The 72,089-nt window shown below is 42.0% G+C and overlaps 5 protein-coding genes across 10 annotated transcripts in view; 4 read left to right on the top strand and 1 right to left on the bottom strand.

The window, feature by feature from the left end:
• The window catches only part of LOC124131146 (carbonic anhydrase 2-like), a 7,414-nt gene extending 920 nt beyond the window's left edge, over positions 1-6,494 (top strand). Inside the window, exons 2-7 of the mRNA XM_046494241.2 lie at positions 441-593; positions 1,376-1,542; positions 1,999-2,091; positions 2,438-2,507; positions 3,848-3,999; positions 6,066-6,494. Of these exons, the coding sequence (XP_046350197.2) occupies positions 441-593; positions 1,376-1,542; positions 1,999-2,091; positions 2,438-2,507; positions 3,848-3,999; positions 6,066-6,266 (836 nt within the window). The 3' untranslated portion in view covers positions 6,267-6,494. The remainder of the gene's footprint in view (positions 1-440; positions 594-1,375; positions 1,543-1,998; positions 2,092-2,437; positions 2,508-3,847; positions 4,000-6,065) is intronic.
• A 3,421-nt stretch (positions 6,495-9,915) lies between these two features.
• LOC124131051 (MFS-type transporter clz9-like) lies at positions 9,916-14,068 on the bottom strand. Its single transcript, XM_046494130.2, has 2 exons — positions 12,639-14,068; positions 9,916-12,163 (listed from the first exon to the last, which is right to left on the bottom strand). Exons 1-2 carry the CDS (start codon positions 12,660-12,662, stop codon positions 11,033-11,035), a joined length of 1,155 nt encoding a protein of 384 aa, XP_046350086.2. The 5' UTR covers positions 12,663-14,068; the 3' UTR covers positions 9,916-11,032.
• On the top strand, positions 12,312-25,998 carry LOC124131052 (acidic mammalian chitinase-like). 3 transcript variants are annotated; one of them, XM_048390092.1, is made up of 9 exons: positions 12,312-12,482; positions 14,356-14,445; positions 14,967-15,330; positions 16,842-16,968; positions 18,383-18,507; positions 19,397-19,532; positions 20,797-20,964; positions 23,437-23,559; positions 24,883-25,998. In XM_048390092.1, the coding sequence occupies exons 2-9, from the start codon at positions 14,385-14,387 to the stop codon at positions 25,033-25,035; spliced, it is 1,257 nt and encodes a 418-aa protein (XP_048246049.1). In that variant the 5' UTR covers positions 12,312-12,482; positions 14,356-14,384; the 3' UTR covers positions 25,036-25,998. The 3 variants fall into 3 exon arrangements, with proteins under 3 accessions (XP_048246049.1, XP_048246047.1, XP_046350087.2); XM_048390090.1 differs by having other exon boundaries at positions 14,316-14,445; XM_046494131.2 differs by having other exon boundaries at positions 12,313-12,482; positions 14,352-14,445.
• Positions 25,999-37,522: 11,524 nt separating this feature from the next.
• Positions 37,523-50,918, top strand: LOC124131049 (acidic mammalian chitinase-like). Its single transcript, XM_046494129.2, has 10 exons — positions 37,523-37,636; positions 39,771-39,805; positions 41,934-42,042; positions 43,336-43,702; positions 44,128-44,251; positions 44,785-44,909; positions 45,916-46,051; positions 46,556-46,723; positions 48,100-48,222; positions 49,163-50,918. Exons 3-10 carry the CDS (start codon positions 41,985-41,987, stop codon positions 49,364-49,366), a joined length of 1,305 nt encoding a protein of 434 aa, XP_046350085.2. The 5' UTR covers positions 37,523-37,636; positions 39,771-39,805; positions 41,934-41,984; the 3' UTR covers positions 49,367-50,918.
• Positions 50,919-55,608: 4,690 nt separating this feature from the next.
• Positions 55,609-70,204, top strand: LOC124131048 (glycosyltransferase-like domain-containing protein 1). 4 transcript variants are annotated; one of them, XM_046494126.2, is made up of 8 exons: positions 55,609-55,928; positions 56,527-56,694; positions 57,922-58,830; positions 64,074-64,183; positions 65,122-65,266; positions 67,888-67,958; positions 68,556-68,631; positions 70,116-70,204. In XM_046494126.2, the coding sequence occupies exons 1-8, from the start codon at positions 55,717-55,719 to the stop codon at positions 70,189-70,191; spliced, it is 1,767 nt and encodes a 588-aa protein (XP_046350082.2). In that variant the 5' UTR covers positions 55,609-55,716; the 3' UTR covers positions 70,192-70,204. The 4 variants fall into 4 exon arrangements, with proteins under 4 accessions (XP_046350082.2, XP_046350081.2, XP_046350084.2 ...); XM_046494125.2 differs by having other exon boundaries at positions 68,540-68,631; XM_046494128.2 differs by lacking the exon at positions 65,122-65,266.
• Positions 70,205-72,089: the final 1,885 nt, after the last annotated feature.

Genomic DNA, 72,089 nt, shown 5'->3' with positions numbered 1-72,089 from the left:
GTGAATCCTGAGCGAACTTTAACCAATCAAAACGAAAGATGCATAGATTCCTATGAATCAAATGTCAACTTTCAAAAAGGTTTTGACTTCGTTTCTTTACCACCTCGGTTTGTAAAGTCCGATTTTTAACACACACAAAAAACAAGAAAGAACACAAATATTACTTCGATGGTGCTCCCTTTTGGGCCTAAATACCATGGCGCTCAGAAACGACAGCGTGTATAACGTATCTACCACAATTTAAAAGCGCGGCTTTATGTTTTTGCACACGAACTCCCCGATAGCATTCGTTTTCGAGGTACAGAAATCCGATATGCATGTTCAACTGCTTCACTCACTTGTACCCAGATAATTAGAAAGTTAAATTGTGCGCAATCCGTGTTTTTATTTTAGAATGGCAATCAGAAACTCGGTTACATGAAACTGATCATTATTTACAGGACCCATCAACTGGTTTCGGATCTGGTCTTCGTGTGCGGGAGATCGACAGTCCCCAATAAACATCGACACCGCAAGTACGTCCATCAATGAAACCATGCACATACATTACGACCACTTAAGCAGGACGATTCCTGGGAAACTCACCAACAATGGTAAGGCGATACTTTCTTCATCCTCGTGGCTCAGGGGTATATTTGTAACACGTTTCATAACCACTTTGCATTATTCTTTTTGTGCTTACATTTTGTAATACTGGTTCAGCTTAACGGTGTGATGATGTGAAATAGGGTTTAACGTCGGGTTCAAGCGTATTGCACTGGTATAGCGACGCGCGTGTATTATGTTTGTGTGTACGGGGCCGTCCGGACTAAAGCCGGTTATAAAGTGCAAGCCCCGTGAGATAACATGCGGCAGTTTCAACATGGACACAGTATACTGACTCAGTACTGAATCAGTCCTTGTTTTATCCCCTTAATGCCAAGCGTTGGTCAGGGTAACAAAAAGTACCATCTTTTAACGTCTTTTGGTATGACATAGCCGGGAGCGAACCACCAAGGCGGTTTAACATGAATTCGGCCTGGTTCGGGTTGAAGAATAAGGCTAAAGTAGAAGTAACAGATATCTTCTTAAATTACCTTTTTAAATTGCATTAGTCGGTACAGTTGACCAGAACCCTATTGCTGGTCACAACAGACGAGTGACGGATCATTGGTCGGGTGGTCAGGTTCGGTAACTTTTGTGTGACTGTACCCCGACGGTGTGTATCAGTGCTCATGCTATCAATCACTGATTGTCTTGTCCAGATTCGAATATTTACAGGCCGCCGTCGTATAGCTGGAAAATTGCTGATACGGCGTTAACAAATAAGCACAGACATCTTTATTTCGCGAAAATGGTGAGTGGAAGAGTAATTGTTAGAAACATTCTCATTCAGGTCACGTGCCAGTGTTTTCGTTTGCGGATCAGCAGAGGCCGGTACTGACGGGGGTCCCTCATCATGAACATGACAGGTACCTGCTGGAACAAATACATCTTCACTTCCAGAAGGACAGCCGGACAGGATCGGAGCATACGGTGGACAAACAGTTCTACTCTGGAGAGGTAAGTGTCAGACTGCGCATCCATGTGCGCATATCACGTTACTTCCGCCCAAGTCAATAAAAACTAACTTCAACGCTAGAGAATAATCAATCACGAAATGTTCTGTCTTTATTTCATCGAAAGTAAACTTCAACTTACGATATTAGATCGAAAACAAGAAGAGGTCCCATGAAATAAACTTTTTGTATTTGGGGCTGATTAAAGAAGAAATCATTGCATAAATATTTAAGATATTTTATCAGTCCTACAGTGCACATTGGCAGGTGTTTCTTCAGGGACGATGCGTAGCCATGGCAACAGTATTGACCCATAGAAAAATTGACATTAACGAGGACCGGATGAGGGTATTCCGTCACCGCAGCTACGTTTTCACTTGAGTTTATCAGTTGTGGATATATCCCCATAATATATTGTGCAATTACACAGGAATGTTTATTCAATATTATATAATTTCAGTTCCACCTTGTCCACTACAACAGTAAATACGGCAACTTTAGCGCTGCAGTGAAGCAGCCGGATGGCCTCGCTGTCATCGCTGTTTTCCTCAAGGTACGGTGCTACCAAAGCATGCGCAAATTTTAATCTGATGCAGTAACCTTTTTTTGTTACACATTAAGGATTAACCTATTGCTAAAGTAATTCTGACTCGCTAAATTATGCATACTAAATCTGATACTTCTGCTACCCTGGGCGAAAGCACATTTAAGTAACAGGTACTTCTTTTTAAAAACAATAAAAGAAAAAAAAGTCTGATATGATTTAGAACAGTGGTAAGTCTCTCTCTAGCAGATTGTCGAAATATTCATGTCAGTTGTCACGACGCGTTTACGTTCGGAATACAGATATGACATACAGGCACTGTGTGATAAGTATTTAAGCAAATCTATATTTGCAGGACCTGGGTCGACCTGCCCCAATGCATGTCGAGGAGCTGTTGGTGGAGACGGAAGAGACGCACTCTGCCCGTAAGTGCAAAACGTGATCAGATTGGCGGCCATCTTGGTTTTCATCATCAGGATACGAAGGGCCACTGTTTGATGTTCTAGGATGTATGATTCCAGTTTAGATTTTCGCCATGCTTGCAATACAATTATCCTGGGCCTATTTACCCGTGAAGATCCGGGGTAGAATAGGTCTGCAGCAACCCATGCTTGCCGTAAAAGGCGACTATGCTTGTCGTAACAGGCGACTAACGGGATCGGGTGGTCAGGCTCGCTGACTTGGTTGATGCAGGTCATCAATCCCAATCGCGTGGATCGATGCTCATGATATCAATCACTGGATTGTCTGGTCCAGACTCAACCAACCAACCAAATCCTGGGCCCATTTGATACTATAGCTTCGTTTGGAGTCTGATCCGACTTACAAGGAGCTAAAAGTTGACGTCAAATCAAATCTCCCATTGATGAGAGAGATGGATATGTGAGGCCATTTCTCCCAATCAAACTATGGTTGCGATGGGCCAGGGTATTTACCATAATAGAATTGACATGTAATAGCCTGGATAAACGTAGATGACGGCCTGAGATAATCTGTAAGGCCAAGAAAAACCTCGTTCCAAATTCAAAAAAAGGTATTTCCATATGTCACTGCTTGTGGCTACGGGAAAATCTGCTTAGGTGGTGTGTAGGCTTTACAGCGCTACAAATCGGTTTTTAAAAAAAAAAATCTATATAAATCTACCAATCTCTTCCTTAAACACTTAAATAAATGTACGTATACTTTATTTCATCGAATTGAACTTCGAATTCAAAATCGAAAACAAAAACGGAGGTTAGTTTCGATGGAGCCGCCATTATTTGTTTTGTTTTTTTGTTTACGTTCTTGATATATTGTTACATTGCACAAGGGCGTGCTTTTCTTACAGGACGACCCTTAGCCGCGAGCACTGACACATAAGAATACCTATATTAAACGAACATATGACTGAATATGGTAAACGTAGCTACGGAGTAGGGTGACCGCCATTCATTACGATCAAGGGGCGGTCGGGTAGCCTAGTGGTTAAAGCGTTCGCTCGTCACGCCGAAGACCCGGGTTCGATTCCCGACATGTGTACAATGTGTGAAGCCCATATCTGGTGTCCCCCGTCGTGGTATTGCTGGAATATTGCTAAAAGCGGCGTAAAACCATACTCACTCACTCATTACGGCCATACGCTGTATCTTCCATCGTCAGCTTGCGACGGTCATGGGCTACTGGGGATCCAGGTTTTAAATGACGGAAGAACACGGGCGTCGGAGTTCGCATAACGTTATGGTTCCATATTTTGTTAAATGATGTGCGTTTATTCCGTATGTTCCAGATGCCTCGCTTGCTTTGACCATCAACCCGAGCGAATTCCTGCCAGAACGATGCGAATTCTACACCTATCCAGGTTCCCTGACCACGCCAGGTTGCGAAGAGTCCGTCACGTGGATCGTCATGGCAACACCGATGTCCATTCCCGATGTCGACGTGAGTTGATATTAAGACCATTTCTTTTCACTTTCACATACAATGACTTCAAGGTTAAATTATTAAATAAAACAATCATAAGCATCCTTGATTGGAAGAGTGGTTTAAAATCTGATTTTTAATACGATACAAAATACATCTCTGTGGACACCTCCATAGAAGTATCGGAGTGCCCTGTGTAGATCCGGGCTAGAATTGATCTTCAGCAACCCATGGCATCAGAGTCGACTAATGAAGAGTCGGTCAAGCTCGTTGTTGACTTTGTTGATGCATGCCATCGTATCCTAAATGCGTAGATCGATGTTCATGATATCAATCACTGGATTGTCTGGTTCAGACTTGATTATTTACAGACCGACATATTGTTGATTGCGGCATTAAACAAACAAACAAACAAACATATGTAGTACAAGATCTGATCATAATGAGTGAGTATGGTTTTACGCCGCTTTTAGCAATATTCCAGCAATATCACGGCGGGGGACACCGGAAATGGGCTTCATAACGAGAGAGGGATGTTATGGGATTTATCTGTGCCTGTTCAGAGGCTGATATTCGGACCCACGCCTGCAGCAAATGTCAGTAAAAATTCCCAAATTGGAATTAAAGACCTTCCAAAATTATGATGCCTTAGTAATAATTGATGTTATGGCCTTGAAGAAACCAACAAACATAAAACGGAGGAAGAGTCCATTTTGCTTCGTTCTACATTATTACATTGAATGCAATGCCACGAATACAACCGTTACTCTAAAACACCGCTGAATATCAGAAATTAAGAAAAACCTAATGTTGTTCAAAATATATTTTTTCTCCAATTTGTCTTACAGTGCTATAGATAAGCTGGTAGATATTTGGGTATTTTGACCCGGGGTTAATTTTGATTGGGTATCCAAATGAATTGAAGGGTATTGTAACATTTTTACCCACCTGTTTCTTGACATTTGGGTATTAAACTTATAACCTGTGTTGTAACAATCCCTGTAAATCATTTAAAACCATGTGAATAGTAGTGTACCCATTTGTGTCTGCCTGCGGCTCCCTCTCTGTCAAGACCCGGGGTAGAATAGGTCTTCAGCAACCCATGCTTGCCGTAAATGGTGACTATGCTTGTCGTAAGAGGCGACTAACGGGATCGGGTGGTCAGGCTCGCTGACTTGGTTGATGCATGTCATCGTATTCCAATTTGCGTGGGTCGATGCTCTTGATATCAATCACTGGATTTTCTGATCAGACTCGATTATTTACAGACCGCCGTTATATAGCTGGAATGTTGCTGAGTGCGTCGTTAAACAACCAACCAACCAACCCTCTCCGTCAGTGTATTGCATATAGCGACGTTTCGCTGAAATTTCTGACGCCGTTATCCACCTACAACTCCAGCTTGATAGGGTGAAAAAATCAACATCGAAACGTGGTTATATATATGCAATAAATCAGAAGTTGTTATCCATTAAGTTGTTCGTTTTCTTATTCACTTACCAACTTCTAGAATGCCAATCCATCAGTCAGTCCCAGATAACTCTACAATCAATACCTGTAATCAGTACATGCAATCAATATCTATCATTATAGCTCAAATGGATAGAATTATCATTAAAACGCCCGCATGTTATCAGAAATGAGCGGGCCACTGTAACTTGATAATGCCCTCATATTACTTGACGACGGGCCATTATCACGCCCGTTGTTAGGTGACGTCATAGGATAGGGATAGGTGACGTAACGTTCAATAGTAACGTCATCTGGTTTGTTCTATGACGTTTCCATATTTGTAAAAGTTGGTCAGTGACATTCGTGTTGATTGCAGTAAATGTTTCAAAATCGACATTGTTGTTTCTTTTTATTTGATAACAAATTCCATCCATTTTAGCTATAATAACGGTAACGCTATTTTTCAGGGCATTATCATTTGCAGAAGCCCTCGGTCTTTTCAACTGCCCTCCTTCGTCGGGCAGTTAATGGAAGACCTCGGGCTTCTGCAAATGATAATGCCCTGAAAAATAGCGTTACCCTTATATCAATACTGTTACATGTATATAATTATACATCATGCTGGTCTACAGATGGACAGGTTACGGGAGATGAAGGATATTCACGGGAACCCCATCGCCCAGGACGGCAACTGTAGGCCCCGACAACCTCACGGAGCCAGGATTGTGGAGGCCAACTTTGCCGCCAAAACTGGTCATAAAAAGCTGGCGTACACCACTACGTCGTTGTCAGAGAAGAACAGTGATAGTTTGGCAGAGAAGGAAGGACACTAGTGATCGCTTGGTTGGTCACGGAAGGACAAGTTATAGTTTGGGTTATTCTCGAGTGGATATTTGTAAGTCACGGAAAGACAATAGTGTCGTTAAATTCATGGAAGGGCCAGTGGTCACGATCCTCAATGAGAGCATTCTTAATATTTTAAATTATATTTATATTACTTTGTACAAAAACAGTGGATAGTGCAATCTTGTTTTCAATAAACTATTTTATGTTGCCACGAAGAAGTGTTGTTGCTTTCAAGTTTATAGTGAGTGCCGGTGGAAGGTTTTCACTTATCTGTGAATGAGTTGTCGCTTGGGACAGTATTTCAGTTATATCAGGGCGTCGACCGCCTCCGTGGTCTAGTGGTAGAGCGTCTGCCCGGAGGGCGGAAGGTCCGGGGTTGGATCCCCGGGCGTGTCGTGCCAAAAAGACGCCAAAAGATGGTACTTGTTGTTACCCTGTCTGGCGCTCGGAATTACGGGGCTAAAACAAGGACTGGTCGGCTCGGAGTCAGTATTGAAGTGTATCTGGAATTCGAACCCACAATCTGGCACGCCAAAGCGGCGTTAAATCAACACTCACTAGTAAACTACCGGGTAAGAAAGTATACACCATGTTTGATGATGGAAGAAACTATAACAAACAAAGTGAGGTGAGGTGAAATGGGGTTTAACGTCGCGTCTAAGATTATTGCACGTATATAGCGACGTGCATGTACGCGTGTGTGTTTGTGTGGCTGCTTGTACTAGTCCGGACTGATGCCGATTTATAGTGCTAGCTCACTGAGATACCATGCCGCAGTTTAACATGAATACCCTACTCAGACACAGTATACTGACTCCGAGCCGACCAGTCCTTGTTTTAGCCCCTTAATGCCGAGCGCCAGACAGGGTAACAACAAGTACCATCTTTTAACGTATTTTAGTATGACGCGGCCGGGGATCCAACCCCGGACCTTCAGCTCTCCGTGTGGACGCTCTACCACTAGACCACGGAGGCGGTCTCAAAAACAAACAAGAAATGGTTAGTCGATGGTGATGTATTTGATACTGGTATCATAGGCGACATTACATGTGTAATATCAATTATTATCTCACACCATGTGACGTCACATGACGTCCTTAGGAACATGGGGGATCACTATCTAACAGTACACAGTAATGAGCACAGTAAAGTGTGAATTTGAAAGTGTATACTTTCTTTTGACCATCAGTTCAGTTGCCAGAAAACAGAAAATTCAAGTGAGGCTATTCGTGTCTGTCAAACGCCAGTAGGGGAGAAATATAGATTACTAAACGAGTCACCGTTAGATACCGTTTTTATTACAATGCGTGTATTTCAAAACGAGGGAAAGCGAGTTAATTAGATACCGTTTTTATTGAAATGAGTGTATTTCAAAACGTATCTAACGGGGACAGCTAGGGATGAGTATTCGAGTCACATGTGACATGTTGAAAAACAACCCGTTTTTTGAGAGAATCCGTGCATTCGGTCAAGTTGTCTGACCGCCTCCGGGGTCTAATGGTAGAGCGTCCGCCCGGAGAGCGGAAGGTCCGGGGTTCGATCCCCAGCCGCGTCATACCAAAAGACGTTAAAAGATGGTACTTGTTGTTACCATGTCTGGCGCTCGGCATTAAGGGGCTAAAACAAGGACTGGTCGGCTCGGAGTCAGTATACTGTGTCTGAGTGGGGTATTCATGTTAAACTGCGGCATGGTATCTCAGTGTGCTTGCACTATAAATCGGCATCAGTCCGGACTAGTACAAGCAGCCACACACACATACACGTGCATGCACGTCGCTATATAAGTGCAATAATCTTGGACGCGACGTTAAACCCCATTTCACCTCACCGATCAAGTTGTCATTCTTTCTTCAATAGTCGCGGAAGCGTACGTACAATTTCATGTGTGCGTTGACTGTCATGAAAGAACGATGACCATGTTATTAACAGCTGATGAACATATTGTTTATGCCAGCGTCACACTAATTGGATGAATTTATGAAGCTGGAAAAATGGACATCGAGGATTTAACACAATGAAAAGTGGAAACGCCCAAAAGACACGCCTGAACGCAACCAGTGGTTTAGGTCATGCACGTGCACTGAATGGTACATTCGAGGCACCTGAACTGTACTCTTGAAATGCGACGTCTTTTGAACTTTTACCTTTTATTATCTGCGTGACCCCTTAATAATGACGCTGAGTATAGTTCAAATTTACCCACGAGTCGAACATTATCATCGCCAAAGACTGGCCGCTTCCAGCGACTAGATCTGGCATCGACGCAAGGCATTAACAAAGCACCAGACGCTCTCTGTGGCATCAGTACAAGGTTAGGTCAACTGAGGAGAGATATCTTGAAACGTAAAATATTGCCTATTTTGGGGAGGGGGTTCGATTCCCCACATGGGTACAATGTGTGAAGCCAATTTCTGGTGTCCCCCGTCGTGATATTGCTGGAATATTGCTACAAGCGGCGTAAAACCATACTCAGTCACTTTATTGCAGCGAAATGACTCGTGTAAACACCATGTATAAGTGAGTGAGTATGGTTTTACGCCGCCTTTAGCAATATTCCAGCAATCACACGGCGGGGGGACACCAGAAATGGGCTTCACAGATTGTACCTATTTCGGGAATCGAACCCGGGTCTTCGGCGTGACGAGCGAACGCTTTAACCACTAGGCTACCCGACCACCCCCACAATGTATAAAACACACTCACGTCATACCACATGGAATGAATAAATTTATTTTCCATTCATTATAAATAATCAACACAGTCCGAAATACCATCGCCATAGACTGTCGCCCTGCCGGTGAGGTGGCAGCAGAGTGCTCCCACATTATCTCCAGCCAGTGTGCATGTGATGGCAATAGCCACTACAAACTCTACTTCACCGCATACCTACCTGTGCTCTGAGTTTAGAGTAGCATGCTACTGTTGGGAAATTGGCATTTAATTGTTTCCCGTGTTTGAGCGCGGCTCGTCTACTCGTTTATAAATAGACTGAAGCCTAGTCAAGCTGAGCATGGGACTTTGGACGAACTCCTCACAGCGATAGCATGCACCGAAACAGTCAGTCGCTGCGAGAAATTTAACAATATGTACAGTGACAGAAGTGTGTAAGTGAAAAAATACATGTGATAGAGAATGTTCTTTTTAATAGTCATTTCTCAGGAGTAGACCTATGACAAAGTAAACAGAGGTTTATGGATAACAACCTTCTAAGTATACTGTAATGATCTTACGTTTCGGTATAGATCATTATACCTTGTAAAGCAAGTCATATTTTGTCCATGCATGAGACGTTCCTTTTATGTCATAATATTTTTTTTAAATGTAAAAAGATAAAAAGTCACAAATATCCAATTACTGTACAAGTATGATGCAAGAAGTTATTCTCCAAGCTCATCGTGACGGCGGGCGGTGGAGTAGTGTTGTGGTTAAAGCGTTCGCTCGTCACGCCGAAGACCCGGGTTCGATTCCTCACTATGCGTCATGCCAATTCCTGGTGTCCCTGCCATTATATTATTGGAATATTGTTAAAAACAATGTAAAATCATACTCACTCACTCATCGCGACAGAGGCACAAACATTCAGAATTCCGAGACACACAACACGAACTGGGGTGCAGAACGTGGATGTATCCAGACTAAGTGGTGACAGTGTACCCAGGTTATCTTTGACGATACACTGGCTCGGGCTTCAACAGGTACGCAAACTGTCTACATTTCAACAAAGTTCGTCACCATCATTCCCATCACTATTGAAGTGATGATTACTTCACCATCCAAAATGTCAAGACAAAATATATTGTACACCTTTAATGAACCCACAAGTATATACAAATTTATCTACAAACGTCTCCCAAACAGTGGAGACATGTTTTTAGGTTTTGCTAACAGTTGGTTCTGTTAAATATAAAGTTCAATGTCCCTTACTGGGACTAGTTTCCCCTGTTGCCTATTTGACAACAGTCTGACCTACTCAAGATCAACTTTGAGCCGAGCCCAACAATATCCCTTACCGGGAATAATGGACATGTTGCCCCTTTGACAACCCCGGCTCGACTGATTACTGCATGGATTTGGAAGCCACAGCTGGCTTTCGTATTACAGATTTCACGTGCGTTTTTCCGCGAAGCACTTTCCGTTTTGGAGTCTTGTTTCTACTTCAGACACGGGTGTTCTCCAACCCAAATATCGTACGAATCAATACTATCATCCTGTTGCGCGTTGAGTCGTAACTTTCCAGAAGTCTTGCATTCGTCTCAGTGACTGTAGGCTCTGATGCAGATTTACATGTCTTATATCAGCTTGTTTTCTTTTTTTAGTGCCGATGTGTCCGTCTGATTGGGAAATAATGTTATTCAGAATATTTTTTGGTGATAGCCTTGTCCCAAGTTTGTCCTACAGACCCTCATACAAATATATCAAATACAGCCCATGCAAGTCTATAATGTTTGGCAAGTCTTGTCTCTGGGCTCCTCTTTATTAATTCTTTTTAAGATAATTAAACTTTTTTTTCTGTACGGTATGTTCATTTCAGAGACTAGATGTTAGTCTACCTTGTCCCCGACAACAGCGCCAGGTACCTTTCTTTTCTTACTTGGCACAGGATGCTCGTGCAGTACAGCCGCCTTGTCTTTAACGTGGCCTGCTTCATCACCGACATCGTCGGCTTCAGTAGGTGAAGTGACATCCTTGTCTACAACTGTCACGCTTGAATCACTTTCCTCAGTATCAGGTTGCAGCGAACGTTCATTCGACTCTAAAACTGCAAATTTGTTGGTGTCAGCGACAGGTTGTAAGCTTCACAGCCTAGTCCACAAACCGAATATGTATCAACCAAACTTTGGGCATTTTCCTGCAAATACTCGTCACGGAGTTTGTTGTATATTTTCGCAAAAGGTCCAAAGCAACCAACATCCACCCCCTGTAAAGCATGAGACGCACGTGCAGGCAGTACAAACAAAATAATGTGATGCTGACGTGCCCATTCGATCAGTGGTATAGATACGTGGGCTCTGTGGCCATCGTACAGGACAAGAAGAGGACTATCGGCAGACGCGGCGACAGCATGCTTCAGGAAATGCTCTGTCAGATAGTGTTGAAAAGTCTCGGTGTTTGACCAGCCAGAGTCGCTTACAGTGCCTGCCGCTCCAGGGGTACTTCCTGTAAGGAGTTTTTCGCTCATACTTTTGCCTTGAAATACGAAAAATGGTGGTATACAACAACCAGTTGCACTTCCGCAGGCTATGACAGTTGTTGTGCTACATCTGGACGTGGTCACTGCAGCGGGAGTACTCTGACTCGATGTGACTACTGATGGCGGGGTATGATTCTCCACAAGTCCCTTTTCATCAACATTATATATACGATGAGGGCATGTCCTCAGGTTGAACTTGTCCATGATGTGGCCAAGCTCATTAAAATAATGAGTGACGGTTTCCTCCGAGGTTGCGTTAGCTCTCTGTATCTCTAGAGATCGTGGCTTTTTTACTGACAGATCAGGCCATCGTTTCAAAAATCCGTAGAACCACTGTAGTGATAGGGGCTTTTCATCCCTTGATTTCTTTCCAAGATGAACTGCTAGATCTGTGGCTATAGCGGTTACGTCAGTCCTCGTATAGACGTATCCAAACTTTGCCATGGTGTCAATATGAGATACCAGTTCCTGCTCTTCTTCTCTGGCTAACAGGGTTTCTCTACCAGTGGTAACACATTCAGTTGAGATTTTCCCACTAATTCTATCGTGAAGCGTAGCAAACGGAACAGCAAAGGTAGTGGCAGCCTTCCTAATTGACATCCCCTCCAAAACAGCAGTATATGCCTTGTCTAGGGCTGCGGTCAAGTATTGCCTATATTGGCCTCTTTTAGGTGGTTCACCATTGGTCAGAACCTGTACAAAAAAAAAGATTCATCTTTCATAACAACGATAGATACGAAGTTCTTAACATGCATTAAGTTGGGGGGTTTTAAATATAATAAATAAAATGGCCCTTTCTGCTTTCCATAGTCTAAAGTCTAACTTTTGACGAGGACATCAAGTACCAAGCTCCACACAGCGATAGCCCGTCTCTCCCATCGCAGAGAGTAAAACAAAGGTGTCTCGCGCTGGGAAGGAGCTTGATCACGTACCTCTCAGTCCACGTGCGACAATACTCGGATTTGTAAACAGACGACACCTCGGCTGCTCAGTCCCAGTTACAAGTTACAACGTATGGTTTTATTACCATTTACATTTCATTTGAGCTGATACGTTGTATTTAGTGTTCTAGGGTTTATATATGGGTCCGTTGTTTCAGGGCCTATCCTGCTTCAGGGGCTTGAGGGTTAAAACAAGTTTTTGCTGAAAGAACTGTAGCCTTACTTACGTTTGGTACCTTGTCACGAGGCATTTTTCTGTCCGGGAACAAAAGCAGTGTCGGCAAAAGATCAAATCTGCAGTTATCGTAATTTCTCGTTAGAAATATCAGTCAAAATGGCCGATCGAAGTTACATGTCGATCGAAGTTGTGTGATACGAGGATCCACGACGTCTGGGCATGCGCCTCACAGCTCTGTCCTCATCTGCTCATCACAACTTATATTCGTGATTTTGTGAAACAAGGGACAAACCTTAGCACAACTGTCAGGTAAGCCTTCATGTAGGTTACGGAAATTAAGATGCGAGCGGAAACGAGACAAGTGTCACCAACATATTCAAGCTCCTCACAGCGATAGAGGGAAACGACGGTGTCACGCGGCGTACGAGCTTGTAACAGATATAAAAACAAACAAACAGGGCAGTCCGTTTGCAGTGTGCCAGGGTGCACTATCTTCTGATGTAAAGACAAACGGAAAGAAAATATTGTTTCAAAAATTTTGAAAGTATTTTCATAAGATCATAGGCGGATCCAAAGGGGGTCCAGGGGGTCAGCCCCCCTTTTTTAAAAAACAATGTAGTATGTTGTAGGCTGTAAAATTATCTGAGAGAGGATTTTGATATTTTTGATCCCTCCTTTTTTCAAATGCTTGATCCGCCCTTGAAGATCATTATTTACAATGAAGGTTTTGATTTAGAAAAAAAATAGTTTTCATTGCACTTGGAATATGGTGTAATCAGTTTAATAATGTTATCCATGCAAAACCCAATTTGATGAACTTGAGGTCACGATCCAATAAATTATTCATAAGAGGCCACAGGTCTAGGAAGACTTCTTTTATGCTCCATACATCCAGTCAATGTCTGCTTGCACAATAAACAATTGTCTTCTGTTCCCAGTAGGTTTAAATGGAGGTTTTCTCATGTGTGGGTGATTCTGTAGATAAATTCAAAAATCATTTGGCACTATATGATAAATAGGGCGGTTCACTAGGGCGGTTTCAAAAGTTACTTCCCTGACTGATGTTACATAGAATATTTTAAGAATGACATACATACAACAGTGGAAACTAACATTTTTGGTCCACTAGTCCTTATAATGTAACATATAACAAAACCTTTAAAAATGGCAAATTTCGAATAGTCCCTGCGATACCTTAACTAGTAGGCAGTTTGGCAAGGACCACAGGACTAGTGCCAATTTCTAATGCTAATATGATCAAGTGATTATTACCACGTGTGTTCCAGTGTGATAAATATCATGTATAAGGAATAAAACGTATTGTGCTCACCATTGGGTCACTTAATACAATTCTTGTTCCTAATACATGATACAGTTTATATTGAATCTCTCAGCTAATTAACTCTTAACTATATGTCAACTGTCATTGTCAAAATATTTATACTCGAAGCAACCCAATATATGGTAAGGTGTCATTCTAGCATTTAATTGGTTGACTTTGAAGGTCACTGTCGCTACTTATAACCAGTACCACAATAACTTAACATGTTAAGATATGATATTCACCTAACTAGGCACCGCTGACCACCCTGACAAGGTCAACAGTTGCATATGACAGAAAGAGACATAATAGAAAAAACTCTAATTTTTTTAACATGAGGGTGAAACAGTTATTTATAACTTTGGTCAAATGTTATAAAGAAAGGCATTCTTTTTTTCTTTTTAGAAATCTCAGATATTTGAAGTTAGGCTTTTATCGCAGATAGTCCAGCAAAATTCAGTGACCATCCACAAGATGAAGACTAGCAGTTTGTGCACCTGGACCATCTTGCTGATCTTCCTGGGTCTTCTGGAAGGTAAAGGTCATTGCAGCATGCAGCAAACAACAGATTTATGCATTGTGAGAAGTGAAACATTGGATTGTAATTTGTAGTTTGAAGTGATGAGTTTAGAATCACCAGTGCTGGATCCGGCGGGGCTAGGGGGTCATGTGTCCTGAAGAAATGTTTGTGATGATGGCACGGGATTCATCATGTTCCATTTCACTTTGATTGCAACATCAGTCCTTATGATATCCTTTATTCATACCCAACATGTAAAACCAAATTTTAATTAATTTTCATATATGTTTTTTAAAATGAAATATTACCCCTAAATATTGAATATGAATCCCAATATTGATATGCAATAGTGTTAAAGGGGGACTCAGCTTGGGCAAATTGGCAGTGCTAGCAAGTATGTTTCAAGTTTTCAACACCTCTTCGGTTTATATCAACTAACTCAAAGTTTGTGATGTATAATATCAGTACTGAACTGGATTCCAGACCGTAGAAAGTCAAAGTCCCCATTTAATATTATATCTTTATTTCATTTACAGGTGCTGTCACCAAGCTAAGCATTTCTCGGCAATATGTACTTGAAAGACCTCAGGAAGAGGGGGATAACTCTAATCACCAAGACAGGGCAGATAACTCTACTTTCAAACTTGTCTGCTATTATTCTATTGGTCAATCCTATGTAGGGCTTCTCCCTCCAAATATGAATGTTTCATTCTGTTCCCATGTAATATTTCTCGGAACAATTATCCAAAACTCTCAGGTGACAGCGGCGAATGAGATAGACGTTGAACTGTACTTTAAGAAAGTTGTGGTTTTGAAGAAACTGAAACCATCATTGAAGGTCCTGCTGTCCAATGGAGGAAACTTTTCCCAGGTTTTAAATACACAAGAAAATAGAACCAGGTAGGCAAATTACCTTATTTAGTGAAAGTCTTTCATTTTTCTAAATGTTATCAATTTCTTTCATTATTTATCAACTTGATTATTTTTTATATATTTTATATTGACAAAGAGATGTAAGTCATTATTTATATATATTAATGGTAACATAGAGATGTAAGTCGTTATTCATGTACATTAATATTAACCAGAGATGTTAGTTGGTTTTTTTATACATGAATATTAACATAGAGATGAAAGTCGTTATTTTTTATATGTTAATATTAACACAGACATGTAAGTCATTATTTTTATATGTTAATATTAACGGAGAGATGTAAGTTGGGTTTTTTACCCAAGTCGCTGGTTCTTTTGTAAGTGTTGTCTCCAGAGCTCCAGTTGAGAGTCTAACCCCAGACTGAGACCATCTTGTCATAGCCATGCCACAGTACTTTACGTGCTGCATTGAGGACTTTCTAATTTCATGGGTTCATGGAAATTTTACTCAGTTTGCGTCACTATAACGATAAGCCATTCACCTCCTCGTCCCTTCACCAAACTCTACCGCCGCCTCCGTGGTCTTGTGGTAGAGAGCGTCCGCCTGAAGAGCAGAAGGTCCGGGGTTCGATCCCCAGCCGCGTCATACCAAAAGACGTTAAAAGATGGTACTTGTTGTTACCCTGTCTGGCACTCGGCATGAAGGGGCTAAAACAAGCACTTGTCGGCTCGGAGTCAGTATACTGTGTCTGAGTGGGGTATTCATGTTAAACTGCGGCATGGTATCTCAGTGAGCTAGCACTATAAATCGGCATCAGTCCGGACTAGTACAAGCAGCAACAAACACACACACACACACGTGCATGCAGGTTGCTATATAAGTGCAATAATCTTGGACGCGACGTTTAACCCAATTTCACCTCACCTAACCAAACTCTACCTCACATTATTTATTTTTTCTTCATTTTCCTGTCACACCAAAGGCCTGAGTTCGATTCCCAATCAGTACAATGTATGAAGCCTGTTTCTCGTGTCCCCTGCAGTGATTTTGCTGGAATATTGTCATATGTGGTGTAAAACCCAACTCACTCAGTTGTTTGCCAGGATGGAGAAACCTTCTTGATACAACGATAGAAACTAACAGTTTTAGTCCACTAGTCCCTCTAATGATAACATATAGCAAAACCCTTAAAAATGGCACATTTCTACCAGTCCTTATGATACATTAACGATTGGGCAGTTTGGTAAGGACTACAGGACTAGTGCCAATTTCTAATGCTGTTGATGGCTGGCCTCATCTCTACAACATGGTATTACATGGTATTTCAGGGTTGGAAATACACTCTAAAGATAACATGCCCTTGTAATGTTAAAACAATAGGGAAATTTGGAAATTTTGACGAGCCCGCGGGCATTTGTTTTGGCCCCGGGCTAGCAGGCTAGTGTTAAGGGGGAACCCTGCCTTTGATTTTAGACTTTTGGATTAGCTTGAATGGGATGTGATTTCATGTCAAGGTATCACATATAATTTTATGCAGATTTGCTGAAACTGCAGTGCCATTGTTGAGGAAATATGGTTTTGATGGCCTTGACCTTGACTGGGAGTTTCCAGCATGGAACGGTCTTCCGGCGGAACAGAAACACAACTTGACCTTGGTTTCACAGGTATGTATGTTACACAAAGATTTTGTCTCTGAGAACTCGCTCAACCATTGTAAGACATTGACCTAGTTACCCATCCTTGATAATCCAGGGTATTATTTCTTCATTCTATTATGATAAATACCCTGGATCAATTTGTCACCATAGTATCCTTGGATACGTAACCATCTGTCTTATCAGAAACTTCCTGCATATTTCTATCGCTCTTGAAAGGAATTTGATTTGATTGCTAATTTTAGTGTCACATCAGACTCACAATGAAGCTGTGTTTGCGATGGGGTCCGGAGATGGAGATACAGTACACTGAATTAATTGTTGAGGACATACTTATACATGTAACAAGAGAAACATAACAAGCCCTTTGGTTTGGACTAACCACAACAAACTGAACTTATTTTTGTCCCCTATATTTGAGCTGAAGCATTCACAGTTGACATGTTTTGTTTGTTTGTTGTTTAACGGTGCACTCAACAATATTCTAGCTATATGATGGAGGTCTGTAAATAATATGACAGCCTCTTGTGGGAGGATCATAAAAAATATTATACTTATTTGGGGAGAGTCATGTGAAAATGGACATTTTATGATAAACTATAAGGGCTTTTAAATTTTGTCTTTTCGTGAAAATAAATTTACAAGGACATGAGGTGGGTCATCCATAAATATGACAAGAGTTAAGGGAGAGTCATTATTTTCAGTACATTAGTGCATCAAGAACCTCTGACTAACCTGGAGCGGCCGAGTAGCCTAGTGGTTTAAGCGTTCGCTCGTCACGCTGAAAACCCGGGTTCGATTCCCGACATGGGTACAACGTGTAAAGCCCATTTCTGGTGTCTCCCGCCGTGATATTGCTGTAATATTGCTATAAACGGCGTAAAACCATACTCATTCACTCACTCTGACCAACCCACCCTGTTATAAATGACCTGTCCCTTATGTTTGATTGCTCATTCATTAGGTCATATGTTATAAGATGTAGATACTATCACTAATCATCTACCCGTAAAGATCCGGGGTAGAATAGGTCTTCAGCAACCCTTGCGTGCCATAAAAGGTGACTATGCTTGTCGTAAAAGACGACTAACGGGATCGGGTGGTCAGACTCGCTGACTTGGTTGATGCATGTCATTGATCCCAATTGCGTGGATCGATGCTCATGATATTAATCACTGGATTGTCTGGTCCAGACACGATTATTTACAGACCGCTTTTATATCGCTGGAATATTGCTGAGTGCGGCGTTAAACAACCAACCAACACTAATCATTTGGCAATATCGAACATGGCTCATTTTAGAGTTCATTTCATTAGATTCTGGTACAAAACAAGAAATCCTTCCAGATTTCACAAGTCTTTGACTAGCGGAGTAGAAGCTGTGTATTATCAAATATCAATGCATTGTTTAATTTGCTTACAGACTATCAGAGCATCCTTTGAAGCTGATGCTAGACAACATGGTGGAGACCGCCTCCTGCTGACAATGGCTGTCAGTGCAGCCTATAACATGCTGGCGCCAGTCTATGAGATAGCAGAGTTGGCCAAGTAGGTGGTATTATGTTTGCATTACAAGAATCGGGCGTCCAAGTCATCTGAGGCAGCACAAATAGTGGTGCAGGGTTATGTCCCTTAGTTGTGCCAGAAAACTATGATCTTCAATTCAAACCTTCGATTTCTTATGGTTTGTCAACGCGGTTTGACCTGTATTTGATTTAACATGCTTAATAAGAGTCTCGGGTGCTTGGAAAATTTAAAGTGTTGGAGGGGACAGGAGGGGGGGCACTAAGCCGTTAACAAGAAATAATATTTATTGTACTAGCTAGCAGCCTGTTGTGTTTAACAACAAATCAAAATCGGTTACAGGGAACAGGCACAGGATACAGTTACCACAGCAAACAGTGGGGTTATGTATCAGAGTAAACGATCTGGTTTTAATGAAATTGATAATGACTTTAATGAGATACTCACATGAGTGAGTGAGTGAGTGAGTGAGTTGGGTTTCCAGTCAGTATTCCAGTTATATCGCGGCATGTTAGCTTAATGTGGGAGGAAAGCCTGAAGTGATGCAGGTCTCAGACGTCTACCACTTCGGTGAAACCCACGAGCACGGGTATCGTGCTGACAAACCTAGAAACATAAACACAATCATAAGTTTCTGGCGTGCCCAAGGGACGCAACTCTGCACAGCGAATCCTGGCGCCTTAGACGACTGGGCCACCTGTCCCCCCTCACATAAGTCAATTTTAGCATGTGAAAAGGGCTAGATTGGACATGATAATGTTATGGTTGATGAGAAAGTGACCATTTCAGAATTAACTGGGATTTTCCATATTTTGATTTAAATGATACCTTTTTATTCCCAAAAATCGTGATAGGTGTCTTTCTGCAAAGGCAAAGACTTTGCTAGTCCATCATTATCACACGTCTTTTGCAGGTGTCTGGACTTTGTAAACGTGATGACCTATGACCTTCACAGCTACAACAAACTCATCCCCCTCACAGGCCACAACAGCCCACTGTTCCACGGGGATGAAATCTTGGATGAAACCGTGTTCAAAGATAAGACATTTGTAAGTGATAGGCCAGTCAATGTACAGATTGTTGAACCAGGTCAGGATTGTTCTTCATCAGCCCATGCTTGTCATAAGAGGTGACAACCAGGATCAGATGGTCAGACTAAGTGACTTGTACAATGCAAGTCATTGTATACAAATTTCAGGGATCGATGCTCATAATGTCATGAATCATGAATCTAATTTTATTTGGAGCATAGATATGATATGTATGCCATCATCATAACAGTGACAGTGTTCATGATATAGACCAGGTGTACAATACCATATTCAACGTAATAAGCGCCCCACTCAAATAAGCACCCACGGCGATATTTGCTAATATATTGGCTAGTGAACAATCCCAATTATCACCCCTTCCGATTGATCATTGTACACAAGACTTATTTATTTGTGTATAATACGCTCTTGTGTGTTATATATGCACCCTTAATTATTGGCAATTAAATTCTGGAAAATATATCTGTCGTGTATAATACGCACCGACTTTTTTTTGTATCATTTCAGGTTGTCAGCATAAACCACGAAATTTACAATCTTTCAACTCTGTTTTTTTTCTCACCAAAATCATATTCTAATAAGAGCCTCCTATTTCTAATTTTGAGAGCGCCCTGGGCGCTTATTATGTTTAATATGGTATACATGATTCATAGACCAGATGTAGATAAACATGATATTGACCATATACATGATGTTGACCATATACATGATGTTGACCAGAAACACAAAATAGATAATATACCCAACATATTTCTACTAGTCCTTATGATACCTTAACTATTGGGCAGTTTGGTAATGACTACAGGATTAGTGCCAATTCCTAGCACTGCCAGATAAACATGATATTGGTAGTAGTCATTATATAGATGAGAAAAGGATATAATCGATATACATGATATACTATATCAATAGTAGAATCTTTTACTATAAAGCCACTAAATAATTAACTGGTCAGGTAACGAGACCAACCTATTGCTTCACTTGCGACCCAAATGTTTATTTTACAGCCGTCAATATGATCAAGAAATCCATATTTATCATTTTGAAAAAATTGGATGTTTCCAAATATTATCTTTTCCTTGTTGAATGTGACTATTTTGACCTACAAATATGAGGAAGACTGCGTCTAACAGTTGTAACAAGCCATCTATTAAATAAACAAAACAACCCTACCTGAAACACATGTTTTTTGGTTTGGTCTGAACACAATAGAACTACAAAGTAAGTGATGTAAACAGCAGAGTTGTTGTGTGTGTTTCAGTCCTGGGCGGCCTCGGCGTGGGTGAGCGGGGGGATGAGGAAGGACCAAGTGATGACCGGCATCCCAACATATGCTCATACATTTAACCTCCTGTTTGAAGAGTGGCACAATGTTTATGCACTTGCCACAGGAATCGGAACCATTGGTGATTTCCTGAATTATCCTGATGTAAGTTTTTTTGTGTACAGAGTAGGGTGGGCCTTGGAAATAAGCTTACATAGCTGAAGGAGCCAGCACTCCAAGTGACTGTTGGTGCTTGTAGGTGGCCGGGGACCAATCTAACCTGGAATCCCCACAGGCCTGTCATCTCAGCACCCACGACTCTCTGTGTAGACCTGCATCCTTCAGGCAGGCTTGTGAACCCTGTCTCAATTACTTTAGGTTTCTCCAGTGCCATATCAAAATGCTTATTCTGAAATGGTTATTGGTACCTTGTAGGATGAGATGGTGGCTGTTCTGTTCTGACCTTCTAGCGTCTCACAGGTAACTTGGGTTGTATACTCCCCAGGGAGATGAGAATGAAACTCGAGTGCACCCTGGCCTATTGAAGGGGGAAGAATTAAGGCTCTGCAATATAGGGGGCCCAGCCGTCTAAGGCGCTGTGCAGAGTTGCGTCCCTTGGGCAAGCCAGAAACCTATGATTGTGGGTTCGAATCTCGGTTCACCCCAATTATGTTTCTAGGTTTGACAGCACCATACCCGTGCTCGTGGGTTTCACCAAAGTGGTAAACATCTGAGACCTGCATCACTTGGGGCTTTCCTCCCACATTAAGCTGACAAGCCGTGATATAACTGGAATACTGTTAAAAGCGGCGTTAAACCCAACTCACTCACACTTTGCAATATATGTTGTTGTTTGTTGTTGTTGGCATTTCCAGAGGTGATGCTGATTGGATTACAATCAAGAGATTGATCGTTTTCACCAACAAAGCATTTGGGTACTGATATCACTTGGTGGCACTGTCTTTTTACCATTTCATCACCGTGTAAATAAATAATGTCAGAAAATGCTGGATAATGTTTCCGTTGAAATCAGTTCTTATTTTCTATCGCACTAACCTGTGTCAGGAGCGATCTTGACTTCGTAGCCGTATCCCTCTGTGTTGAGACTATGTACCTGTCTTTACTGAATATGTCTTTATGCAAAAATACCAGACCTGTCAACCCCTCATCATGACAAGGTGGGAGATTTGACTTCAAAATGGGGGACATATGCCTCCAATGGGGGAGATTTTTTAAAATAGTGAAGATGAGATAATTTCCAACTTTTGTTTTTATTAATGTTATTGAGAAAACCAAATATTTTAAGACAATAAATAATTGATAAGTTTCTTATATGAACAGCTTGCTTAATTTCTGTTTGCATTTTCCTCCTCCAAGAATAAACCTAGCCCAATCTGCCCATCTGCCCGAAAACAGTTGACATGTTCAATCAGACCAGTTGTCAGGCTTAGTTCTGATGCAGGTTTTTTGAGTATTTGGCACGATTTTGGTAACAAGATACGCCAAAGAAATATCAAGTGCATTTATCATGACGCAACATAATCGCCCCTAATTTCAATAAGATATATTGTTGGGTTTTTTCGGTCTGCGTAGTCTGTTGACAGTCCCATTACTTCGCTTCTTAAATTTCGAAGAAATGTTCACGTTATTCATATGCCATAAATGTATGCCATATTTGGAAGAAATAATACGTTTTACTTCAATTTGTGAATAAAATTAGTGTCATCGTTGACCTTTCTGACCTTTTATGTAATAATCTCATTGGTTGACTCGAACTTTTGTATGCAAATTACATTGCTGATCTGGGACGCTATCAGACTATTAGCCAATCAAATCATGTAAAATAATCACATGATACATTTTCACATAATTTGATACAGTTCTGTGTTGATATTTCTGTGCACACAAGTCACGATGTCAGTCAAAAGGTTTCACTTCAAACTTTGACTTTGAAACCCTAGCTATGAGGAAGCCTTATCGTGTACCTCATTGTTATTTCGACTACCGAATCAACCAATCACACATAGTGTTGTTTCTGAGGACGGCGATTGCAGGACATATTTTGTTTTCATTTTCAAGAGTTTAATGATGTAACTTTGAGGTATATTGGTGTTTTAACAAAGTTTCTGACCAATCTGATAACCAATAAAGTCATGTATAACTGGGCCGGCCATATGTATCTACATTCTTATATTATGGAGGAATAAACACGCTAAGAACATGAAGACTACAGTTCATTTCAGGAAGTGATGAATACTCGGCTGATTATTCAACCCTTCAGGCACCTGTAAGGACTATCCGAGTTTCCTTACAGTTTACATGGTTAAATCATTCACCATAAATATGGATTTAATTACCAGTTGATTAGTAGACAAAGGCCCATCTGGGTCCCCTGCTGGTGGCTGTGATAAGGGTCGCTTATCCGTGAGCCTACCGGACAGATCGGGACGCAAACTTCCTGTTCTTTGTTTTTACTCAATGGACAATGGAGGCAAATTTTTAAAATAGTTCTGTTTTGCGGGAGAAATGGTCCATCATGCGGGAGACTGGGAGATTTCCTCAAAATGCAGGAGGCTTGACAGGTCTGAAAAACATGTACTTTGTCTGTCCTTAAGTTGGAAATGTTTGAATTTTCAGGTTTGTCAACTCATAAAGAACAACAGTACAACGGTAGTGTGGGATGACAAGAGTAAGGTCCCCTACCTGTACCAGGGGCCGCTCTGGGTTTCTTATGACAATGTTCGCAGCGTCACACTCAAGGTAGGCAATGTGCTAGTTCGGTGTTGTGTGGGACAAAATGGGAGGGCCAGTCCCCAGAGACACAGGAATTCGTTGTAAAAGGTTGTCTCCCTTTGGCATGCCAGAATCCTGTGATTGTGGGTTTAATCACACAGTGCATCAGTTCACTGTGTATATTCACTATACTATACATTCACAGTGACAATCGGGATATATAGACCCTATACTCACTATTGGTTATACTATCATATATATATGTGTTACCCGTGAAGATCTGGTTTACAATAGGTCTTTAGCAACCCATGTTGTCGTAAGAGGCGACTAACAAAATCAGGTGGTTCAGCTCGCTGACTTGGGTGATGTATGTCATCCTATCCCAAATGCGTAGATTGAGGTTCATGATATCAAACACTGGATTGTCTGGACCAAACTTGATTATTTACAGGCCACCGTCATATAGCTGGTATATTGTTGATTGCGGCATTAAACAACGAAAACACTATATATATATATATATATATATATATATATATATATATATATATATATATACTGTAAACAGGGAATTTTTTGCGACCGTTTTATTATTGCGAGTTTTGCGAACGAGACTCAATCGCAAAAATTAAAAACGCAAAAATAAGTATAAATAATACATACATACTTTATTCATTGCAACACGTCATCAAATGTTGAAATAATCAACCAGAACCACAAGTTACTCAAAAAGTTAAAAACACAAATGAATGCAGAATTGTCACACAATACATTACAAATCACAGTGTAAACAGACCAATTAGTGTCACTGTTGCCTCACAGTAATCCTGCCTTCTTCCAACCTTGCTTGATTGCGTCAGTGTCATTTGCAATTTTGTCCACACAGGAAACAAGCCATCTTGCGTGAATCGGTTTCATGACACTGGTCAACTTTCCGGCCAACTCAGATTAACTAGCTTCGGAGAGAAGCTGTCTTTTGTTTGGTAATCGAGGGGTTATCTCAACACTGCAACTCGCAAAAATATCTCATTGCAGTATTGTCTTTGGTGTGGTATTCGCAATATTTTAACGGCGCAGAAATAAAACTGTTTACGGTATTCACTTAAATGGTTATATTGATTGTCAGGATTCATTTGTGGGTATGTTCTCTATACTGTTTATCCCAACCATAAAGCTGTGTGTGTCTGTGTCTGTGAGTGTGTGTGTGTGTGTGTGTGTGTGTGTGTGTGTGGTGTGGTGTGGTGTGGTGTGGTGTGGTGTGGTGTGGTGTGGTGTGGTGTGGTGTGGTGTGTGTTGGGGGTATTATCAGTACATGTATGTGGGATGCTACAGTCCCCGACTCTGTTCCAGACACAGTACCTTCTCCAGCAGGGCTTCGGAGGGGCCATGGTCTACTCACTCAACTGTGATGATTACAAAGGAACGTGTGATGGGAAAACAAAATGGCCGCTGTTCGAAGCTATCACTGCTGCTGTGAAAGACCACCAGACTATCAGGAAATGAAGATGAAAATAAGAACACTGTGATGATTCTATGTGTGTCATAATTAACTATGGGCAGTATATATGAGGCAATCCATGCACAGACATCTGGAGACAATGTGCAGGTTAGCTGAAGATGCTGGTAAAAGTGGTGCTGTATCCTTACGCCAGGGATAGTTCTATAATTAGGGGTTGTGATGTGGCTCACAATATAGTCCATATGTTACATCCTCCTTGTTTTGTGACAAAGTAGATGGCACAGGCAATAAACAAGCTGTAGATTAGGGGTGGACATAGTGATTAATAATGAAAATTAATATATAAGAGAAAGTTCCTGAGTTTAATTATGGACATCTGGATATGTATAGGAACGGACTCCGTTCCCTATCTACTGACCAGCCTACTTTTGGCACACAGGTTATACTGCTTCTACCTGTACAGTCACTTTACAGTCACTCTTTGAAATATCTGGTCATTGAACCTATCTACTGACTAGCCTACTTTTGGCACACACGTTATACTGCATTTACCTGTACAGTCACTTTACAGTCACTCTTTGAAATTTCTGGTCGTTGAACCTATCCACTGGATTTGGTCCTGTAGGTTGTTGAATCATATCACTTGTCACTTGTTGTAAAGTTTGGGACTTCTGTGACCTGTCTACTTGGTGACTGGTGGGAAGACTGGGATCTTCAAGGTTGAAGGTGACACATCTTTGTTGTTGGGAGTGTGTATATTCCGTGTTGTACGCTATGGAGTCTGGACTGGGCATGGCATTGTGTTAGCCTCAGTTCCTGATGTTTGTCTTACGTCTCTTCGGTTGTGGCGGAGGACTGACCTGTTGTCTCGACAATGTAGGGGTGGGGCCCCGGTGGTGGTTTGATGACTGTAGCCTCATTTCATCTGCCCGTCTGCTGGTCTCTGATTCCGACTGGCTGGTTGGTGATAAGTGGGTCAGTTCCTCTCCAGCTCCTCTGTCGAAGTTTATTTTTTGTAGACGTCGTCTTACCTCCAGTCTCTATGTTACAGCATTCTTTCCATTTACTTCATACCTACATTTGGTGGGTGGATTTGACTTGCGCAGTAGCATCTGTTGGAGTCTTTGTGGTGCGGCTGACATGTTCTTCAGGTGGATATCTCCAAGGGCTTGTGGTCATACTTGACTGTGAACCTTTTACCATATAGGTGTGCATCCAAAGACAATTGCCAGCGTTTCGCTTTCAATGTTAGCATATCTCTGTTCTGTGTCACTCAGAGTCTTTGGGAGGCACGGGTGGCCCAGTCGTCTAAGGCGCCACGATTCACTGTGCAGAGTTGCGTCCCTTGGGCACGCCAGAAACCTATGATTGTGGGTTTGAATCCCGGTTCGCCCCAATTATGTTTCTAGGTTTGTCAGCACCATACCCGTGCACGTGGGTTTCACTGAAGTGGTAAACGTCTGAGACCTGCATCACTTCGGGCTTTCCTCCCACATTAAGCTGACATGCCGTGATATAACTGGAATACTGTTAAACCCAACTCACTCACTCAGAGTCTTTGAGGTAAAAGACGTGGGCTTGTCATCTTTGGGTAGAATTCCTCTGAGGCCTTTGGTGGAAGGCCTCTTTGTATTGAATTTAGTGATGGGTTGAAGAAATTGAGGGTTACTTTGCCACACTTTGCTTCATGGTCACTGGCAAGGTCAATGGCTTGATCTAGTGTGAAACCTTCGTCTTTCCCCAATATTCCTTTTTGTATCTCTGAGATGTTCAAACAATCATTCTTTCAATTTGGCATCTTTGAATCAGCGCTTGAACCGCTGAAGTTTCCGTCTTGTAAAAAAAATGGTCCACCAACTCACTTTTATCTTGTTGGTAACATTGTAGGTAGGATCTCTGAAAACGCAAGTTTGTCTTTGGCTCAAGGTCGGACTCAAATCTTTGGAATATGACTTTGTGTTGTTTCTTCACTATATTGCTTAGAGTCCATGAGTTAAATGTTTTCAATCCTTCATCACCAACAAATAGCAATATGTGGTCTACCTGTTTTTCTTCTTCGACATTCTTCACTGAGAAAAATAATGAACACCTCTGTTTAAAGAACTTAAAGTCACCTGCTAATAAAGTCGTGACTCGACCAGTTAAGGTTTGGTATTTCCATTTTTCCCCTTTAAATATCTTCAAACCTTGCTCAGAGATGAGTGTAGCAGTCAGCCTGGTAACAGGACATGTACTTCATGGGCAACGCCATCTTGGTCAGCACATGTAGGGGTGACAGTGGGGTCTTGCCTAGTACCATGGATCCAAGGGGTATCACGTTACAGATATGGGGTTTAAATTAAGGGCCATTTGTTTTTACTCAAATCTTCCGACTCATTTTCTTCAGCTTTCATGCTATAAATCTTCTTTGAAACTTCACACGTGAATATTTGCAATAGATACCAACACTTTAAACCTAAGCCGAGGCACAGGGGGATGAAATCAGCAAACTTCCTTTGTTTACATTTATCAGTTCTTCACTCAGTTTTTCAGTTATAATTTTCATTTAGGTCCTCTTTTCCTTTTCTGTCATCATTGAGACAGGCTGGAAACGTGCAGCCATCATGTACCACATTTTCTTGAGTATAGTGCGCACCCATATATAATGCGCGCACCACCACCCCCACCACCACCACCCCATCTCCCATCTCCTTTGGGGTTACTTGCTGACAAATCCCACTTCTGACACCATTTTGTAGCAGGGTTAAGAGGACCAAAGTAAAAGCTCTCTTGAATCTCATTTTTTAGCTGTGGTAGTCAGTATTATCACCCATGACGTAGCTTGATCTTTACTAAGAAATAGAGTAAGTAGAGTTAAAATGGCTGGCTGTGAAAAGGACACTACATCAGTCGGAGCTTGGCGTGAGATGAGATGATAGCGAAATCTACCACAGGGAAAGATTTTTGTTCCAAGAAATAGAAAAGTGAAAAGACTAATAATTAATAAGATGAATATGAAAAAATAGTATGTTTTGCATATGTTATAATTGAGAGAAAAAGCTTAATTCTATTTGGAATTAATTGACATTTGCGATTAATTCCGGAAATTGCCAAAGACTACAAGCTTACAAGCAAAAGCCTGTAGGAACAATAATTGTGTACTAGAACATTTTTACATATGTATGATCATACTTGGAATATCATAAATCTGTTTTCTGGTAGAGGTTTAAAGTTTCATTTATTGTTTTCACTCAGGGACCAACACACTCCTTGTATACTGGTATCAATGCAGTGATTCTATCACTATGGCAGATTGATCTCTGGTTGGAAAAGCTAGGGTGAAGTTGGTGAAGTCAGTACAAGTACATCTTCGTATCCGTTTGCCCCCTTTCCAATGCTGTGAAATCCATACGAAGTACCTCCAATGGTCCCTTTGCAATTACTGAGCCAAGAGTTGGTCTGACATTGTTCTATGCTTTCCTAACATGCATCGTTCACATTTCTGGCCGTAGCTTTGGACTCACTGGCCATGTAAGGCCAATAGCATCTGGTTCAAAGTATAGAAATTGTTGCTTCTGGGCTCTGGTGTCCATTTTCATCATGACTTGATTTCAGTACTCTAGTCAGCAGTTTCTTTGGAACGATGACTCGATTGATGGTCTTGATATTCTAAAAGGATTGTTTATGCAGAGACAACAAAAGAAAATATAAATTTAATGATTTATTATGTTTGGCACAAAAACTGGGGGACAGATGCCTAGCTAAGCTAACAAATAAAAGTATGACATCTGTCCCCCCTACGATTGTGAAAAGCATGTAAAATGGATATGGTAAGTAAATGCTGGAATTACAGCTCCACATCCACTACTGGGTGTCGTTCCCTGATGAGGCGCGACGATGGTGGAAATACAGAGACGTACAACTGACTGGGTGCCGTTCCCTGTACGCCCCGGGCGGATTGCAGATGAGTGTGAAGTAGAGAATGGGCCCTCAGTCAAAATAATATGTACATGGTAATTAGACATGGAAGGTGAAAAGACTGTAAAGAAATGAGCTGTCCCAATGATTGTAGATAGGTGTAAGATGATATGGTCAACAGTTACTCATAGCGACTTGCGCATTCTTAATGCTCTCGAGCCACATGAATGTAACGCAAGTAGGCCTGCGACGACCAACGTCCGAGAGTCTGTATCATATGGTCCTCAACTTGAGCTTTGCTTGCCATAGTGGCGGCCCCAATGCGAAACGAGTGAGTGTTGTAGTTGGCACTAGGGACTCCACATAGATTAATTACATGTTTCAATTTTCCTTGAAAGGAATCTCTGGTAAGAGGCATATGTTTGATGGTCTTGATATTCTTAAAGGATTGTTATACAGCACTCCATTCTGCATAATCATGTGCTTCCAGCATATCAAGAGTTTCCTTCCTCGATCTTGTTTCCTCATCGTTCACAAAGTTGACGGTGTACTTTGATCTCAGTAGTGAAGGAAATTTGAAATGGATCTTCTTGCTTCAATTTCTTCATTTTGTCTGAAGACTCTGATGGTATGTGGATGCTTGGAAGTGGTTCATCCTGTGCTTGAATGGCTTCTACATGTTCAACTGGCCTGTCCGGTTTGATTTGTAACTTAAGGTCTGAAGTCGATGCAGTCATCTTGTGCTTTATAGTTGCCCCACAGTCCACGAGTAGAGTCCTCAAGTTTTGTCAACTCTTTCCGGCTGAGTGAATCAGTTTTCTTGTTTTTCTTCCCAACCCAATTTGAACTGGGCTAGTTTGCCAGTCCATCTTGTCTCAATGGCACCAAGCTTAGCCGAAGTTTGAACGTAACTCAGTGGGTCATTATCCATATAACAGTACACTCAGCACCAAGCAAGAAATCTCTGTACTTCTCTGGTACGGTCCTTATCAGCGCATCCAGTTTCAGTTTCATGCTGCTGTCATTTTCCTCTCAGCAGGTTGCAGTGTCCAACTAGCGTAGCTCAGCACAGTCTCCCAGTTCCTTGGTACTGTCAGCCCCAAACCATTGTGACTGGTCAGGATATATGACCTTTGAGAAATCTGAGTGTCCACATGACCTAGAAACTCTAGTTTCTCCATTCTGAACTGACACTTGTCCGGATTCAGAGTTAGACCTTTCTCTCTTATGACAGTCAAGACTTTGGCCATTCTTCTGTCATGCTCCTAATCACTAGTTCCATGAACAATAACATCATCCGAGATATTATGAACACCTTCACACTCGTGAAGTATCTGCTGAAGAATCTTTTGGTACATTTCCGGAGCACAACAAATACCAAACATAAGTCTCTTGTATCTGTAAAGGCCCTTGTGTGTACTGAAAGTAGTAATATGTCGTGATTCGGGGGAAAGTTCAATCTGATGATAAGCCCACTTCACGTCCAACTTACTGAACGCAGTACTGTGCTTAAGGTCCTGTAATACATCATCAATGGTGGGAATCGGATGCCGTTCACGGCGAACTGCCCTATTAGCCATTCTCATGTTCACGCATACACGAATGTCTATGCCTCCTGGTTTAGGTATGATAACTAACGGCGATACCCAATCGCTAGGACCATGACCTTCTCAATAATATCAAGTTGTTCTTCAAAGGCTTTATCATTCAAGATTTCCTGAAGCAGAAACACCTTGGCCATTGCTAACTTTACGCTTGCCTTTTTTCTTGAGGGGTATCCCATGTAACAGAGAGTGTAGGGAGGCTGCTATACTTGCAAAGGATGGAACAAACTTCCTATAGTATCCAGATATACCTAGGAATCTATGTAGTTCTGTCTCGGTCTTCGGGGCTGACCATTCCACCTCTGCCTTGATCTTCCCTTGGTCTGGTGAGATACTTGATATGTTTTGCCCAAGTTACCAGAGTTTCTCCTCAAACAGTTGACATTTCTCTGGCTTTACTTTCAAGTTGAAGTTCGCAAGTCTTGTCAAGACCAGTTCTAATCTTTGTAAACTTTCTTCAAAGGTGGTGCCAATAATTAGTATATTGCCCAAGTAGATTAGTATGGTTTGGAGGTTCCAGGAGCTCCAGTAAGTCCAAAAGGCATCCTTAGGTACTCATGCTATCTACCAGTACTAGTTATGAAGGCAGTCTTTTTTATATCTTCTTCGGCAACAGCGATCTGTTTGACCCTTTGCACAAGGTCAAGACAGCAGAAGTATTTGGCACCTTTTTAGAACAGTAAGGGTTTTATCAATCCGTGGAAGAGGGTAGGAGTCTTTTCTAGTCTTCAAGTTCAGAGTGCAATAACTCTGTGTGTTACCCTTCCTCACTAACACAATAGATGCGTATGGGCTGGACGATTCTTTGGTGACTCCCTTGAAGGGGTTCATTTGTGAGGGATTCGGACAGGGGCTTCATCTGTAGTAACGATCTGATGTTTGATGGCATCACAGAACCAAATCATCATCTTTGCTGAATGTGGTGGAGTGCCTTGAAGAATTTTTTTAAGCTTCCATTGGCAGTCTGATGGCAAGTTGCTGTTTCCATCCATTTTCTGTAATAGGCTGTCGACAGGCTTGTCGTTCAGTTTGGATGGACTTGCTTCAGTGATCAGTATGTCTTCACAGATGACCTCCACCAAGTCAAAGGTTGGTTCGACTTTGGCTTCACTTAGAATTCCAATCAGGTTCCTCGGCTTGAGGTAGATGTCTGCATCGCTGAAGTTGGCAAGTTGGAAAGGGACAACACCAGTGTGATCAACAGTTCCCACAGACTTTCCTATGAATAGGCCTCTGGGAAGGGGAAGTGACGCTTTCTCTACTAAGGCTGTGTAACGCAATTCAGGTGGGCTGACTAGGTATTCTACCACCTGAAGGAATGCTGCACGGATCTTCTCTCCAAGCAGGTGAATCTTCTTCTTTGTTCTTATTATTTTCTGGAAGGGCCAAAATGTTTTAAAAGGATTCAGGAATTTGTAGGTTTTCATTTTGGGCTTTAAGTTTCATCTCTTTTGATGCCTTAATTACAAGGACTCCAGGGACTTCCAATTTCCGTTCATTCATTGCATCATCCACGGGATCCTTGACGACAAGAAAGCAAACTGTTCCCAAATTTGGATTGTAGGCTGAAACATCCAAAATAATGAGGCCCAAGTTAGATATGCTATGGCCACTAGCTGCGGTCAACCGGATGAACTGTCCCATATCCAAAATGTATGACGATCATATTCTCCCTGTAGAACGATTCTGTAGTAGTGGAAACTTGGGCATCAGTATCAATGACTCTTAATCCTAACTCCACCAACTACCAGTTCAGCCCCCGAGTTCTGTATTGTGTTGTTGACTGCTGCCTCAGTAAACTGGCTCTTTAAATCAATCTTCCTTTGCCTGGAGAAGGATGGCTCAAGCTTGATGATGTGATCATACAAGTCATTCAGGTCCATCTTTAAAGGCAAGGGAGTTAACTGACTGTAAAAGTCCAGTTTCCACCCTTGCCGAACTAGGCTGGAATTCTGGAGTTACATTTTGGCTGGACTACAAGTCTATGCATAGTACAATCAGAATTGTGCAACGAACTTGTCTGATTCATGAACAACATAGATTTCAATGTGCAGATTTCAATTGACCGTAGGATTTGCAAAGCATGTGTACTGTGAAGTAGGAGTCGACACATTTGCGAAAGTGAAGTTTACATAGTTATTTGGGGCACTACAAACTCTCTTCACTCTTGCCTCACCAAAAAACTCATCTACTAAGCTCTTTTATTTCATACTGATTTAAATAGTATGAGAGAGGTGTGTCTGTGTGGGTATGTGCATGCATTGGTGCATGCATGCGTGTGTCTGTTTGGTTGAGAATGCCAGGTAACAAGGACCATCTTTTAGCATCTTTGGTGTGACTCCAAACTAAGCTTCACTTTCCGTCCAGATGCTCTATTCACTAATCCATGGAGACCATCATATTGATGGCATTAACATCATTCCTATGAATGTCAATAAAAAATTAGAAACTTAACATAGATTAATTTTGTCTTAAAGCAGAAATGAAAAACTGTTATGAAAATGTGTTTTACTGATACGTTTATTAAGGACCAAGAATACCTTTTTGCCTTGATATTGAAATGTATTGTTTGCTTATTTTGAAATATTGTACAGATACATTCCTTAATGATATTTGTTGTTGGGAAGAAAGAGAATGTTGGGCTTTCATTAAATATGTGTATATGTTCTTATGGTACCTGTTGTTTTTGTTCAAAGATTTTATAAATGTTTTGCTGTAAGATCTGTCAGTAAAAAATATTATCTGACAACTGAATCTGTTTGTTGTTGTTCCGTTCTTGACTCAGGATAGTATGACTCCATTCTGTTATGGACCCATGAAGATCGGTGTTAGAATGTGTCTTCAGCACCCCATGCTTGCCATAAAAGGCAACTACGCTTGTCGTAAGAGGCAACTAACGGGATCAGGTGGTCAGGCTCGCTGACATGGTGGATGCATGTCATCGATCCCAATAGCGTGGATCGATGCTAATGATATTAAAATCACAGGATTGTCTGGTCCAGACTCAATTATTTACAGACCGCCATGATATAGCTTGAATATTGCTGAGAGCGGCGTTAAGCAACCAATCAACCATTCTGTCTTGGTGTCTGCTGTGGGTTTCCGGGTTAGAATTGGTCCTGAGCAGCCTATGGTATGAGGACCAACAATCACCTGGAGGGCTGGCACCTTCAGCTACACCTGGAGGGCTGGCACCTACGGCTACACCTGGAGGGCTGGCACCTTCGGCTACACCTGGAAGGCTGGCACCTATGGCTACACCTGGAGGGCTGGCACCTACGGCTACACTTGGAGGGCTGGCACCTACGGCTACACTTGGAGGGCTGGCACCTTCAGCTACACTTGGAGGGCTGGCACCTACGGCTACACTTGGAGGGCTGGCACCTTCAGCTACACTTGGAGGGCTGGCACCTACGGCTACACTTGGAGGGCTGGCACCTTCGGCTACACTTGAAGGCTGGCACCTTCGGCTACACTTGGAGGGATGGCACCTTATTTCCATGGCCAGTACCAGTTTCTGCACTTCATTCAGGAAGAACAGCACATCAGTGAGACTCGGCATGTCCAGGACCAGGCGTGTGGGGAACAACCAGCCAAACAACACAAGTACAAGAATATGGATAATAGACCTCAAGTCCCGAAAGGGAGACTTGAAGTAAGAGCCATCGCCCTGATGGTGTATGCTGACCAGGTGTTCAATGCTTCTCCACCTCCATTAAGACATTATGTTGAAATGTAATGTATCCATTTGTGAAATATTATTTGGCATATGCTGAAATGTGTTAATAAAAACAAATGGAAGTGAAGTTAAGGTGCTTGTGTTAATTGTTATACGACCCGTGAAGATCTAGAATATGTTGTTAGAATAGGTCTTCAGCAACCCATGCTCGTCAGAAGAGGCGACTAACTGGATCGGGTGGTCAGGCTAGCTGACTTGGTTGATGCGTGTCATTGTATCCCAACTGCATGGATCGATGCTCCTGATATCAATCACTGGATTGTCTGGTCCAGACTTGATTATTTACAGACTGCCATCATATAGCTGGAATATTGCTGAGTGTGGCGTTAAACAACAAACAAACATAATTGTTATACGGACTTGAGGATAAGATAATAGTTGACTGGTTCCCTTGTCACAGATAGTCCAGTGTAGATTGCCTAGGTGAGCACCCACTCAAAACAGCAACTTGAACTCTACTAAAAAACCTATTTTGGATGGAATGTCTCTGGTGAAAATAAGCCGAACGAAGATCATACATATTAAACATGACATTGAATGTTTAACAATGATTGCTCAAGATTGATTAATACATGGCAGAATCATTATAATACAACAATTTACATATATTGAACACAACAAGTTAAGGATGAAGAATATTTTTGGGGATATTTTGTAAAACATTGTGTGCCCTGTCTTCACTACCAAAAAATATCCATGATCCCTTTGAAATTTTGTTCAGTATATGAGTAAATAGTATTCAATCAATACACCCAACACACACAACTAAATACACTACCCAAGCATAGGCATTCACACAAGATTTAGACTAAGTTGGGTTAGAAAAAATAATAGTCTTGCTTCTCAGGCACCGCCCGCATCATCATAAAATTCGCCGCAAGTTTTGTTTGGATTTCCATTTTTAATTATTTTTTTTTAAATGCAGTATTTTACTCATCAAGGAATACATTTATGTAGGGAGGCCCTTTCCCAGGTTGATGGTCCACAGCTGTTTATTTGGTTACTTGCTAGTTTGAACTACAACAACAACAAAAAAAGAGAAAAAACAGGACACTGCCTGCCCACACTATATTTTCAAAAAACATTGCCTGAGGACCAATTCTTTTATTTTTTAAAGCCTTACTCATAATATGTGTTCTCACATAAAACAACATTATATAGTAATCAGGATTGGCATAGTTTATTCACAACTGTATAACAAAGTGTCTTTCTAAAATATACATGAAGGGATGACATGTTAAAATTACCACATGAACTTGCAGATATTGCCTGAGGTAATTGCATATACTGTATTCGAATTAATAAGCTCCCAGGGCTAACTCAAAATTAGAAATAGGGGCCTCATATTAGAATATTATTTTGGTGAAAAAAACTGTTGAAAGATATATTTCGTGGTTTATGCTGACAGTCTGAAATGTATGACACATATATTTTTCCAGAATTCAATTGCCCATAATTAAGGGTGCATATAACACATTGGTGTGTATTATACGCGAATAAATAAGTCTTGTGGCCCAGTCATCTAAGGCACCGCGATTTGTGTGCAGAGTTGCGTCCCTTGGGCACGCCAGAAACCTATGATTGTGGGTTCGAATCCTGGTTCACCCAAATTATGTTTCTAGGTTTGTCAGCACCATACCCATGCTCATGGGTTTCACTGAAGTGGTAAACATCCGAGACCTGGATCACTTCGGGCTTTCCTCCCACAATAAGCTGACACGCCGTGATATAACTGGAATAATGTTAAAAGCGGTGTTAAACCCAACTCACTCACTCACTCTTATTAAAATGGGGATACAGTTGTTAAGGTGAATTTTAAAATGCTATTTCGACAGAATTATGTAATTGAATTTGACCGAGACATGGATGATAATAGTGTTCACGATTGAATTTTGGTATGAAAAAGGGGTGCAGGCTAAAACGGCGCCTCAGCAAAACGGCACCTATTTCTTGGGCGAAAACGGCTACTATATGAAGAAGAATAATGTGCCAGTTACATGTGTGCCATGGATGTTTGTTGTTTAACGCCGCACTCACCAATATTCCAGCTATATGACGGCGTTCGGTAAATAATCACGTCTGGACCAGACAATCCAGTGATTGACATAATGAGCATCAATTCACGCAATTGGGATACGATGACCTGCATCAACCAAGTCAGCAAGCCTGAACACCCGATCCAGTTTGTCATCTCTTACGATAATTAGTCACCTTTTATGGCAAGCATGGGTTGCTGAAGACTTAATTTAACCTGGATCTTCAGGGGTAGTATTCCATGGATGTATATGTGGTTAGTGGGATTCCACAAATTGAGACGATGAACAAAGGGCTCAGACCCTGTAAGGGGGGGGGGGGGGGGGGTGTTATTTGTTATGAAATTTGAATTTTTTTTCAGCAACAGCTACAGAACCAGATATTTTTTATTTAAAATTAGCCTGAATTTCTCTTTAGAAAAACAAAATGCAATTTTTGTGGCAGGCAATTATACTTTTCTTCAACAGTCTGATACATAATTAGTTTTTTCAAGAGTTTTGAGGGACAAGTTTTTGTTGTTGATAAAATCTCCCCCCAACCCACCCCAAATATCAAATAGTCGGTCCAATATCAAATAGTCGGTCCCTAGCCGTAAACAGGTGTTAATGTCTTGCATGTGTTCTCTATCTGACCAGGACAACAAGAGACACTGGCCCTGAACTATGTCCGAGTCACATTATCAGTTTGACCCATGGCATGTTTAAGATATTGGAACGTAGTCCATTAGTTTGTAAATTTCCCTAATTTCACAGTTTATATAATTTCTCACCACACACAATCCCTAAAATATTGCATGTATCATAATGAAATATTTGTAAAGCTGTAAACAAGAAAATATATGCTTCATGAAAAAGATTACCAGAGGATCCAATTTTGTTTTACATGGAAATTTCTTTTCAGGTGTCCAGGTGAATATTTTCATAAACCAAACAGCTTGAATTCCTCTCTCCAGACCACTGACTGGAGAGACAGCCTTTCAAGAATGACGTAGATTGTTGTAGAATGTTTAACTAAAGACAATAAGTAAACATTGCATAATTTTATTTGTACCAAATTAATAAATTCCAAAATTCATGAATCAGTTTATGTTGATTATATTAAATTACATCTTTAGTTGACAATAAGTTTTATTTTAACTCTCAGTGAAGAACAATAATATGCAGTTATGTGTATTTCAGATGAAAAGGTTTTGTTTTTTTGTGGTATCAAATCCTGCAATATTTGGAGTTACCCCCCTTTGTAAACAAAAGCTATGACATGTGACTAAAGTTCAATGTTCTATTGTCAACAGAGCAAGTCTATGGCAGAGAGCTTTTCAGGTCGTTGTCACTACAGTAGGAGATAGCAACAGACACGTGAGCTCGCAGGTTGGTGTGTATCAATATGACAATGAAGCTTAATTAGACTGCAAAGATTAGGCTAGCTTTGAATACATTTGTGATTGAAAGAATAATCTGCATAGTAACATGCTTGACTGAGTCATGTCTGACCAGGGTATAATTTATGATAGGGTATATTTTGTACCGATCTTAAACGTGGGCTATTCAATTCATTTTGTACTGTTCTTCAAAGAGGGATATATATTTTGTATTGATTTTCAATGAATGGTATATGTTTTGTATTGATTTTTCAATGAGGGATATATATTTTGTACTGATTTTCAATGAAGGGTATGTGTTTTGTATTGATTTTCAATGAGTGGTATATATTTTGTACTGATTTTCAATGAGTAGTATATGTTTTGTATTGATTTTTAATGCGGGGTGTATATTTTGTACTGATCATCAATTTGGGTATATTTTTAGTACTGTTCTTCAAAAAGGGGTATCTATGTCATACTGTTCTCCAATGAATGGTATATATATTTGTACTGATCGTCAGTGTGAGGTGTATATTTCAACTGATATACTGAAAATGGTGTATATTTATACAGTTCTTCAGTGTGGGGTATATATTTTGACTGTGACACTGTATAGTGGGGTATATATTTTGACTGTGACGCTGTCTAGTAGGGGAATATATTTTGACTGTAACACTGTACAGTTGGGTATAAGTGTTGACTGTGACACTGTATGGTAGGGCTATATATTTTGACTGTGACACTGTATAGTGGGGTAAATTTTGACTTTGACAATGTATAGTGGGGTATATGTGTTGACTGTGACACTGTATAGTGGGGTATATTTTGACTTTGACACTGTATAGTGGGGTATATATTTCGACTGTGACACTGTATAGTGGGGTATATATTTCGACTGTGACACTGTATAGTGTGGTATATATTTTGACTGAGACAATGTATAGTGTGGTATATATTTTGACTGTGACACTGTATAGTGGGGTATATATTTTGACTGTAACACTGTATAGTGGGATTAGTTTCCTATATGAAGCACAAAAATGAGTCACCACAATTGAAATGCAAATAAGGACAAATACTTCCTCACATGAAATATTTGTGTTAAATACTGAAAGAGGAACTATGCGTCTTGTTCTCATTCTTGTAGAAGCTTGAGGTGACCCCGTGTGGAACTGAGACATTGTCTGTTTTTAGGGTTTTAGTTTACTGAGCTGAAGAAGGGGGTCCCTATGATAACAGGGTTTACATATTAAATTACCACAGTTTCCATCAAATAAAGGACAACATAGAAGATTGGGTTGTTATCTGTCATACAGCTGGAGTACATCTTCCCGAGGGAGAGTTAACTGACTATAAATGTCCAATTTCCATCCTTGCCGAACTAGGCTTGAATTCCTGGGCTCGATCGTAGCGCCACCAGTGGTTATTATGAGTTATGCCCCTTCTAAGCCTCTCCTATGGACCAATCTGATTCCATCATTTGCATTTGTTTCAAACAAATCAAGTCAAGGAGATCTGATCGATAATCAAGATCTATATTGTGATAAAACGGATCTTACATTGCGAAGTGCATCAGTTCACGGGAGCACCTTATTTAAAATCATGAAAAGGTTTGGAAAATATCTATTGACAACGAGTTGGCGGTGCACATGCTTTGCAAATCCTGCAATCGACCGAAATCTGCACGACAGTTTATGAACCGGATTTTGATTTTGATTTTGATTTTGATTGGACTATGCATAGACTCGTTAGTCCAGCCAAAATGTAACCCCATAGTACCAGCCTAGTTTAGCAAGGGTGGAAACTGGACTTTTGAAGTCAGTTAACTCCCTTGCCTTGGGAAGATGGCTGGAATATTGAAGTACTGCTGACTGCAACGAAGAACAAGGAACTAATACGTCAATCTATATTCCATATCTTCAGGCAAATGTTGCTGTAGACCTGTGTCGTATGTACTTTCTTTTGGATATATGACCATCGAACACCACAGCAACACATCAAAAATAAATCTACACGTATTATGACTATATTTACAAGATAACTTTGATCCAGAGGATCAACACGGCTCGAAGAATTTTGTAGCCTACCTATCTATTGATGCAAGTACTGTCAAAAGGCCACACAAATTTATTTTTCATTTCACAGGCCTGCCATCCCTACTGAAAAGCAGTCGGTCTAAGGAATAAATTAAACATAAAAATATTTATTTTTGTTATATGTCCAGCAGGTTATATAGACCCTCTTATACAATACCAAATGTTACATACAAATTCCATGTCCACATCTCTATCAGTGATTCAAGATGACACCTGCAGTTATAACTCCACAGCAAAATGACTTTCATATAAATACATGATTGACATTTATTTTTACTTTTATTTCAACCGACCTTGTGTGAAAAAGCTGGAATAGATCTGTGAAACATTAAAATAAAAACAATGTGGCCTAAAGCACACATATGTAGCCTGAAACTTAGTGAAAGGGGAAACAATTGTAATTTGCATGTGGTACCTTCCGAAGCAGGAATGAGAATCGGACACATTTTAGTTTACCGTATTCGATGTAATAAGCGCCCCGCTCTAATAAGCGCCCAATGCGATATTTGCTAATATATTGGCCAGTGAACAATCCCAATTAGCACCCTTTCCGATTGATCAATGTACAGAAGTCTTATTTATTCGCGTATAATACGCACTCATGTGTTATATGCACCGTTAATTATGGGGAATTAAATTCTGGAAAAATATATCTGTCATCAATAACATTTCAGGCTGTCAGCATAAACCACGAAATTTATCTTTCAACTCTGTTTTTTTCACCAAAATAATATTTTAATAAGAGCCCCCTATTTCTTTTTTGAGAGCGCCTAGGCCGCTTATTACGTCGAATACGGTAATACATATGTAATATAAAAATAGAAATCAGACTTATCATGAAATAAGTAAAAGAAAATTACAACAATGACTTCTGAAACATTTGTTATAATTTTCAAGGAAGGAGAGATATTTAGTTGACACAGTTATAGTGGTATACGTGATAAATGTTCAAAATTTTAACTGAATGGCATAACAACTCAATTGTTGGCATGTCATATCAGTGTGCAAGCTCAGCCTATGTTACCACTTATAGATGAAAACCAAGCCTCGCTTTCACACATGTTATAAATAGATTCAATGTTAAAAACTCCATAGTGATGTCACAACCCCTGTCACAGGAAGTGAAAAATCCTGTTTTATAATGAACTAGATCAGTGGAGACATGCAGGTATTGTTAAAATTGAAACCCACAACGATGTGAGTGCATAGCTTTTATATAACCCTGAATCACACTTCTCTATGAGTGTGAACTCCCTAATGCTTAACATACAGTATGTTTACTCAGCAGACTGATACGTCAGTTATTCACGCTGTACAGAAGTGCTCATACCTCTCTACACAGTAACTAGGTCAACCCCGCCTGTCTCCATAACAAAATTTGTCCCCCTTTGATCACTGAGCCTTTACAATTAATTAGGAATGTCTTAAAAGATATTTTCATAATGATTTTTGCATTTCATATGTACTCATATCATTAAACATGAGACAGAGAAAGATATGGCTTCTTTTAAAAATGTGTTTACATCTATCTTACAATTACTCATATGATATAGTGTTAAATTCTTTCTTTGATCTTTGTGTCCAACTGACACAAACATGTTTTGTGTAATAATTTGCAGTTGGGAATGTTTTAAAAAATATTTTCATGATTACTTATGTATTTTGTATGTACACATATCATTAAACATTGCAAGATAGAGATAAAGTTTCTTTTAAAAGTTTGTAACATCATCAACTATTACTCATCCCAAAGTAGACACAATTTATGGCTCACAACTTCTTTAATACTGTAAAAAGCAACATTTCAGTATAGATCCTTATACCGTTGTCAAGCAAGACTCGAAAAAGCGATGTTTCAGTATAGATCCTTATACTGTTGTCAAGCAAGACTTGAAAAAAAGCGATGTTTCAGTATAGATCCTTATATCATTGTCAAGCAAGACTTGCTTGACAACGGTATAAGGATCGAAACCAAAATGTTGTTTTTTACAGTATTAAAGAAGTTGTTAGCCATAAATTGTGTCTACTTTGTCATCTGCCAACTTCTACGTATGCCTATCAAACAATTTATTTCTCATCCGTACGTAACTTTCTCTAACCCAAAACAAATAGAGCATGGCACATGGCGCCGTTAATCCATATCAAAATTAATTATGTCTAAGTTTCAAGTTTCCGGTGATGTTTGTATGCATGTTTAATCTTGTTTTTGTAGATTAGAAGACTGAGAAGTCCCCTGCAGTTCAGGTCGAGGACAAGGACGAGGATGAGGACCATACTCACACTGGCTGCAGTTGCCGCCTGTGTCCTGACAGGTGCTCAAGGTGACGGGGATGACTTGTACAGGAACACCTCATTAACACAGGACCTCCTGACAGATTCGTACACTTCAATATTAGCAGGGTGCAGACAGTAGATCATAGTGCCAAAGGTCCCCTGGCCGCATCAAACCAAAAGTTGTTAAATGTTGTTGTTACCCTGCCTGGTTCTCATGAACCATTAAGGGGATAAAACAGGACTGGTCAGATCGGAGTCGGTATAATGTGTCTGAGTGGGGTATCCATGTTAAACTGTGGCATGGTATCTTGGTCGCCTTGTGCTAGAAAACCGGCAAATATATCTGGAACAGTACAAGCAGCCACACATTGCTATGCAAGTACCATCTTCTCATGTCTTTTGATGTGATGCACACAGCCAGGTGATTACACCAAATGCTCCATCCAATAGACTGCGGAGGTGGTCGTGTTCACCTTGTGATGGAGTGGTCAACCACTTGACACTACCTAATGGCTTGAGAAAGATATACAGGGAAAGCACCACTTTCAGATAATACCGTAATCGATGTAATTACTCCCTGGTGAGTGAGTGACTGAGTATGGTTTTATGCTGCTTCTATCAATGTTCCAGCAATATCACAGCAGGGGACAGCAGAAATAGGCTTCACAGCAGAAATAGGCTCCACACATTGTACCCATGTTGAAACCTAACCGGGTCCTCGGCATGGCGAGCAAATGCTTTAACCCCCAGGCTCTCCCACAGCCCAGTTACACCGTAAACAAGTTCTAGTCTTGGTTGAACCAGAGATGGTCATCAGGGGCTTATTATCCATTCCATGCATGTCATCTTGAAATCAAACCCAATTATCCTCACCTCACCTCGAGCAAATGAATTGAGTTCATGCTAGCAGGTCATATGCTGATGGCAGTAGAAGAGAGTGGCTGGCCAGATATTGTTTGGTAACTTTACTAAACTGGATAGCTACTGTCATTCTTCAGTCTGTAGAAATGATTAATTTTTATTGAATATTGATTTTCTTTTAGATATGCCCGGCATTGTAGGGGGAAAAATAGTGTGCCTTCTTCTATTAGACAATTGTTAACAGAATATAGTTTATCTATTTGGGAAAAATAATTGAGCTCCTAAACATTAAAAAAGATGCTCAAAATAAAAATCCTGGCCCGTCTGCCACCCCTGAAAATCAAATAGTTGCTCCCTTGATAGACAACATCAGTGAATTGAGTTTAATATGTGTGATCCTGATTAATATTTACCTCCATTTGTCAGTGGGACCAAAGTATTTTTCTGATGCTGATTGAACATGGACTCTCCATTCACAGATGCTGGCGGCTCACCAAGTATTTCAAGGCAGTACTCATTTAGTGCTTACCAATCAATGGGAGGTAACTCGAAACAACAAACCAGGGGAGATAACTCTACATTCAACATTGTGTGTTACTTTGATATGAATCAGGAACCATTCACAACTCCACTTCCTCCAGCAATGAATGTGTCTCTCTGTTCACACATCATCTTTATGATAACAACCATCGAAAATGCACAAATGACACCTCGGAATGTATCGGATGCAGAGACCTACTACTCAAAAATTGCGACCATGAAGAAACTCAAACCATCCTTGAAAGTGTTGCTTTGCAATGGAGGCAACTTCAGCCAGGTTTTGAATACTGAAGAAAATAGGACAAGGTAAGACTCCATCTTGAAGATTCCAGATCACACTTACTCCAAAAGCATCTAAATAAAGTAACCTCCTCATCGCTACTTACATAAGAAAGTACTACATTCCCGATAACCAAACATTGTCAAAACACAAGCTATGAACTTCCATTGAATCTCAACAGAAACAATGCAACACAATTACAACATTGTTTAACAATAAATTACACTGACATATAACATTGTATCTCATGACTTTTATTGACTCGTAAGCAATGTGCAGCTTTTTGGTTCATAGCGGGGTATAAGGGATTTATTCTCCTACTCAGAAATTTATTTTCCTCCCTAGCAGGATACATGCTATTTTATCAAGATCATGTGGACCAATCAGATATGAACATTCTGACATGGAGATAAGACGAATAGTTTTGTGATCATATTGTCCCTGTGTCCAGGTTTGCCAGGAGCACGGTTCCTTGGATGAGGAAGTATGGATTCGATGGACTGGACATGGACTGGGAATTTCCCACATTCGGCCACCCTCCTGCACGGAGACGTAATCTCACCCTGGTAGTGAAGGTGAGTCAATTTGAGCATGGTTGAGGGGTCTTGGGATATAGTTTCTGAGATTTTTGTTTAAGACAGTCAACTATTCAAAATATAAAAGTAAATTCTCGGAAAGGAGGAACTAAACTCCCATCCAGCGTATCCTGCGGACGATTTATTTACTTCATCAAAACCTGAGGACAAACGCGAAAGCGTTACATGTGGTGAAACACATATATACTTGAAGGGAGCCGATGTGCCGATGGCTTACTGTAGACGATGAAACAAAGGAGAGATTAGACGATGAAACAAAGGAGAGATGACGCTTATGGCGGGAGAACTAGTGCCCCGCCCGTTCATAGCGGAGTAATTTAGTTACAGGGGTGATTGAGTAGAAGTAAGCAGTAATTAGCCTATGGTTTGGAAACTCACGATAAAGCCATTTAGTAATTAAATTTTAAATGCAATTTTTTTCGAATATTTTCAGAAACAGGTTGAAGTATCAATACAAATTTGAACACAAGGCTCTCCTTCCTGATCAATTTGAACATTTTCTTTTCTTACAGACTATAAGAGAGATGTTTGACGCGGACGAGACGCAGAATGGCGGCAGTCATCTCTTGCTGACCATGGCTGTCAGTGCTGGGGAGGGAATGATCAGCACCTGTTACGAGGTGGCCGAACTAGCCAAGTATGTATTGTTACGAGTGAGTGAGTGAGTGAGTGAGGTTTTAGTTTTAGCACCTTTCCAGCAACATCATTGCTGGGGATGTCAGAATTGGGCTTTACACATTGTACCCATGTTGGTAACTGAACCCAGCCTTTGGTGTGACAAGCAAGGGCTTCACCACTTGGCCACCCCATTGCCCAATTGTGGCCAGTAAGCAGTATTGGACACTAGCACTGCCCCATTGGCCCAGTCTGGGGGGGGGCTCACTTGTTGCCAGTAAGCAGTATTGGACACAAGCACTGCTCCATTGGCCCAGTCTGGGGTGTGCCTCACTTGTTGCCAGTAAGCAGTATTGGACAAAGGCACTGCCCCATTGGCCCAGTCTGGGGGGTGCCTCACTTGTGGCCAGTAAGCAGTATTGGACACTAGCAGTGCCCCATTGGCCCAGTCTGGGGGGTGCCTCACTTGTGGCCAGTAAGCAGTATTGGACACTAGCACTGCCCCATTGGCCCAGTCTGGGGGGTGCCTCACTTGTGGCCAGTAAGCAGTATTGGACACTAGCAGTGCCCCATTGGCCCAGTCTGTGGGGTGCCTGGGATTGTGTATCAAGATCAGATATGTTTTCAGCTGCAGTTACAAACCCAGATATTGTATCTGAAACAAAAACACCTTGCAGCAATATCATTTTGTGGCAGGCAATATTGTTTTCAAGAATATGAAATAGTCAGTACCTAAATCAGTTGAAAGTTGCCTGTGGAAGGTTAGATCTGTTTCTGAACTTTGATGGTTCAGTCTGTTTCGGAATCTTAGTTGATGGTTCAGTCTGTTTAGGAATCTTAGTTGATAGTTCAGTCTGTTTAGGAATCTTAGTTGATGGTTCAGTCTGTTTAGGAATCTTAGTTGATAGTTCAGTCTGTTTAGGAATCTTAGTTGATGGTTCAGTCTGTTTAGGAATCTTAGTTGAAGGTTGGGTCTGTTCTCTGCCCTGATTCAGTGTGTATGTCATGCAATGTTTGTTTGCTGCTAGGTACGTGGACTTTGTGAACGTGATGACCTATGACATGCATCTGTACCTGGAGGTATTCCCGTTTACTGGCCTCAACAGCCCCCTCTACCCCGGGGACGATGTGCTGGACAAGACCATCTTCAAAAACAGATACTTTGTACGTTTGACCCCATGGGGACCTGAGTTAAAATAGGCCGCCAGAACTAATTGTCTTGAGAGGCGATCATAAGGCCTGATAAAAAAGAAACACTTTTCTTGCAAGAAAGGCACAACTAAAGTCGGAGAAAAAGAGTTCTCTAAATGCCTATCAAAGAAGATTTCTCTTCTTCCTCCAGTGATACAGAGTGATAAAAACTGTCATTCTCTGTATCTCCAGGCTAAAACAATCTGTTCCAAAATGGAATAATGAAAAATGTATATGATGTTCATGTCCCCATGTGATTTTAATATTTCTCACATTGGGGACTACAGAGAACTCTTTTCAAGAAAAATATTCATGCTGTGTGCAAAATCAACAAAATGATCTTTGGCAAATATTGGCAGGTTCATAATTCTTTCAACCATGTTTTTAAGCCGACAGATCGTGACACAATCTGACTTGTGTTTTCCAGTAGTGATTATGATAAAACTAATGATAAAACAATGATGTGATGCTCTCTAGGTTTGGTCGCCCAATGAATGGGTGCGGCAGGGGATGAAGAAGAGTCAGGTGATGACAGGAATTCCCACGTACGCTCACTCATACACGCTGCTCGATGAAAAGTCACATGGAATCTACTCTTTGGCTAAAGGGGTCGGACGTATGGGGGACTTCCCTGGCTATGATACCGTAAGTATGTAGGGGTCCGTTGGGGTGTTGCCTAGAGGTGAACAAAAACACTGACCTCCTTTTGGCCTTTAATGCGTTTTGTGTGCATGGCAAAGTTTCTTTTTACAGTTCTTAATAATTTCAGTGTTATTCTTGTCATGATGGTGTTTATGGTTACACCAGGGGTCCGGAAACGGTCATATCTTTAGTTTAAAAAAAAATCTTTTCCCGTCACGTGGTAATGTCATGGGATATAGTCTCGATCCAAATGTTACAACGCATACACTTGAGCAGATACAACTCATGAATATTAATAAGACCGTTCACTACGTTAATAGATTGTTATTATAACAGAAATAAACGTATATTTTCCATGTAATTCTAAAATGATGTTATTTGTTATTAATTGTCTGGTGAATTAAACAATTTAAATTTAAATAATTCATCATATTATGAATACGTAACAACTGGTAATGTGTGTGAAAAGTTGTACTAAAATACGCTATTTGAAGGGGGCGTGGCCTAAATGCAAATGTCCGATTGGGATTTTAAATTTTCCGGACCCCTGGGTTACACACAGATTAGGTCAGTGGGTCAGCCCAGTATCAAAGCGTTGAGTCGTCACATTGAAGGTCACATTCACCTTTCCACATGGGTACATTGTGAAGTCTATTTCTGTTGCCTCCGCCATGATGCTGCTGGAATATTGCTAAAAGCAGCATGAGATCCGTGAAGATCCGGGGTAGAATAGGTCTTCAGCAACTGTAAAAGGCACCTATGCTTGCAGGGTTAATTCTAGGTAGGGGCCTTGTACTTTTAGCCCCTAAACTTGAAAAAAGGTCCACATTTTCAAAGACAATGGGGCATTTTAGCATTGTGCTGTATGGGCAAGTGTGTTTGTACCTCTTGAATATTTATAATTTTCAGATAAAGGGCCCATGTCAGAAAATTCCTGGAATGAGCCCTGTGCTTGTCTTAAGAGGCGACTAACGGGATCGGGTGGTCAGGCTCGCTGACTCGGTTGATGCAAGTCATAGTATCCAAATTGCATGGATCGATGCTCATGTTATCAATCACTGGATTGTCTGGTCCAGACTTGATTATTTACAGACTGACGTCATATAGCTGGAATATTGCTGAGTGCGGTGTTAAACAAACAAACAAACTAAAAGCAGCATGAAACCTTACTTACCATAGGCAGTCCACATGGGTGTCCAGGGGGTCTGGATTTCCCCCCCTCCCCTTTTGAAAACCAAATGTATGTTGTTGGCTGTAAAATTATCTGAGAGAGGATTTTGATATTTTGGACCCCTCCCTTTTAAGAATGTTGGATCCACCCTTGCTCACTCACTTCATCTACACACAGATACATCAACTGATGTGTTCTTTCATTTCAGACATGTAAGCTGGCTAAGAACAACAGTACAACGGTAGTGTGGGATGACAAGAGTAAGGTCCCCTACCTGTACCAGGGAGACTTGTGGATCTCCTACGACAACGTTCGCAGCGTCACACTCAAGGTAAACATCATCATGGCCATGTACCGATCTGTGTCACAACTTGGAACATGTTAAACTTGCCCTGATGTGACTTCCAACCAGGAAGGGGCCATCGGGTAGCCTAGTGGTTAAAGCGTTCGCTCGTCAGGCTGAAGATCCGGGTTCAATTCCCGACATGGGTACAATGTGTGAATCCCATTTCTGGTGTCCCCTGCCGTGATGTTGCTGGAATATTGCTAAAAGCGGCGTAAAACCATACTCACTCACTCACTCCAACCAGGACACGCAAACCCGCACACATGCACAGAGGTATTTATCTCCTAAATGTCTCCTAACTGGTAATATTTCAAACTGGTATATATCTCCCATGTGGTATATATCTCCTAACTGGTAATATTTCAAACTGGTATATATCTCCCAAGTGGTATATATCTTCTAACTGGTAATATTTCAGACTGGTATATATCTCCCAAGTGGTATATATCTCCTCACTGGTAACATTTCAAACTGGTATATATCTCCCAAGTGGTATATATCTCCTAACTAGTAATATTTCAAGCTGGTATATATCTCAAAAGTGGTATATCTGCCCACTGATATTTAGCCTCCAACTGGTATATATACTGATGGAAATGAATAAGGGAACACCTAGTTTTAGACACAGTAAAATGAAATGTTATCATGGGTGCCCAGTCTTGCCTACCAAATACATGTTGGAAACAATGCACACATCTCAACATTTAATTCTGACATGTTGAATTTGTAGGCTTGCTATTTAAAATGTACTGACAGTAAAGCTTATTTCCCTATATTTTTCATTGTTCCTTCATTCGTTTCCATCAGTATATCTCCCAAGTGGTTTATATCTCTTCCCTGGTATTTATACCTTTACAGGTATTATCACCTAGCTCGTATTCTCCTCTAACACTGGGTGATCATCTCCCCTGACCTTGTCTTCCAGGCCCAGTACCTGCTGCAGCAGGGGTTTGGAGGAGCCATGGTCTTCATGCTCAACGCCGACGACTACAAGGGATCGTGTGATGGGAAAACAAAATGGCCGCTGTTTAAAGCGATCAATGCTGCAGTGGCAGATTATAAGACTTCTAAAAATGTAGAGGTTGAATATGATGTTAGAGAATATGTTGAGATTGATGTTAATGTTTAATTTACCTTATTTGTAGTCGATCAGAACATGTTTTGTAAATTTGATTTGTAAGCTGAGAAATTAATCCAAATGTGCAGCATGTATTGCTGTACCCAGTACATCAAAAGGGAAAACTCTCTCCTGCTGACTACCAAGAGGCAATCTCTGAAAGAACGGCCTACCTGTTATTGGATTTGTATGAGTGAGTGAGTGTGTTAGGTTCAACACTGGTTAGAACAGTATTTCAGTTATGTTAGGGTTTATACAGTATTTTGTTAATAACAGTTTTTTGTAAGAAGAGTGAGTGAGTGAGTTGGGTGTAACACCGCTTTGAACAGTATTCCAGTTATATCACAGTGTGTCAGCTTGATGTGGGAGGAAAGCCCGAAGTGATGCGGGTCTCAGATGTTTACCACTTTGGTGAAAACCACGAGCACGGGTATGATGCTGACAAACCTGGAAACATAATCGGGTAGCATCGGGATTCGAACAGACAATCATAGGTTCCTGGCATGCCCAAGGTACGCAATCCAGTACAGTGAGGTGTTGTAGATGACTTGCCCACCGGTGCCCCCAGTAAAGGAAAAGTACGTTACTGGAATATTGACTGGTACTTCCATAGCGTTTGTTGGAAAATTTCCCCTTCATACATTGATACACATTCCAAAATGTTTATTGTTTCATCTACGGTCATGATTATATATTTTTACTTATCAGTTGCTCTTTTCTTTATCACATTCAAACAGGACAATTTCAGTGAATCAAATATTCCATGACAATAGTTTATGCTCCCAAAATACAAAAAGGGAAAGGACCTGATACACCTATTGTATGCCGCATTTATGTATGAACAAATACAGTACAAATATTGTGTTATCTACCTCCAAAAGTGTGTACAAATATTGTGTTATCTACCACCAACAGTGGGTACAAATATTGTGTTATCTACCTCCAACAATGGTACAAATATTGTGTTATCTACCACCAACAATGGGCACAAATATTGTGTGTGTTATCTACCAACAGTGGGTACAAATATTGTGTTATCTACCTCCAAAAGTGGGTACAAATATTGTGTTATCCACCACCAACAGTGGGCACAAATATTTTGTGTGTTATCTACCACCAGTGGGTACAAATATTGTGTTATCTACCACCAGTGGGTACAATTATTGTGTTATTTACCACCAACAGTGGGTACAAATATTGTGTTATCTTCCACCAACAGTGGGTACAAATATTGTGTTATCTACCACCAGTGGGTACAAATATTGTGTTATCTACCACCAGTGGGTACAATTATTGTGTTATTTACCACCAACAGTGGGTACAAATATTGTGTTATCTACCACCAACAGTGTTATCAGCATGATCAGGGACAGACTTTACAAATACTGAGTTAATGAACCACTAACACACATATGAAACAATTGTGTCAGTCTTGATTAGGATGCAAATCCTCTACCATAGGCCACAACATCGTATAACCATATACTCGCACAGCTATTTGTGCTACTTTCACATGAACACTATATTTTTTCACTCTATCTTTTTAAATAAAAAATACCCTTAAAAATTTTGTGCTTATTCTTGTTTTCTTTACATTCCTTTACGTCAGAAACATCACAGTCTTAACATGGCCCCCATTGGGATTCCGGGTTAGAAAGAGCCCTCAGCAACCTATGCTGGTAGTAAGAGGCAACCAATTGGATGGGTGGTCAGACTCGATGACATGGTTCATTGCATGTCTTCAAACCCATGGGCATGGGGGGCGGTCGGGTAGCCTAGTGGTTAAAGCGTTCACTCGTCATGGCAAAGACCCGGGTTCGATTCCCGACATGGGTACAATGTGTGAAGCCCATTTCTGGTGTCCCCCGCCGTGATATTGCTGGAATATTGCTAAAAGCGGAGTAAAACCATATTCACTCACTCACTCACCCAAACGGCATGGATTGTTGCTCACAATGTGTCACTGAAGTGTCTGGTCCAAACTCGATTAAATACAGACTAATGTCATATAGCTGGAATATTGGTGAGTGTGGCATTAAATTACAAACAATTGATATATCATGGTGTCGGCCTTGCTTGACAAGGGTATAAGTATCTATACTCAAACGTCTTTACAGTGAATAAATATGTTGTTATCCATAAATTGTGTCTACTTTACATGGTTGCAGCCAATTCTCAAATTAGGAATAAATGTGGTTGATAGCATGAGTAACAAGCCACATCATTGGGGTATAATGTCACACAATCAGCCAGGTTATTGCTACCAGGTGATCTCAATTTCTGAGAGGTAGTATGTAGTCTCAGACAAATTTACAGTCAAAGCCAGTTTGATTCAAGTGACATTTATTTGTCTGCTACCTCCCACTTTGTGAAGTGTAACAATGGAACAGTACCACTACCCTATTTAGAGAGTGAGTGAGTGAGTTGGGTTTAACTCCGCTTTGAACAGTATTCCAGTTACATCACAGCTGTCAGCTTATTGTGGGAGGAAAGCACGAAATGATGCAGGAGTCAGACGTTTACCACTTCGGTGAAACCCACGAGCACGGGTATGGTGCTGACAAACCTAGAAACATAATTGGGGCGAACCGGGATTCGAACCCACAATCATAGGTTTCTGGCGTGCCCAAGGGACGCAACTCTGCACAGCGACTTGCGGCGCCTTAGACTACTGGGCCACTCGTGCCCCCCATTTAGAGAGAAACAAGTCCTTATTTCACACATGACACTAATTACAACACTTGACCCTACAAGGGATGACTGAAAAGTTCTGAGTCTCACTATGATGGACTACTAATATTTGTTTTTCCAACATAATCCCCTCCGAGACAGTTCTTGCTTCAAGTTTAGGAAGAAGGTGGGAAATCTACGGTGCCAAATCTGGTGAATACGGAGGAAGTTGAAAGCCACAGTCGTGCATTACAGCCATAGCTTACCATGACAACAATAGACATGTGCACAGGTGCTTGTCCTGCTTGGACAACACATCTTTAGTGAGTTTTCCACGAGTTTTAGCCCTGCTTTTCTTACACAGTTGCCTCAGCAGATCAGAATAATATTGGTCATTAATGGTCTGACCTTTTCAGAGGTTGGCCACGATTAGGATTCCTTTGGAGTCCCAGAAAAACTAAGCCATAGCTCTGGCAGCTGATGGAGATGTTCCACTGAATTGACTGATTATGTTCAAACGCAGCCTGAAAGCATGGGAAGAATTGTACTTAATACGGGAAACTTGTTAAGTGTGCACTACACACCCATCGTAGTTTGGTAACGTTTCAGCCACCACCCTTATACAGCAAACGGGCACCTGTCTGTGGAGCCGTCACCCTCATGGGAATATTGATGGTTGGAGGTAACTTCGTAACCAAACCAATTCGTACCACTCCCAACTCGTAGACAAAACTCACGGTGTATTCGTTGACAAAACAAATACAATTGAGAAAAGAACTGAACAATGATTTATTAGTGATTACATATAAGTATTGAGTTATTACGTGGCAAATATATTTCAAATCCTAAATTTTAATTGGTAATAAATATTTGTTGCATTATGACCTGGTGTGATGTGATATGCAAGTACTTACTTACTTATATTGGATATTTAACGTGCGCTTTCCAACTGCAAGCGTATGTCGCTGTTGATGTTGCATTAAGTGTTTAAGAGGTCGCCTTCTGCCTAGGCAATTTCGGCTGACCTGTCCCTCTTTGGGACTCCTGTGTGTGAGAAGGGTACACATTTCTATTGTGAGTTTGGTGTTTACATAATTTCTGTTTTTGTATTGATATGATTTCTTTTTTCTTATATTGATATGATTTCATTTTTATCCTTGGCTGCTCTGTTTATATACGTTCGAGTAGCTGTCCATCTCTCAGAAATAGAGTTAGTTTGGCCTTCGCTATTGCATCTCTTGGCTTTAGGAGATCTATGACAGATAGCGGATCTAACTGCAATTCTTGTTTTAACCTAGCCCGGGCTGGGGCATGGTCATGACATTCTAGTAACACGTGATCAATGGTTTCAGCCTGATTGCAAGATGAACAAACCTTGTCATAGTGTTTTTTGAGACCAAGTCTGAGGCGTGAGATAGAAATTTCAATTTTCCTTTCATTTGAGTATGAGTTTGGCTTTTGTTGGACCTTGGGTTGAATTTTGTATAGCCATCTGCCGATCTTACTTGCGTCCCATTGGGCTTGCCATCTTTCTGCTATGGAGGCTTTGATTTTGATTTTTATCTCTAGTTTACTAAAGGGAATATGCTGTATATCCGCTTTGTCTAGAGCTAGCTTCGCCAGTGAGTCTGCTTTTTCATTTCCATGAATATCTATGTGGGAGGGGATCCAACACAGATCCATCTGTTGCCCTTGGTCTGATAGTTTTGTATATTCGTATAGAATATTGTTGACAGTGTTTGGCCTGGAGTTTGAGTTTCTGCCACTGATGGCCTAAAGTGCACTTAGCGAGTCTGATAGGACAACTGCCTTTGCTTCCGGAAGTTCCGGTATGAGTTTGAGTGCATGATGAATTGCCTCCAATTCAGCCGTGAATACTGACTGACCATCAGGCAAGCGAACTGAATGTGCTTGGGGTTTGGAGCTGTGGATATGGATCCCGTAACCAGCACTGTTGTTGATAGGATTCTTGGATCCATCAGTGTATATATGGGCCCAGCTGTCCCAGGTAGTTTGAATTTTAGTGAAAGCTACTGATCGTAGCAGGGTTGGGTTTTCTTTTTTAGTGACTTCTGATGTTAAAGCAGTGTCAACTTTGGGAGTTTTTAAAGTCCAGGGAGGGTGTAACCCTTTGTAGTGACTTTCTGGAGGCTGAATGTCATCACAATTGTGACTTCGAATGAGTTCACGTACTAATATCCCAGATGAGTATGTGAGGAATTGTTTCGAGCTAGGGCTTCATCTCGAGTGTTTTGGCCTTGCCATATCTTTTTAACCAAAGGGTTTGATGTTCGTCCCCAGAACGATAATATTGCCTGCTCTCTTCTTAGTTTCAATGGGAGTTCTCCCGTTTCTACTTGTAGTGCTTCTAGTGAGGTGCCTGTTGCTGCGCCTGTGGCCAGCATTAGGGCTTTGTATTGTATTCTATCTAGGCGCCTCAAGACAGTATTTGATGCTGAATGAAAAGCCTCACAACCATAGTCAATTTTTTATCTGATAAGAGATTTGTAGAGGTCCAGGTGAGTGACCCTCGATGTGCCCCAAGATGTGCCTGAAATTGCCCGTAATACGTTCAGGTCTTTTTGACATCTGTTTTCCACATATTCTATATGTTTGCGCCAAGTGAGGTGTTGATCAAGGATCACCCCGAGAAATATTGCAGATTTTTCGAATTTGATAGGTTTGCCTGTTATGGAGACACGGGGTATCATAGCATCTTTCCCCCGGCGTTTGAATAGAACTCCAACAGTATGTCGCACACGGGATATGCAAGTTCTACCAGTCATCCTTTATAGAGACAATTGCGGAAACACTAATTAGTATCCTTCTCAGTTTGGATCTATGGGTAATCCCATACCCCACTCCCATACCAATTGTCCTTCTCGGCTTGGATGTACTTACCTGATGTTTTGTTTTGTTTTATAATAGCAGTTTCGTTTGTTTGTTTGTTTGCTGTTTAACGCTGTACTCAGCAATATTCCAGCTATTTGGCGGAGGTCTGTAAATAATCAAGTATGGCCCAGACAATGCTGTGATTGACATTATGAGCATCGATCTATGCAATTGGGATACGATGACATGCAACAACCAAGTCAGCGAGCATGACCACCCAATCCTGTTAGTCGCCTCAAGCATGGGTTGACCCGGATCTTCACGGGTCCTATAATAGTAGTCACAAAGTATCCTGCAAATCCAATCAAAACAAAATTATAATAAAAGAAATTAGGAACTATTACGGTTCAATTCCGATATATAAAAAGTCTCCACGAATCACCGTTTCCCGAAAATAGAAATGTATTGGAAGTCGAATCGTTTTGCTCCCATAAATAGTTGGACCAAACAGATTAAACCCCGTCACTTTGACGAGATTCCGGTTTGGTTTTTTTCATATACATTCCCAATTTAAACCAAATTCAGCGCTAGCACAACAAGTGATTTTACCAGTAATCAGCTGGTAATGTAAATACGCTGTTCTCATTTTAACGCCCTATTAATAAACTATTCTTTCTGGTTCTGATCGAAACAATTTTAGCGTGGTGTGCACATATGTACTTACATTAGAGTTATCTCCCTTAGTAAACAAATCCACATGTCTTCTTGAGTTGCACTTCAGTTCTGTTCAGCTGCAGATGGCAAATACTTCATCAATACATTCACGAATGACGTAACTCGTCGTTAGGTGACCAACGCAGATGGCAGCATCTCCAGAGAAGTCAGAAAAGGGATGTAAGATATTGATAATCGAAGCTTTTTATGGCGGATCTCACAAGCAGTTGGTTGATCTGTTGTTTGACAAACTGACGGGGTGTGTTCGATACACTTTGCCAGCCAAGAAGTGGCACTGGAGAGCCAGGACGTCTGCCCTCTATTTCAGTCAAAGGGTGCCACAATGTGCAGAGTTTCGGTACGTTACTTACGATTTCCAGTGTTAGAAATCAAATATTTACGTCATTTCGCTAAATTAAGCTGATTCCGATGTTGTAAAGTCCCTTTAGTATAGCGACTTCTCATTTCAATTCTGTGGATATGCTACGTGTTGTGTCACTAGTTAGTATTACCAAACAATGTGCATTTTATGTCTGTAATATAACTATTGTTATTACACTGACCAATTATATTCCGAGTTACATATGGCCCTTAATGAAATTGCAGGTAAGAATGGGTCTTCACGAGCTACACTGTATGCTGGTCATAATTAAGAGACTACTAAATGGATCCGATGGTCTGACTCGATGATTTGGTTGATTGCATGTCATTGTTCCCTGAAAGGGTGATTCTTTGCTCATAATATCAATCACTGGTTTGTCTGGTCCAGATTCAATTATTTAGAGGCTGTCATCACTTAACAGGTATGTTGCTGAGTGCATGCAAGGTTAAACAAAAAATACATTCACAAGGTGAACAATCATTACATGAAATGGTTGGTATAAGAAGTCAAGAGGGATTAAATACTGTTTTTGATTTTGATAAATAACTTTCATTAATTTCTCCTATCCATACAGAGTATTATTCACCAGCTCAGTCCTGAATTTGGCAGAGTTATCTGCCCTTAGACCTGACCTTGGGCGACTTAGAAAGGTCCTGTACTTCCATGAGAACCAGCTGGTCTACCCCGTCCGGAAACAGCAGAACAGAGACTTCCAGTATGGATATAATCAAATATTGTCAAGGTTCGTTCACTCTGTAGTATGCTATATCTTCATCTAACAACTTTAGGAAGGGTTCAGAGGTCTAATTTTATGGGCTTTTAGAATCAAACACTCTTCTACTATGAGTAAACTTAAAAGTAAAAACACATAAAATTACCTTATTTAAATCAGGAATCAGATTCCTGTTGCCACTGCAATTACAACACAGAATTGTGTCCCTTTGTTGTGCTAGGATGGGCTGTTCGTAGTTTTCAAATATCAACTTCACCTTGGTTATGATCCTTGATTTGCCAGGACCATACCACCATACTCAAACTCAGTAAGTTCACCAAACAAACAGTGTGAATCTGCAGTCACTGTTAGCTTTCATTCCACATTTATTTGATCAGATGCTCTAATTTATGATTAAAATATGTCTTCCACAGGAGTAATCACTTGGGTGAGATTACCCAATATCACTACAATGAAATTACATCACAATGTTTTGCAGACCATTACGACTCCATCTGTTACCATGTCATCACAATCAAATGACATCACGGATCTCTCTGCTATTGCATCTTCTCGAGGCAAGTGAGTTAACTGACTTTAAAAGTCCATTTTCCCCTTTGCCGAACTAGGCTGGTATTATGGAGTTATATTTTGGCTTGATTAATAAATCTATGCATAGTCCAATCAAAATCGCGTAATGAAATCGAAATCCGGTTTGAAAACTGTCATGCAGATTTAGGTCTGATGCAGGATTTGCAAATGAGGTGCACCGCCAACTCGGCGTCAGCAGATATTTTCCGTTTTATTACAATATAGATCCTGATTATTGATCACATCGTCTTGACTGGGCACCGCCATTTTGTTTGAAGCAAATGCATGTGATACAAGAGGTGGAATCTGATTGGTCAATAGGAGAGGCATAGAAGGGACACAACTCGTAAAAAACACTGGTAGTGCTACAATCTCGCCCAGATATTCCAGACTAGTTCGGCAAGGGTGGAAACTGGACTTTTATAGTCAGTTAACTCGGGAAGATGCTGCCATTGAAGCTGGTTAGCTGTACTTTTGCAAACTCAGGACACTGGTTATTACTGTTTAGGAGAATACCTGTATGTTGTAATATGACTGAAACAATTTACAAAACAGCATTAAACCCAGTTTATTCTTTAAGCTGATGCTAAATTACTATTCAAATGAGCATTTGTCAAAACTCACTCAGAAAATTTAAGCTGTTTATTTTATTTTGTTTTAATGCAGCCTGGTCGCAGACATTGTCCTATTCAACTCCACATACAACAGAGATTCCTTTCTGGATAACATATCATCCTTCCTCAAGCTGATGCCAGACCACAGACCCAAGGGTCTAGCAGAACAGATCAGACCAAAGTGTCAGGTTCTGTACTTTCCCCTGTCCTTCATGTGCCCAGGTTATGGTAAGACACAGAACACAGATGCCTCATTGATGCAGGGAACACCTCACAGTGCTGACCCTCACACAGAAGGAGACTGCCCATATGGTGACCCTCACACAGAAACAGACAGCCCATATAGTGACCCTCAGACAGAAACAGACAGCCCATATAGTGACCCTCAGACAGAAACAGACCGCCCATATAGTGACCCTCAGACAGAAACAGACAGCCGTTATAGTGACCCTCAGACAGAAACAGACCGCCCATATAGTGACCCTCAGATAGAAGGAGACAGCCCATATAGTGACCCTCAGACAGAAGTGAAGTGTCCACATCGTGACCCACACGAAAACCAGCCTTGTTCCAAAACAGGAAAACGAAATCCAATTCCACCAAGACAGGGGGGACCTGATGTGCCAAATGTTGAACCTGTTTCGGTGAATGATGACATAGGAATGTGTAAACCTGCACTGGAACTGTGTAGTGACTCACCGCAGAGCATCCAAGGTAAAACAGGCAGTGATGTTAGTGATGCAGCCAAGATGCATGGCGACCTGGAGATACGTGGCGACCTGGGGATACGTGGCGACCTGGGGATAATTGGCGACCAGGAGATGCATGAAGCAGTTGAGGCTGGTGATGGACTGTGTTGTGTGTCACAGAGCTCTTTCAGTGTTAGAGGACAGACACTGCAGATGAAGAGTCAGCGTGATGCCGGTGACAGGCCACTTCATATTGTGTGGGCACACAGATGGTGAGTCAGTGTGGTACAGGTGACAGGCCACTTCATATTGTGTGGGCACACAGATGGTGAGTCAGTGTGGTACCGGTGACAGGCCACTTCATATTGTGTGGGCACACAGATGGTGAGTCAATGTGGTACCGGTGACAGGCCAATTCATATTGTGTGGGCACACAGATGGTGAGTTAATGTAGTACCGGTGACAGGCCACTTCATATTGTGTGGGCACACAGATGGTGAGTCAGTGTGGTACAGGTGACAGACCACTTCATATTGTGTGGGCACACAGATGGTGAGTCAGTGTGGTACAGGTGACAGGCCACTTCATATTGTGTGGGCACACAGATGGTGAGTCAGTGTGGTACAGGTGACAGGCCACTTCATATTGTGTGGGCACACAGATGGTGAGTCAGTGTGGTACAGGTGACAGGCCACTTCATATTGTGTGGGCACACAGATGGTGAGTCAGTGTGGTACCGGTGACAGGCCACTTCATATTGTGTGGGCACACAGATGGTGAGTCAGTGTGGTACAGGTCCCAGGCCACTTCATATTGTGTGGGCACACAGATGGTGAGTCAGTGTGGTGCAGGTGACAGGCCACTTCATATTGTGTGGGCACACAGATGGTGAGTCAGTGTGGTACGGGTGACAGGCCACTTCATATTGTGTGGGCACACAGATGGTGAGTTAATGTAGTACCGGTGACAGGCCACTTCATATTGTGTGGGCACACAGATGGTGAGTCAGTGTGGTACAGGTGACAGACCACTTCATATTGTGTGGGCACACAGATGGTGAGTCAGTGTGGTACCGGTGACAGGCCACTTCATATTGTGTGGGCACACAGATGGTGAGTCAGTGTGGTACAGGTGACAGACCACTTCATATTGTGTGGGCACACAGATGGTGAGTCAGTGTGGTGCAGGTGACAGACCACTTCATATTGTGTGGGCACACAGATGGTGAGTCAGTGTGGTACAGGTGACAGACCACTTCATATTGTGTGGGCACACAGATGGTGAGTCAGTGTGGTACAGGTGACAGACCACTTCATTTTGTGTGGGCACACAGATGGTGAGTGAGTGTGGTACCGGTGACAGGCCACTTCATATTGTGTGGGCACACAGATGGTGAGTCAGTGTGGTACAGGTGACAGGCCACTTCATATTGTGTGGGCACACAGATGGTGAGTCAGTGTGGTACCGGTGACAGGCCACTTCATATTGTGTGGGCACACAGATGGTGAGTCAGTGTGGTACAGGTGACAGGCCACTTCATATTGTGTGGGCACACAGATGGTGAGTCAGTGTGGTACAGGTGACAGGCCACTTCATATTGTGTGGGTACACAGATGGTGAGTCAGTGTGGTACCGGTGACAGGCCACTTCATATTGTGTGGGCACACAGATGGTGAGTCAGTGTGGTGCAGGTGACAGGCCACTTCATATTGTGTGGGCACACAGATGGTGAGTCAGTGTGGTACAGGTGACAGGCCACTTCATATTGTGTGGGCACACAGATGGTGAGTCAGTGTGGTACCGGTGACAGGCCACTTCATATTGTGTGGGCACACAGATGGTGAGTCAGTGTGGTACCGGTGACAGGCCACTTCATATTGTGTGGGCACACAGATGGTGAGTCAGTGTGGTACAGGTGACAGGCCACTTCATATTGTGTGGGCACACAGATGGTGAGTCAGTGTGGTACAGGTGACAGACCACTTCATATTGTGTGGGCACACAGATGGTGAGTCAGTGTGGTACAGGTGACAGGCCACTTCATATTGTGTGGGCACACAGATGGTGAGTCAGTGTGGTACAGGTGACAGGCCACTTCATATTGTGTGGGCACACAGATGGTGAGTCAGTGTGGTACAGGTGACAGGCCACTTCATATTGTGTGGGCACACAGATGGTGAGTCAGTGTGGTACCGGTGACAGGCCACTTCATATTGTGTGGGCACACAGATGGTGAGTCAGTGTGGTACAGGTCCCAGGCCACTTCATATTGTGTGGGCACACAGATGGTGAATCAGTGTGGTGCAGGTGACAGGCCACTTCATATTGTGTGGGCACACAGATGGTGAGTCAGTGTGGTACGGGTGACAGGCCACTTCATATTGTGTGGGCACACAGATGGTGAGTTAATGTAGTACCGGTGACAGGCCACTTCATATTGTGTGGGCACACAGATGGTGAGTCAGTGTGGTACAGGTGACAGACCACTTCATATTGTGTGGGCACACAGATGGTGAGTCAGTGTGGTACCGGTGACAGGCCACTTCATATTGTGTGGGCACACAGATGGTGAGTCAGTGTGGTACAGGTGACAGACCACTTCATATTGTGTGGGCACACAGATGGTGAGTCAGTGTGGTGCAGGTGACAGACCACTTCATATTGTGTGGGCACACAGATGGTGAGTCAGTGTGGTACAGGTGACAGACCACTTCATATTGTGTGGGCACACAGATGGTGAGTCAGTGTGGTACAGGTGACAGACCACTTCATTTTGTGTGGGCACACAGATGGTGAGTCAGTGTGGTACCGGTGACAGGCCACTTCATATTGTGTGGGCACACAGATGGTGAGTCAGTGTGGTACAGGTGACAGACCACTTCATATTGTGTGGGCACACAGATGGTGAGTCAGTGTGGTACCGGTGACAGGCCACTTCATATTGTGTGGGCACACAGATGGTGAGTCAGTGTGGTACAGGTGACAGGCCACTTCATATTGTGTGGGCACACAGATGGTGAGTCAGTGTGGTACAGGTGACAGGCCACTTCATATTGTGTGGGTACACAGATGGTGAGTCAGTGTGGTACCGGTGACAGGCCACTTCATATTGTGTGGGCACACAGATGGTGAGTCAGTGTGGTGCAGGTGACAGGCCACTTCATATTGTGTGGGCACACAGATGGTGAGTCAGTGTGGTGCAGGTGACAGGTCACTTCATATTGTGTGGGCACACAGATGGTGAGTCAGTGTGGTGCTGGTGACAGGTCACTTCATATTGTGTGGGCACACAGATGGTGAGTCAGTGTGGTGCTGGTGACAGGCCACTTCATATTGTGTGGGCACACAGATGGTGAGTCAATGTGGTACCGGTGACAGGCCACTTCATATTGTGTGGGCACACAGATGGTGAGTCAGTGTGGTACAGGTGAAAGGCCACTTCATATTGTGTGGGCACACAGATGGTGAGTCAGTGTGATGCCGGTGACAGGCCACTTCATTTTGTGTGGGCACACAGATGGTGAGTCAGTGTGGTACCGGTGACAGGCCACTTCATATTGTGTGGGCACACAGATGGTGAGTCAGTGTGGTACCGGTGACAGGCCACTTCACATTGTGATGGCACACAGATGGTGAGTCAGTGTGGTGCTGGTGACAGGCCACTTCATATTGTGTGGGCACACAGATGGTGAGTCAGTGTGGTGCTGGTGACAGGCCACTTCATATTGTGTGGGCACACAGATGGTGAGTCAGTGTGGTACAGGTGACAGGCCACTTCATATTGTGTGGGCAGAACCATCTCTGTTAGAAATTATTTTCAGTAAGCATCCATCTCTGTAAGAAAATATTGCTAATATACAGATTTCCTTCCTTGTTGAAAAAGCTGTGAGACAAACAAAAATGCTGTTCCATCGGACCTTTAGTAGTGCAATAACCTCATCTCATTTCACCTCAATTCACCTCACCTCACCTCACCTAATCTCACCTCACTTCTCTTCACCTCACCTCACCTCACCTAATCTCACTTCACTTCACCTCACCTCACCTAATCTCACTTCACTTCACCTCACCTCACCTCATCTCATTTCACCTCACTTCACCTCACCTCACGTAATCTCACTTCACCTCACCTCATCTCACCTAACCTAATCTCACTTCACTTCACCTCACCTCATCTCATTTCACCTCACTTCACCTCATCTCACTTCACCTCACTTCACCTCATCTCACTTCACCTCATCTCACTTCACCTCATCTCACTTTACTTCATCTCATCTCACCTCACCTCATCTCACTTCACTTCACTTCACCTCACTTCACCTCATCTCACTTCACCTCACCTCACTTCACCTCACCTCACCTCACCTAATCTCACCTCACCTCACCTAATCTCACTTCACCTCACCTCACCTCACCTCACCTAATCTCACTTCACCTCACCTCACCTCACCTAATCTCACTTCACTTCACCTCACCTCATTTCACCTCATCTCATTTCACCTCATTTCACCTCACTTCACCTCATCTCACTTCACCTCACCTCATCTCACTTCACCTCACCTCACTTCACCTCACCTCACTTCACTTCACTTACCTCATCTCACTTCACCTCATCTCACTTCACTTCACCTCACTTCACCTCATCTCACTTCACCTCATCTCACTTCACCTCACCTCACCTAATCTCACCTCACTTCACCTCACCTCACCTCACCTAATCTCACTTCACCTCACCTCACCTAATCTCACTTCACCTCACCTCATCTCATTTCACCTCACTTCACCTCACCTCACCTAATCTCACTTCACCTCACCTCACCTAATCTCACTTCACTTCACCTCACCTCATTTCACCTCATCTCATTTCACCTCACTTAGCCTCATATCACTTCACCTCACCTCATCTCACTTCACCTCATCTCACCTCACCTAACTTCACCTCATCTCACTTCACCTCACCTCATCTCACTTCACCTCACTTCACCTCACCTCACCTAATCTCACCTCACCTCACCTCACCTAATCTCACTTCACTTCACCTCACCTCACCTAATCTCACTTCACTTCACCTCACCCACTTTACCTCATCTCATTTCACCTCACTTCACCTCACCTCACCTAATCTCACTTCACTTCACCTCACCTCATTTCACCTCATCTCATTTCACCTCACTTCACCTCACCTCACCTAATCTCACTTCACTTCACCTCACCTCATTTCACCTCATCTCATTTCACCTCACTTCACCTCATCTCACTTCACTTCACCTCACTTCACCTCATCTCACTTCACCTCACTTCACTTCACTTCACTTCACCTCACCTCATCTCACTTCACCTCATCTCATCTCACCTCACTTCACCTCATCTCACTTCACTTCACCTCACTTCACCTCACTTCACCTCATCTCACTTCACCTTACCTCACTTCACCTCATCTCACTTCACCTCACCTCACCTCACCTGTACATGGTATATGGAGAGAGTGAGTGAATCCAGTGATGTTTGTTTGCAGGGAACATGACAAAGATCCAGACACATTCTTCCAAGCACTGTTCCGTCTCCATGACGAAGGATATCGGTTCCAGGTTGCGGTGATGGGAGAGACGTATACAGATGTACCAGGTAAGAGCGTCTGTTGTGGGTTGCACAAGAGTGATTATTCCTTCTCCATGACAACAGACATCACTTCAGGCATCTCGGATGCGGAAGACGTACACAGATGTACCAGGTATGTGTGTACGTTGTGTGCAGTCTGTGCCCAAAACCTTCGGTGTAGGTTCTAACACCCTTATCAAGCAAGTGATATCTTGCTTCATAACGGTGTTAGATGGTGTCGCTATGATTGTATTTAAGAAGTTGTTCATCCATATATCTTATCCTTACTTAACTTGCATAAACGTTCATTCAACAGAGTTTTATTCCATCTTCCAGTCTGATGGGGCTGGGTGTTGTAACAGTGAATTATGGATAATAACGTCTTTTCTCTTTCGTACAACGTTTCTGGGTTACTTCTTGCTTCCTGCTTCTTCATCAGGTGAATACTGGTTAAGGGCATTAAGTTGTTATCTTTGTACAGTCACGATTAATCGTACCTCGTGTAAACCAATATATGATATGATATGATATATATATTTCCTATCCTATCCTATCCTATCCTATCCTATCCTATCCTATCCTATCCTATCCTATCCTATCCTATCCTATCCTATCCTATCCTATCCTATCCTATCCTATCCTATCTCCTATCTATAGGATAGGATAGGATAGGATAGGATAGGATAGGATATGTTTACACGAGGTATGATTAATTGTTACTGTACAAAGATAACAACTTAACGAGGCAGTTAATTGGATTAATAGGAGAGAAGTCAGTTAAGTACAATGAAAACAGAACAGAACAGCACTTTGTTTCTCTCAGGCTGAGGTACAAACAGTATTTCACATTGCAGAGGACAGAGGTTAATTCAGATTTTTTTGCAATTTTCATTATACAGTGCAATGTCATGAAGTGTCAATTTTGTTTAATTTGGAGTTTCATTTGAAACTATTTTAATCTGCAGAAATCTTTTCTGAAGCAAAGTTCAAGTTAGGTGATCACATCATCACATGGGGTTACCAGGGCAACAAGAGGGACTACTACTCCACCCTACAGTCGGCTGATGTTGCCGTGTCAACCGCCCTGCATGAGTTCTTTGGTGTTGCTATGTACGTATTTCTGTTCAAGTGAAGAGGGGTATAATAGTTACAGATGAATTCTTGAGTGGGTGTGTCTATAATAAGCAGCATAAAACCAGAAACATTACAATAATTCACATGAAAAGCAAGTGTCTGTCACTAACTCATGTGATATACTTTCATGACAAGTAACACAACTACCAAATGGAACAAATTCTGGATGATTTGCATGAAGCGATTTGGTCCCTGTTACCTCAAGAAACAATAACCCATGGAAACATGAACCCACTGGAGCCCCATGACCCTAGGAAACATGAACCCACTGAGGCCCCGTGTTCCAAGGAAACATGAACCCACTGGAGCCCCATGTCCCCAGGGAACATGAACCCATTGAGGCCCCATGCCCCCTAGAAACATGAACCCACTGAGGCCCCATACCTCCAGGAAACATGAACCCACTGGAGCCCCATGTCACCAGGAAACATGAACCCACTGGAGCCCCATGTCACCAGGAAACATGAACCCACTGGAGCCCCATACCTCCAGGAAACATGAACCCACTGAGGCCCCATGTCCCCTAGAAACATGAACCCACTGAGGCCCCATGTCCCCAGCAAACATGAACCCACTGAGGCCCCATGCCCCCTAGAAACATGAACCCACTGAGGCCCCATACCTCCAGGAAACATGAACCCACTGGAGCCCCATACCTCCAGGAAACATGAACCCACTGGAGCCCCATACCTCCAGGAAACATGAACCCACTGAGGCCCCATGTCCCCAGGAAACATGAACCCACTGAGGCCCCATGCCCCCTAGAAACATGAACCCACTGAGGCCCCATACCTCCAGGAAACATGAACCCACTGGAGCCCCATACCTCCAGGAAACATGAACCCACTGAGGCCCCATGTCCCCAGGAAACATGAACCCACTGAGGCCCCGTGTTCCCAGGAAACATGAACCCACTGAGGCCCCATGTCCCCAGGAAACATGAACCCACTGGAGCCCCATACCTCCAGGAAACATGAACCCACTGAGGCCCCATGTCCCCAGGAAACATGAACCCACTGAGGCCCCATGTCCCCAGGAAACATGAACCCACTGAGGCCCCGTGTTCCCAGGAAACATGAACCCACTGAGGCCCCATGTCCCCAGGAAACATGAACCCACTGAGGCCCCATGTCCCCAGGAAACATGAACCCACTGAGGCCCCATGTCCCCAGGAAACATGAACCCACTGAGGCCCCATGCCCCCTAGAAACATGAACCCACTGAGGCCCCATACCTCCAGGAAACATGAACCCACTGGAGCCCCATACCTCCAGGAAACATGAACCCACTGAGGCCCAGTGTCCCCAGGAAACATGAACCCACTGGAGCCCCATACCTCCAGGAAACATGAACCCACTGAGGCCCCATGTCCCCAGGAAACATGAACCCACTGGAGCCCCATACCTCCAGGAAACATGAACCCACTGAGGCCCCATGTCCCCAGGAAACATGAACCGACTGAGGCCCAGTGTCCCCAGGAAACATGAACCCACAGGAGCCCCATGTCCCAGGAAACATGAACCCACTGAGGCCCCATGTCCCCAGGAAACATGAACCCACTGAGGCCCCATGTCCCCAGGAAACATGAACCGACTGAGGCCCAATGACCCCAGGAAACATGAACCCACTGAGGCCCCATGTCCCCAGGAAACATGAACCCACTGAGGCCCCATACCTCCAGGAAACATGAACCCACTGAGGCCCCATACCTCCAGGAAACATGAACCCACTGAGGCCCAATGACCCCAGGAAACATGAACCCACTGAGGCCCCATGTCCCCAGGAAACATGAACCCACTGGAGCCCCATACCTCCAGGAAACATGAACCCACTGAGGCCCAATGACCCCAGGAAACATGAACCCACTGAGGCCCCATGTCCCCAGGAAACATGAACCCACTGAGGCCCCATGTCCCCAGGAAACATGAACCCACTGAGGCCCCGTGTTCCCAGGAAACATGAACCCACTGAGGCCCCGTGTTCCCAGGAGAGCTTCAACGAATGAGATTCAAATATGTAAAAACACTTTTAGTTTTCAGTGTGGCAAAGATACTAGTGTATTGGTGGTGTACTGGTGGTGTACTGGTGGTTTATTGTGGTGTACTGGTGGTGTACTGGTGGTGTATTGGTGGTTTATTGTGGTGTACTGGTGGTGTATTGGTGGTGTACTGATGGTGTATTGATGGTGTACTGGTGGTGTATTGAAGGTGTATTGGTGGTGTACTGGTGGTTTATTGAAGGTGTACTGGTGGTGTACTGGTGGTGTATTGGTGGTGTACTGATGGTGTACTGGTGGTGTACTGGTGGTGTACTGGTGGTGTATTGATGGTGTACTGGTGGTGTATTGATGGTTTATTGAAGGTATACTGGTGGTGTATTGATGGTGTACTGGTGGTGTATTGATGGTGTACTGCTGGTGTACTGGTGGTGTATTGGTGGTGTACTGGTGTAGTATTCATGGTGTATTGATGGTGTACTGGTGGTGTATTGGTGGTGTATAGATGGTGTATCGATGGTGTACTGGTGGTGTACTGGTGGTGTATCGATGGTGTATCGATGGTGTACTGGTGGTGTACTGGTGGTGTCTGATGTTGCAGGCTGGAGGCTGTACACTGTGGGTGCTATCCTCTGTGTCCTGACAACTTGGTGTATCCAGAAATATTCCCAGGTAGGACTGTTATCATGAACTTCTGCCATGAGTCGTCCGTCGGTCCATCCATCCACATAATTTAGTCCTCCAGTGAAGAGCAAGGTCCAATCTTTGGATTGTTGGTCTGGTCCAGATAATCCAGGGATTGATAGTATGAGCAACGAGCCACGAAATTCGAAAATGATGACATGCAGTAGACCAAGTTTCTGAGTATGACCACCCAATCTATTTGGTCGCCTCTTATGACCAGCATAGATTGCCATTGGTACAAATTCTAACTCTAATCCCCACAGGGAACACTTTTCAAAGCAGCATGCGTGTGTATTTCGTGTTAGAACATGTCCTCAGCAACCCATATTCTGATGGAGTGCATCATTGTTCACAATATCAATCACGGAATTGTCTGGTCCAGACTTGATTATTAACAGGCCACTGTTATATAACTAGAATATTACAGATTTGGACATTAAACAACAAACAATCATTAACATTCAGCAGCAATTGTTACTAGATAGAATCATTTAAACCTTCCCCACAATAATAAGCATTAGCAGCATCAGCAAGGGAGATCACTCTAACATGACTGTTCTGAGTTTCAGCCCAGTGTCTTTACAGAACCCCAACACAGTTGTACAAGAGACTTCGGGAATATTGCCGAAAACCTCACCTTGCCCGAACTCAGAGACCACAGGTATCCCCAGTACAAATCTGTATTATATTTTAAAAGGGGACCAAATATATATTTTGCAATGTTTATGTGTTAATTTCTTGGGGACACCACGTTTTAAGACTTGTGTTTCGGAGCCTTGAAGATCCGGGTTAGACCAGGTCTTCACCAACCCATGCTTGCCGTAAAAGGTGACTATGCTTGTCGTAAGAGGCGACTAACAGGATCGGGTGTTCATGTTCGCTGACATGGTTGATGCACGTCATCGTATCCCAATTGCGTAGATTGATGCTCATGTATAAATCACTGGTTTGTCTGGCCCAGACTCAATTATTTACAGACTGCCGTCATATAGCTGGAATATTGCTGAGTGCAGCGATAAACAGCAAACAAACAATCAAAACTTTCATTTCTGGTGTATGTATGTGTTCCTGGTCATCTGTCATCGGATGAGTGGTGTTGTTAGGGTTATATGTACTTACACTAGGGGTTGTGACACCACTTTAAAGACCTGTAAACACTGTTGGTCCATAGGCTGAATACACCTGGTCGAGATGCGATCTCAGCACCTGGCACTTGAGATTGTCCCATTCTAGCCCAATCTCATTCAAATCAGATCTTAGTTCTCGCTACCGCTAAACAAAGATCTGAGGACATCCCATTACAGGTCACGTCAGAACGACCTTTCATCTGACCAATCAGAGCATCGCTTACCTGATTATGAACGTGACAGTCGGAATGTGATTTCTAATCATGCAACCTCGGAAACTTTAACTCTGAAAGATAGTTACGGGTTTAACAACTGAATCCATACAATCTAGACCATCTATTAGCCATTCCAGAATGTTCTTTTGTTCAGGTTTCAAATTTGTAATCGAGAATTTGTCAAAATATGTTTCGAAGCGTAGTCGCCAATTAGAATTAGTGCAGTAAAGCACGAGAAAGCTGCCTTCTGATTCGTCATTCCATTGGTTGGTCAATGTTTGTGCAAGGTCGGTCTGACATGACCTGTAAAGGGATGTCCTCAGATCTTTGTTTAGCGGTAGCGAGAACTAAGATATGATTTAAATGAGATTGATTCTAGCTGGATGACCTAATCACATGGTCTCGATTGGTTCCCAACAACCTATGCACTGATGACATGGCATGTTCTCGTTCGCCCACGACATGGATCGTTGCTCACAATATCAATCACTGGATTGTTTAGTCCAAGTTTGAATATTTACAGGCAGTAACATTGCTGAGTTCTTCATTAAACAACAGACAAACACACCTAATTACAGGGAGACATGGTATTACGACCTCCAGGACCCACTTGCACAAAGTGATCTCAGCGCGAAGATGATCGTAACTCTCATACTTTAACATAGGCTTACAATAGTCTTAGCGCTAAGATCCCTTTGTGCAAGTGGGCCCAGACAGACATAAGCCCACTTGTCATCATATTCCACACAAGATTCATTCAGTCAATTATTTTATGGCATAATCACTGCCTTTACCTTTTTCAGATTGACCTCAACAGATTTAGATGGGAAACACTACAAGAAAAGTTTGAACAAGTTTTGTATGTTGACTAGAAAATAAACGTGAAGTGATATGTTTGTGTTTGTGTGTTTTAACACACATTCTCATTCCCCAAAATGTGACATATGGCTGACACATCATCATTGCTGAAACAGCTCCTTCTTTGGTGTGTCTGATCCCGACAGGTCCTTGATACTGTGCTGGTGTGTTTGGTGATAGATGTGAAGATTCCGCTGACTCACCCACCCACCCACTCACTCATTCACTCAAATCGCTGATAACATAACATAACATTAAATACAGGCACATAACAGATAATAGCGCTGGTGAAGACGTCCCTAAAATTCGGCCTTTCAAACAGCACAGCCTTGGGAGAGTCCGTGTGTTCACCCTCATCACTCTGCTTATCTTATTAAAGCTTGGCAATAAACCTCAACTCACTCACTCATTATATTGTGTACATGTGGTAGAAAAGTGTAAATTTATGAAAAACAGTATAACTTAAAACAAATAAACGACCAACAAACGAAACTTAAGTTGTCTCGATGTATTTGCTTTCATCTAGAGCACGATCGTTTGGTAAATGCAAACCTTCTTTTCCAAGAAGCTCAGCTATATCTGCGTGTGCCCTCTCTGATTGTTGTTGCTCTCCCGAAGTAAGCTTATCTGTTAAATACACAAACAAAACAAACAACGAAATATTTCTGTTGAAGCTATAGTACTCCACTCTCGGGGTTTGGCCTGTGCAAACAAGGGACATAACTCTGTTCGGATAAACATTTAAGGGAGCATATTACAGCAGCCTCACTTAATTTCGAGGCCTGTCTCATGGTCCCTGAACCATATTATTCTCCCCTTCATCCATCCTTTACTGAAGCAAGTCTAGATTTTCAGATTATCCCATCTCACTGAGGCTCCTTTTCAATTTAAATGGAGTTGTTTGTTTCTGTCAAAAGTAAAATTTGTTCAGCGACAGAGTTAGCCTATCAATTCCCAAGTGTAGGCTAAACCATAGCCTTGCTCCCAGGCTGTACTGAAAGATAAGTTCATGGATGTGTAGTAATTCTATTCTCCTAGTAGGCAAGTCTAGATAGGTAGACAGAACAAGGACGATAGTCTCTTATTGTGACAACTTAATCTTATTATTTATAGAATAGGGAAAACAGGACTTAAACTAATAATTATTGCCTTATAGACTTGTGCAAGTCTTGCCAAACCTGTCCGACTGGTTTTGACATAAACTGTATATTAACACTCTACCTGGCCTTATTTTGTTTCATTTTTTACAGACCCCCGCCGTGATATTGCTGGAATATTGCTAAAAGCGGTGTAAAACCATACTCACTCACTCACTCATTTTTTACATGTCAGTGTTGATTTTATATCTCCTTTAAGTCAATGGTGAAAAATGTATTTTATATGCGTTCTTTGCAATTAGAGTTTCGTTATTTTGTTGTTTAACGCTGTACTCAGCAACATTCCAGCTATATGACGGGGGTCTGTAAATAATCGAGTCTGGACCAGACAACCCAGTGATTTACATCATGAGCATCGATCCACGCGATTGGGATACGATGACATGCATCGAGCGAGCCTGACCACCCGATCCCGTAAGTCGTCTCTTTCGACAAGCATAGTCGGCTTTAGCGGCAAGTATGGGTTGTTAAAGACCTATTCTAACCCGGATCTTCACAGGTTCTTTGCAGTTAGATTACGATTACAAAATATAATGTAGGAACATCAAATACGGGTTATACAGAAATGTCTAAACTGATTGTATTCATTTTTTCAATTAATGAAGTGGACACAATGAAGGATATATCAACACAATAGTCTCCACAGTATCCCTGGGTTCCCCGAGCCTTATTTTAATATTTATGCCTATATTTGAATGTCGCTTTGGAGAGTTGCGTCCCTTGGGCGCGCCAGGAACCTATAAATGTGTGTTCGAATCCCAG

The sequence above is a fragment of the Haliotis rufescens genome, unplaced genomic scaffold (genome assembly GCF_023055435.1).
Source record: "Haliotis rufescens isolate VD_foot unplaced genomic scaffold, xgHalRufe1.0.p SCAF_10, whole genome shotgun sequence".
Lineage (NCBI taxonomy): Eukaryota > Metazoa > Mollusca > Gastropoda > Lepetellida > Haliotidae > Haliotis > Haliotis rufescens.
The sequence above is the reverse complement of the archived record's forward strand: the minus strand, read 5'-3'. Positions and strand labels throughout refer to the sequence as shown.

Excerpts from the sequence above, each read along its gene's own strand:
- LOC124131051 (XM_046494130.2), bottom strand. The coding sequence starts at position 12,662 with ATGCCTCGTGACAAGGTACCAAAC. Across the intron at positions 12,164-12,638 it reads CTCGTGACAAGGTACCAAAC|GTTCTGACCAATGGTGAACC; the intron begins GTAAGTAAGGCT and ends TTTTTTGTACAG.
- LOC124131052 (XM_048390092.1), top strand. The coding sequence starts at position 14,385 with ATGAAGACTAGCAGTTTGTGCACCTGGACCATCTTGCTGATCTTCCTG. Across the intron at positions 14,446-14,966 it reads CTTCCTGGGTCTTCTGGAAG|GTGCTGTCACCAAGCTAAGC; the intron begins GTAAAGGTCATT and ends TTTCATTTACAG. Across the intron at positions 15,331-16,841 it reads ACACAAGAAAATAGAACCAG|ATTTGCTGAAACTGCAGTGC; the intron begins GTAGGCAAATTA and ends AATTTTATGCAG.
- LOC124131049 (XM_046494129.2), top strand. The coding sequence starts at position 41,985 with ATGAGGACCATACTCACACTGGCTGCAGTTGCCGCCTGTGTCCTGACA. Across the intron at positions 44,252-44,784 it reads ATCTCACCCTGGTAGTGAAG|ACTATAAGAGAGATGTTTGA; the intron begins GTGAGTCAATTT and ends CTTTTCTTACAG. Across the intron at positions 46,724-48,099 it reads ACTTCCCTGGCTATGATACC|ACATGTAAGCTGGCTAAGAA; the intron begins GTAAGTATGTAG and ends CTTTCATTTCAG.
- LOC124131048 (XM_046494125.2), top strand. The coding sequence starts at position 55,717 with ATGGCAGCATCTCCAGAGAAGTCAGAAAAGGGATGTAAGATATTGATA. Across the intron at positions 56,695-57,921 it reads TATAATCAAATATTGTCAAG|CCTGGTCGCAGACATTGTCC; the intron begins GTTCGTTCACTC and ends GTTTTAATGCAG. Across the intron at positions 67,959-68,539 it reads GTATCCAGAAATATTCCCAG|CCCAGTGTCTTTACAGAACC; the intron begins GTAGGACTGTTA and ends TCTGAGTTTCAG.